The sequence below is a fragment of the Electrona antarctica genome (genome assembly GCF_951216825.1).
Source record: "Electrona antarctica genome assembly, chromosome: 8".
Lineage (NCBI taxonomy): Eukaryota > Metazoa > Chordata > Actinopteri > Myctophiformes > Myctophidae > Electrona > Electrona antarctica.
Genome location: NC_136789.1, coordinates 11,812,656 through 11,870,643, shown reverse-complemented (window position 1 = coordinate 11,870,643; position 57,988 = coordinate 11,812,656). Strand labels below are relative to the sequence as shown.

At 42.3% G+C, this 57,988-nt stretch overlaps 1 protein-coding gene across 1 annotated transcript; it reads right to left on the bottom strand.

Moving 5' to 3' along the window:
• Window positions 1–7,679: 7,679 nt before the first annotated feature.
• On the bottom strand, window positions 7,680–53,091 carry myo7ab (myosin VIIAb; the record flags this gene model as incomplete). The annotated part of the gene is made up of 47 exons (XM_079508025.1): window positions 7,680–7,772; window positions 8,615–8,734; window positions 9,892–9,975; window positions 10,198–10,314; window positions 10,910–11,092; window positions 13,306–13,412; window positions 14,122–14,209; window positions 14,589–14,702; window positions 15,996–16,101; window positions 16,607–16,762; window positions 17,394–17,550; window positions 17,840–18,000; window positions 20,890–21,014; window positions 22,869–23,056; window positions 23,735–23,904; window positions 24,605–24,731; window positions 25,794–25,911; window positions 26,235–26,405; window positions 26,668–26,895; window positions 27,708–27,881; window positions 28,639–28,758; window positions 29,614–29,740; window positions 30,424–30,551; window positions 31,019–31,108; window positions 31,545–31,721; window positions 32,202–32,405; window positions 33,185–33,502; window positions 34,719–34,937; window positions 35,354–35,438; window positions 36,176–36,270; window positions 37,234–37,326; window positions 37,811–37,969; window positions 38,492–38,629; window positions 40,111–40,217; window positions 41,884–42,019; window positions 42,154–42,364; window positions 42,681–42,823; window positions 42,939–43,058; window positions 43,830–43,906; window positions 45,796–45,949; window positions 46,532–46,645; window positions 47,254–47,396; window positions 48,116–48,237; window positions 48,434–48,618; window positions 49,927–50,079; window positions 51,133–51,249; window positions 53,074–53,091. 47 exons carry the CDS (start codon window positions 53,089–53,091, stop codon window positions 7,680–7,682), a joined length of 6,540 nt encoding a protein of 2,179 aa, XP_079364151.1.
• Between the last annotated feature and the right edge of the window lie 4,897 nt (window positions 53,092–57,988).

Sequence of the window (57,988 nt, the reverse complement as noted above, 5' to 3'; positions counted from 1 at the left end):
CACTTTCACATGGAATAAAGCAACAAATAAAATCTCATGACTGAACGTTTATTGATGATGAACAACCCACCACTAAAGCAAGTGTGGATAAGGACGGATGCATGCACACCGCACATGAGACTTCTAGTCTGGTGAGACGTACTGTAGGAGGACCCTATAGGCAGGAAGCAAATCACAGTCCTAGAGACCTCCCAATAGAAAGACAAAAGTCCAACTTTGCTTTACTTCCCATATCTGCGTGAGGTGGGCGGAGTCTATTCATTTCCAATGGGAGAGTGAATGTGAACACAGCTTGACCCATTCCTTAACTCTATGGTCACTGAAATAAATACTGGACCCAATCATCACAAGGCATACAATATATTCATACTAAAATGGCTTCTTTTAGCGAGACAAATCAGGAGAAAATCTACTTTGTTATCGACCTTTCTTTATCCCAGCAACAAACTCACAAGATTTGAGAGGAGTCCGGAAGAGTCTCTCTGTCCATGTGCAATTTGACGGACGACACATAGGGGGCTCTGGCCCCATATTATTTAAGATGAGAATATGTATTATAACGTGAAATGAATGGACATATTAAAAGTGAAATAAAATGTGTGTGTTCCAACTTCCAATGCTTAACAATAATATTTTCCATAACTGTCTTAGACTCTTGGTTGATGGGGGCTGATTTGGGAAATGGGAATCATGACATTTGCCATATAATGCTCTCAATGCTCAATGTTGTTGTCAGCCTGGGAGGTGGTGGGGAGGTCGGGGGAGAAGCAAACCACACCTACTTTATTTAGGAGACCATTTGTAGGCTGTGTGTACCATTTCGCCTGTAGTGGCTCCAATGAAGTTCGCCCGTCTTTATAAATAAATAATCTTTGAGACCTCTCAGTGCCTGCAATGATCCCCAAGGACACACAAGGCAGGTGGAGCCTCCTGTTGGCTCTGGCATTAGAGAAAGGACAATAGTTGGAAGCCTGGAAGAGCCAACTGGAGAGTTAAGGGTCGAAACATTTTAGGAAGGTTAGGTTACCTGATGACCTCTCTTCCAGGCCAATAGATGGATTATGATCGCATCTTTGATGTATTTACAAACTAAACGGTATTATCCTACTATAAATGCGCCACGTCTCTGTCTGCGTGCGTGTGTGCATGTATGTGTGTGTGTAATGCACGTAACTCGAGAACCGTTTGACCCACCGACTGCACATTTGACACACGCGTTCCACACCCACGCAGGGAGTGCAGTAGCCTGGCTAATAAGCCAGACTAATATCACACAACACTGTCGCGGTATATCAGTCTGGGCTGGCTCCACTTGGATTTCATTTCCCGGGGAACATTTTCTCTTTGACGCAATTGGTCAGAGCTACTGTCAGTCAAAAGTCTCAAGCATTGAACGTCACTGTACCAAAGCCCGCCTATATTGCATACCGTGTCCCGATTGGTCCGACCTGTTCTCTGCTGTAGGAAAGAGGCGTGCTACTGAGCCTCGCCAGACCGTAATCCGCTGGTAGGCAACTTTTTTTTGCCAACGGCTGATTCGGTCTGGTTTATTAACCAGGCTAGGAGTGCAGTGCCTGGTATAGAGTCGGTCGGACCCACAGTTCTCCAGAATCACCACAAAAGGCTCTGGTCAGGCTCAAACAGTGGCCTTAAGGAGGCCAACTCCTTTCACCTGGGCCAGGCTCTGCCAGTGGGCCTAATGAGGCCAACTCCTTTCACCTGTGCAATTTACAGCCTCTGCCTCAGTCAATTGAGGCTCAACCAATCAGGCTCTGCCAGTGGGCCGAATTGATTGCCAAATGCACTTCTCACAGCCAGGTTGCACTCTTCACACAGGCACACAGCCACAGAGATCTCCAAGTCAGTTTGCACTCTTCACACACAGGCACTTTTTCCACACGCTTGTGAGCTTGTAGATCGGCTATTTTCTGTGCGGGATACCATCGCACAACTAAGTATAAATCACGCTTACTAGTAGCTACATTCATAATGATTCGACTTTTGCAATCTTTCCACAGAACTACACTAACGGGGAGCCCGTGTGGAAGGCTTACTACAGACCGGCCGACGACTTTGAGATCCGTCAGAAGTACGTTGCTTCATTACAGTGACTAAAAAAAGAGTTGAAGATGCAAGACTGATCACATTTTTTATTGATTTTTTTATGTTTTTATTTTTTTATTTAATTTGTAATTGTTCATGATTTCATTCATCACAATAAATATGTACCCTTTAGATGCCAGTTTTGACCATTACGAAATGGGTAAATTTTGTTCATAAAGTTTGCTGGAGAGAAAAGGACAATTACAGACAAAATAAAATGTCACTTTTGGGCAGGTAAATTGTTTTGGTTGCTTATAACGGAAGTCTATTAGTCCATAAGCCAGACAAGATTTTGTTACAAAATGAGTGTGCAAAACCATACCTATATTAAATGGTTTATAGGGTCAATAGAGCGTCACAGTCCCGCCCCCTCGAGAGACCCGGAAAATAAATCCCCGTTCATTTTCCTCATAGACTTTTCAGAAAGTATTTATTTAAAGACGTTTACGCCGCGGACAAAGCCAACTCTTGTCGTGACAAATCATGACAATAAACACAATGTTTTGGGCCAAACAAAGAATTAGACAGTAGAAAAAAACGGCAGATGTCCAACACTTTTTTTGTTTTTTCTTCTTTGTAATTATTTGTTTGGTCCAAAATATTTGTTGTCATGATTTGTCACGATTCGAGTTGGGTTCGTATGACACTAAAAAGGTCTTTAAATAAATACTTTTTTAAATGTCTATGGGAAAAATGCATTGGGATTCATTTCCTGGGCCTGGCGTCGTCATGAAAGGGGGCGGGACTGCGACGCTCTATATAAGTAAATTAATATAATTATGATAACGCTTCCACAGAGTGGCTTTTATTATTTATCACACATGATGTTATTTTCACCTAGCCTATATACGGTACATACGGTATAGGGTAGGTAGGTGAATAGTTAGTTAGTTGCTGCGAGAGTGAGGTCTAGCCAGCCTCATCCTTCTCTCTCTGACTTTATCCGTGACCCGTGGTAGGTCCCCATAGAGGTCCACAAATTCACAGGTGAATTCTTGATAAATGCTTTTTATATATGTGATGTATTCCCATGCTTTTGTTCTTGCTTAATGTAAATCGCTCTGGATTAAGAGCGTCTGCTAAATGCCTAAATTGTAAATTGTAAATTGTAGTAGGGTGGGTGAATAGTCGTTGGCTGTCCGATTAAACCACCTGCACTGGTCCCATTGGTAGTCGTTGGCTGTCCAATGTGTCCATAGGAGAATGCACCTGCACTGGTCCCATTGGTAGTCGTTGGTTGTCCGAAGGAGAATGCACCTGCACTGGTCCAATTGGTAGTCGTTGGTTGTCCGAAGGAGAATGCACCTGCACTGGTCCCATTGGTAGTCGTTGGTTGTCCGAAGGAGAATGCACCTGCACTGGTCCCATTGGTAGTCGTTGGCTGTCCAATGTGTCCATAGGAGAATGCACCTGCACTGGTCCCATTGGTAGTCGTTGGTTGTCCGAAGGAGAATGCACCTGCACTGGTCCCATTGGTAGTCGTTGGTTGTCCGAAGGAGAATGCACTTTCACTGGTAGTCGTTGGTTGTCCGAAGGAGAATGCACCTGCACTGGTCCCATTGGTAGTCATTGGTTGTCCGAAGGAGAATGCACTTGCACTGGTAGTCGACCATCGACAGCGGGACCAGTATGGACCAGCCGGAGTACACAAGCCTGTGGCTGTACTAGTCTGTGGGCCAAGGGTTAGGGTTGGATCAAATGGACCAGCCCCAGTACCCAAGCCTGTGGATGTACTAGTCTGGGGGGCAAAAGTTGAGAAGCCTGTGTTGGTTTGAGCAAACAGACCAGCCCCGGTACCCAAGCTTGGGGACATACCAGACTGTGTTCTGCCAAGCATTCCAACACCTATGTTGGTTTGACCGAATTGAACAGGCCCTGTACCCAAGCCTGTGGCCATACTGGTCGGGGCTTTGGCTCCAAACAGCCCACCAGATGCAGGTGGTGTACTGGTACCAGAGTTACCAGCAGCTTCAACAGGTTTATTTGGCCCACAGGCATTGTTCTGGTGGGAGAATAGTCCCCCAGTTGAACTAAGCGTTCCAACATGGAACGTTTGACCAAATTGACCAGTCCCCGTTCCCAAACCTGTGGCCGTACTTGTCTGGGCTTTGGTTCCAAACAGCCCACCCGTTTGGGATGCAGGTGGTGTATTACCAAACAAGCCCGGCCAACTGGTATTAGCTTGTCCAATGGGGTTTGTGTTAATAAATGTGAATCCAGTGTTTGGCATGGCAGAGCTGACTTGATCAAGTGGCTTAAACAGACTTACTCCAAAAGTGTTCTTTGACTTTGGCTGTCCGGAGAAGACATCCTCTATACACAACCCCTCCAGCAATTCCTCCAGCGATTTCTTCTCATATTCTTTCCATAGAGCACTACAATGGTGCCTGGTGTTGGGGTTGAAACCAGTGGCCACAACCACTTCTACCAGCGTGTCACTTCCTGTTGGAGAACCAGATGCTACCCCAAATGGTTTGGAGGTGGTGTTGGTGTTCCCAAACTTAAACTGAGGCTTATTTTGTTGAAAGGTTGCCACAAAGCCATCGGTTGTTTCTCCAAATGGTGCTTGAAATGAAGACATGCTCAACATGATGCTGATATGCTCCAATACAGACTCAATGTTCCTCAGGTGCTGGAGCAGCACAGCCTTGTGCTTCTTCAGAACATCGGCTGTGGCCTCTGCCAGCATTCTCCACTCCTGTTCTCTCTTCTGGTACTCAGGACTTGGAACATCTGAAACTAGGCCCTGCTGCCTGGTTTGAAGATTATGGAGAGCTGCATTTCTTCCAAACATACTGTCAGAGATGAAGGTGCAACAACGCAGAAGCAGAAAACCCTCACAGAAGAATCGCAAAGTAAAGAATAACGGACTGCTAACTTATAGGCTACCAATGATGCAGAGGAATGTGATCACTCTTTGCAAAAGCTCATGGCTGGCTGACGGGCTGGTGTCATGCTCATGTCACCATGACTCAGCCATAACCATATAAGGAGTTCCCAATGCAGCTACGCCCAAATATGTAGTGTGTTGTCTATCCTCAATTTGGAAGAATCGGGCACAAGCAATTCAGTCAGCTCCATAAATGGGCACAAAAAGGGGCCTGCCCATATATGGACATATACTGATGACATCACATATCTCCACAAACATAAAAGGGACATGGGCTGACAGATACAGATATCACCATATATGGGCATAAAAGGGACAGGGATTGACGGATACAGAGATCTCCATACTGTATCGTTATATCAGTCGGATAGGCGGTGTAACGTAGGTGTGAGGGCCGCGTAGTGACCTCTAGTACTTCCCAAACTACTAATAGTGAATGCTGAGAACAGATCTGGAGACTGATAGCTTTTTGCAGCTTGAGCATTAGTGCAATGCAAAGCTTTACATTTCACAATGTCTGAGGTATAGATTACAAAATGAGTCTGAGATTGTGTAATAAATGTCCATTTATTTGATGCTTGCCACAGAATGTATAGCCTACAGATAAGCCAATGACTGATTTCCCAAAAGTGTGTGTTGTAAAGTCACAAATGTTATCATTTAGACATTTACTTATCCAATCGATTGGTTTCTATGTCAGTATATAATATTTTGTAACATCTTAGACATGGTTCCTTATGAAAGCCATTTCCGCCTCCTGTTTAAAGTGTCTACGACATGGCCTGAATATATCCTACTGTACATCACGTGGTCTCAGTGAAAACTGAAACAGGGATGTTCACCTCTCGACTCGCACTGAGCACTCACTACTAGGCTTAGTAGGCTAGCAGTTTGCATGGGACATTTGCGGTCATAATGGCTTTTATGAACAAATTATGGTATATCTTGGTTACAATGAAGTATAATAGTTGTGACACCATCAGCGGATTGCCCCCTTTTTTGAATGTCATTATCCTTTAAGGTCCATTAAATACAAGTTATTTGTATTCAAAAGCCAAAGTACGGATGTGTTTAAGCTGAAATATTCAACAAAGAAATCAGTAGTCTTACCTAGCCAAACAAAATGTATGAAAAAGTTTAATTTATAGCTTCTAACTCATCAATCTTGAGAACTATTATTGGTTTCAACTCCAATTGCCAGCAGATGGGAGTTCACCATCTGAACATCACGATTAGAGCAGTTGCAAGGGTGTTCCATATGATACACCAGGCGGTGCATTAACTGTTTTATCTGTTTAGCAACTTTTAATGTATTCACGCATCACTAGCAGAAGTATACAAATTCTGATAAACAATACACTGGATTAGCAATAGAAATTATGTAAGATTGCATCACACTTTAAAAAAAAATCATGGTTCATCCATAAAAAAGAACAAAGTATATTTACAGCTCATTAGTATAAAGAGTTGAAGCCTCTACCCTACAGTTGTAGATAGATATACAGAACAATGCATTTGGGGTGTCAGTCTCTGCAGTCATCATTACCGGAACTGCTTTGAAAACTGATCTACATTTAACGGTAGTTAATTACTGTACCACACGGCACTGCTTAAAGTCATTCCGGTTGCCATGTTAAACGTACAGTTAGTAGTACACTGTGGGAAACTGATTTAAGGGCAATAGGTGAATTTAAGACTGGACATGAATGTAATAAGTGAAAAACCTTGGCATTATGGTGTCACACCACATAACTCAAGAAAGCCAGCATGTCTCAAGTTTTGTGTACATCAATATGCAGGAGGCTTAGAAATGTGTACAGTACATTTCTCTTAGTATATCAGCACGTCACGTTTTCAGACTGTTGCTGTCGATGTTTCACAGATATGTAACAAGTGCATAATGTTCGCATGGATGCAACTGTTCCAGTACATCTTGGTGGCCTGGTGTTGAAGGAAGAGGACAGTGTTATGAACCCTGCTGGATTGATTCACACCACTGCCATCTTATAGGCTGCACTCACACATAAAACACCTGTGGTGTCTTGTCCGTGTTTGATGGCCGCTCCAATTCATGGAGTCACAAGCCCGGAGGCCCCATACACACATACAGAACGCATGTTCCGTGTCTTGTCTGTGTTTAACACTCTGGACGGCCACGCCCAACGCCCAGGACGGAGATTAATCAAAAGACGGAACATTACTCGTTTCATAACAGAGCGCACCAGTCTACAGCCTGGGAGCGTCGATTGGGCAACATTCAATGTAATTTCCAGTTGGGACGTCATCCAAAGTGTTCCCCCTCCATTTTAATGGATGGGATAAAAAATCTTAAAACGTGAATAACTCACTAAATCTAAGTGAATAACTAAATCAATGATTCCAATTCTAACAAAAGATTGTGTTTTTGACGGCCCATCACGGTCCTGTCGCTTGTCGCGTTAGAAGTAATCATACCTCCGGTGGCTGTCGATCCTCTCGGGGGTCTTTTGGCTACATGCTATTATATGTAGCGCTAACCAAGATGGCGCCGTCATCCAATGGGAGTCAAACCATGTGACTCCCATTGGAAATGCATTGTGGCGGCCATTAAACACAGACAAGACACAGAACATGTGTTCTGTATGTGTGTATGGGGCCTTACAAAGAAAGATCAGGATCTAAGGGAGATCAATGAATATCCATCAGTTCATTTGCTGTTGCCACGGGAACTGCGCTGTTTGGTCATGGTAGCCAACATCTGGCTGATGTAGGAGGTCAGGAGGTCGTCCATCTTGTAGCCCTGGGGATCATCATATAAGACAGACAGTCACTGACACGCTCCTCGCCTTCCGTACAGATATCTCTGCGATATTTGGCCTTACAACCCAGATATCGTTGTGTCACGGGTCTTGACATCTCGGTTGAGTTCTTACCGAACAGGCGAACACCACTGTGCACGAGTTTTAAACTCGGACAAACAGTCCCCAATGAGTAGTATTTCATATGGTTGTCATACAAATAATTGCGATTAACGATTTAATTGTTTGATGTCGTTGAACATTATTATATGTATATAATAATGTTACATACAATACAAAATTCATTTCATTTTTTTGCTTTTAGGCTTTGTGAACAAAAGTTGCACAAGGCAGATATAACAAATAAGATATTGAATTACTTTTATACTAAAAATATATATATAAAGAAAAGAAAACATTAATTATAGACAGAGGAAATGGCCGAGTGTAAATGCGACACGTTTTGAGCTTGTAGATCTGCTATTTCCACAATTGTAAATATATGATTTTTTTAACATGAATATGACGATTATTATTATAAAAAAAAAAGTTTCAAGTTTTCATATGATTCATATGAAGAGAGACCCTACGAAAGAGTGTGTCTGTGTGTGTGTGTGTGTGTGTGTGTGTGTGTGTGTGTGTGTGTGTGTGTGTGTGTGTGTGTGTGCGTGCGTGCGTGCGTGCGTGCGTGCGTGCGTGCGTGCGTGCGTGCGTGCGTGCGTGCGTGCGTGGAACGAGCATAATTTTTTCTTAATGTATTTCTTGTCTTGATCTCCTACATCTCCTGATCTCCTAAATATATCCTGCATACAGTAGATGTAGTAATATGTGCCCAGTAGCTCACCAGAGAGGTTTCACACAGCAGCTTGCTGCCTCGGACCAGGTTGCCGATGGTGATGTGGAAGTAGGTGTTGCCACTGCTCCAGTTGGAGATCTTGGTGAACGGGTGTGTGGTGAGGATGTCCTACACAAAGAAAGTCAGGTGGAAAGTAACCAAGTGCATTTACTTAAGTGCTGTACTTGAGTACAAGTTTGAGGTATTTGTACTTCACATGAGTATTTCCAATACTTTTACTTCTACTCCACTACATCTCAGAGACAAATGTTGTACTTTTACTCCACTAAAATTATTTGAAAATGTTAGTTACTAGTTACTTTGTAGATTTAAATTCTTATTACAAAACATTCAATTAACATCCTATATACAGTACGTACAGTGCATTTCGGCCATTTGAAAAAAGCCGATCTACAGTACAAGCTACAAGCAATTTTCAAAAGATTTCTATACATTTGAAAACTTGAAATTGGACATTCTGCATAATGAATGCTTTTACTTTTGTTATTTGAAGTACATTTTGATGCCAAATGCCAATACTTTTGTACTTTTACTCAAGTACAGTACTTTTTGAATTCAGGACCTTTACTTGTAACAGAGTATTTCTACATTGCAGTATTGATACTTTTACTCAAGTACAAAATGTGAGTACTTTTTCCACCACTGCAGAATGTAGAGGGACATGGAATGAGCATCGAGAACCGTGTGTGTGTGTGTGTGTGTGTGTGTGTGTGTGTGTGGGGCCAGGATGTCCTACAGCATAGAGAAGAGAGAAAATGAAGCGACCCATACAAACGTCCACGACACACAAATGGATCCCGACCCAGTGTTTGGGAACCAGTGCTATAGATTATCACGTGCATGGGCATTCATATTCCCAAAGGTTGGACAAGAGGGCAGTGACGAATGCTGGGTGATCATGTGTTTATCTCATTTCCATGTCTATATTTATTAACAAAGAGATTGAGAAAAGCATTTGATCAACACTTTAATTTTATAAATAGATTCATATTAGACGTCAACCAGGAACAAAATAGTCCCATGTGGGATTTCCCAACCTTGCAGGAATGGAGTTGGCTGAACCGCCGAGTCACTGGGAAGTGTATTGGTTTCTCTACATAAACTCCAACAACAAACAATGTTTCGTTCATGTTTGACAGGCTGAGTTCCCTCAGCAGCGAGGTTCATGAGTTCAGTATGTAGTACAATTTAGTAGACGGTAGCATCATTTCTGTAATCACTTCCTTGGTTGACAACGATTTTTAAGCTTATTCATATAGACCTACCCTGGACTTGGGGTCAATCAGACTGACTCCATGTTTGTTGATCGCTATCAAGAGGGTCTCTGGGTAATTTGGATCAGTTGTTTGCTGCAGAAAAAAAGGAAAACAGGAATATTTTGCACAGTGAACAGGAGAATAAAATGCCAGTTTGTCATAAAAGAAGACATATAACAGCTAACAATTTTGTATTAATCATAGAATGTATTGAGAGATTTGTCATGGAAGAAAATATACATTGTTATTGTCTCAGTTGTAAATCGTGGGGGATTATTTCCCCCACTAGGATTGGGGTATACTCAGGGTCTTTACCTTGACTTCAAAGAACGCAGAGCCAAAGGTGGGCCATTTGTAAATGATTTTTAGAAAAGTAAGCTTCGCTTCCTCTCTGCTCTTCCCGGAATGTTTGTTGTATAATGACATGATGGACTGGAAGCAACAAAGAATGAAAATGATGAGTGCAGTAAATAACATTTTGCTCAACATCAAAGTATGTGTTGCTCCAAATGTATCTAAAAGCGCATTTTCATCTCTAGTCTTTGGGTTTAAAGCAGTGTCCGGCATTAAATATAGTTCAGTCAGAATACTCACAAATAGAATGAACCAATATTTGTATTATAGAATGTGAATAAAAGTGTGGATATATTTAATCTTGGTGTTTAGGTTCTTTACATTTTTCTCCATGCTTAGCACAATAAGATTACCCTTAAGAGCAGGGAGAGATAGATAATTGTAATGCTGTGCACAAGCATGTTAACGTCTTGAGTGTATGCTGACTGAACTAACTAGCAGACTAAGTATCATTCAATAACAACATATATATATGAATATAATACCAGCAAATCCACAGGGATCAGCCATTTAAATTAAGTTTAATACCACTCAAATTTAAGACTAGTTTCACATCAAAACAAGTAATCATTATTAGAGAATTTTATTTTACAAACTTTTTAAAGACTTTTCATAACCTGTGGATTTCCTGAATAATTAGTTTCATGAGAAATAGCTTAGTTTTGCCACTAACTCTCTTCCAGTCTTCAGGAGAGAGATGTCGGATCTGGTCCTGAGGGACGAGCTCTTTGAGGATTTTGGGAAGCTGGAAGTTGGACTTGTCCTCCTCAAACTTCACCCTGTAGATGAGAGCAGCCAGCTGGTAGACCTCCTCTCTGGTACACTTGTGGTAGCCACGGAGATATTTAGGCAACTCCTGCTCCAACAGCGAGAGAGACGAAAAGGAGGAGTTGTGGGGAGAGATTAATCGAGTGTTTGTGTGAGTAGTCTCTACATATTTGGGTTCTGTGTCTACACAGGACATGCTGGTACACTACATGCTGGTAGTGTATTTATTACAATTGTCCTGAATAGAATAACCCTTTCTTAGGATATTCTGAATCTGCCCCCCCCCCCCCCCCCCCCCCCCCCTCTCTCTCTCTCTCTCTCTCTCTCTCTCATTAGCAGGGAACAGTGCAGCACTATCTCTCTCTCTCTGTTTCTGGCACAACAGTGCCACTTTTGCCCCTACTCATAGTAACATAGTCACATAGGTTAAGACGGACATTGCTGTTCCTTGGAGTGGTTGCACCACTCAAAAACTCTAAGAAAGGCTCTTTGCGGTGAGATTGTTATCTCAAGAGCCACTCACGTTGACAAAGAACACGAAGCTGCACTGGCATATTTTCTGTGAAAACCAGAAAAGGCCAACTGTGAAAGTTGCACTAATACTTTTTTCAACAAATGACTTAGTGACTATAACTTCTGAAGTAGTTTTGTTCTTATACATTAGTATGGCCATATAGAAACAATCCTGCCTAAATCAGTGGTTCTCAACCAGTGGTCCGGGGACCACCAGTGGTCATTGAGGGGGTTCCAGGTGGTCCCCAGCTAAATGATGGAAAGTTGGTAACGAATTTGACCCTTATTGATCTTTAACTCTCTTAAAACATCTGCACTTAATTGGGAAAAAGAGTTGGAGATTACCATCACTACAGAGGAATGGGTAAATATGTGCAAAACACAAATTACGTCCACCAACTCAAGAATGTGGAGAGAATTATGTTGGAAGAACCTAATGAGATTCTTTATTACACCTAAAATTAAGTCAAAACAATTGAAAACAGAACAGCCATGCTGGAGACAGTGTGGCCACAAGGGAGCGGGCCACGCTCATATATTCTGGACTTGTCCTAAAATTCAGAAATACTGGCAGGATATCCACTCCACCTTGGAGACCATTCTGTGTTTTGAGATACCTCTGACTTGTTCCTTCTTATTGCTGGGAAATATCCCTGAAGAGTTTCTAATACATGATAAATATTTAATCAAGATCCTCTTAGCAACAAGTAAGAAAGCGATCATACAACGCTGGTACCAACAGGACCCACCAACGAAAGAACATTGGATGGACATTACTGAGGAACTGTATGTTATGGAAGAACTAACATTCATACTTAGACTACTAAGTTCTATAAAAAGTGGGAAAAGTGGGATCTCTTCTCTCAGCCTAGCGATAATGCGAGGATTTCAATGAATGCATCTTGTAATATGAAAAATGCAGCTTTGTCTTTTGTTTTTTGTTTTTGTCTTCCCCTTTTTGTTCTTTTTTTTCGTATTGTCTTTTTATTTTGTTTTGTCTGTCTTTTCATCAATAAAAATTAAGTGAAAAAACAAAAAACAAAAAAAACATCTGCTCTTTGGGCCCACTGGCCAAGTGGTCCAGGCGCATGCCACATATACGTAGGCTCTGACCTGACAGCACGTTGTGTATATTCGAGTCCCGTTCATGACAAACTTTGCTGCATGTCTCTCCCCTTCTCTCTCTCCCTCTTTCCTGTCTGTCTTCACTAATTACTATCAATAAAGGCATAAAGCCAAAAACAAATCTTACACCTATAAACTGCCACACATTGACATAGTTGGTGTGAGAGATTTACCAAAATAATTATATATTTTTTGCATGCATATTATCAACTATAACTGCACTGCTGTCTTGTTTCTACAAGGAAACTTGTACAAGTTGTTGATGATCTATTCATGTAAAATTAGTTTCCTTTTAGCAACAATTGTTCTTGTGAAGCAATTATGTTCATAGAGGTGAAACCTTTATAAAGATTGTATATGTCCATTTAGAAAGTGGCTCGCACACAACGATAGCCTAAAACACCCACAAGCGGTCAGCAGAGCAACGTGGGGGTATATCGAACATAGATACACTCCTCAGTAGGTCACCATCTGAAATTTATGTTTGAACAGCAATCTCTCAGATGAGAATTTGAATATTTTGCAATGGAGCGACATACTGTACACTATCAGGTGATTCTTCAAAGGATAGTTAAAGACAACGGCAGTGAAACAGGGATTAGGATTGATTCATTTGGCAATAAATGTGTTCAGGGACGAGAAGATATCATGTGCTGTACTCACTTGGTAGTAGTGGAAGATGGAGTCTGCCATGGAGTCTTTCCCCGGGATGGTATTAGTCCACAGCTTCTTCATAAAGAACACCTGGTATGTCAGTGAAGGCACTACGCCTTGAGACACAGGGAGAAGTACGAATTTAAACAGCATCCTTTTTATCCTACTGAGAGTCTGCCTTGACCTTCAGCTTGTATAAAGTAAGACTCCATTCACACAACGACAGACAGACACATACAAACACTGTTGTCCACCTAAACTAGTGGTTCTCAACCTGTGGGTCGGAACGCCCAGGGGTCCCAACATAATTTTAGGGGGTTCCCAGATGGCAGTGAAGTGACAATTGAAGTACTTTTAAGACCGTTTTAACCCATTCTGGACGGGAACCCCTTTAGCTATTGAAAAATAGCAGATCTACAAGCTCGTAGCGTGGCACCGAGTGCCGTGCTACAAGCTTGTCGATCTGCTATTTTTGAAGAATCGTTAAAATGTGGCACAAATCTTTGAATATATATTCTTTCAGAGCGAATGTTTTTAACTCAAATCTTTGCTTCTGGGGGGTCCCTGGAACTACATATTTTCAGATGGGAGTCGGCGGCCAATTACATATATTTTTGGGGGTCCTTGACATGAAAATGTTTGAGAACGAAGAATTTTGTAAAGTAACAAACTATAGTGTAAAAACTGTCAAACATTGGCCAAATTGTCAAATAATATAAGAGAGGCAAAACATTTGAAAATAGCCGATCTACAAGCTCACAACGGGGGTCACGAAAACGGGGTCCTGAAAAGGTTGAGAACCATTGATTACAGTCTAGCCTTTACCGTCTTTAACATGGCGAGCTTTTTTAATCCAGTCAGTCAGGTGCCTCACAAAGTCGAAGAAGAAATCGCCATCAGGCACACTAATGACCTGGAGAATCACAGATCAGCTTTACCATGTAGTACAATTGAAAAAAATATATATGTTTATATAGGCCTATATATATCATTTATATATTAGCTGAACGTTTAAAGGACCATGCCAGTGGTCTGGGATGTTTAGCCGATTGCCTATGACTCACTTTATACATGATATACTGTCGACCATTTTCCAAAGCATACAGTTTGGTTTTCATGGAAGCCATAGGATTACATCCGTTTCACTATGGTATGAGAATCAAATTCTTGGAACTTGTGAAAGTGTGAATTGACAATTACAGTTAATGACACCAGTGTGTTCTTTTACAGCTGTGCATCCTGTAGGTTTGACAGTAAGAAAGGTTATTTAGACTGATATGCAGTCACATTACCTTGTCAGTGATCTTGACAAAGAGGCTAAAACCCTCAGCGGACTTGAGCATCAGACGCCCAGAAATATTGTGACAGAAGTCTTTGGCCTTGGTGCTCGACTCCACCTCAAACACCTGTGGAACAATGTGTTAATTTAGAATGCTCTGTCTATGATAAGGCCAGTATAAATAGATTTTACTCTTATTGTCAACATTGGAAACCTCCGAGAGTGGAAAAAACAAAGTATGTTTAGCGTTTCCAGTCATATAATTCCACTGTTGACCAAAAGGTTAAAACAAGTCGAGTGTTGCTTTGGTCAACATAATTCATCATTGCGATGTCTGAGGGCTTTTGACTTTTTCCTGGAACCATTTCATGACAGCTTCATGCATCTCTGGAACTTGTTTTAACAGGTTTTCGGACAACAATGAAATTCTATGACTTTATATGAGCTGCATTTATTCTAGCAAGATGGACCACAATAAATGGATTTTTCCACTTCTTTTAGTAGGCTGTATGTTGACATGAAACATCAATGTGTTTCATTGGACAGGAGTCTAGTTAAAATAAACACGACATTGTATTATTATTGATGCTAAGTGGACAAGTTTTGTTATTACCGGTAGTTCACAGATTATTAGACACAATCGATACATTTAGAAATTATAGCACTCTCTTCATTTCTAAATAGATTAGATAATACTATTTAATTTGAAACATTTTTAAAACAATTTTGGCCCGTGTTTGTATAATCTGCAATTCTGCACTGAGAGGGTTCAACTAATGAGTAATTTTACTAATATAGAACGAAATGTACTGGATGAATTAACGTGGAGGGTTTTGCTGTGTTGATGAGGGCTCACCTCATCCTCATAAAGTGAAGGGTTTTACTGTGTTGATGAGGGCTCACCTCATCCTCATAAAGTGAAGGGTTGTACTGTGTTGATGAGGGCTCACCTCATCCTCATAAAGTGAAGGGTTTTACTGTGTTGATGAGGGCTCACCTCATCCTCATAAAGTGAAGGGTTTTACTGTGTTGATGAGGGCTCACCTCATCCTCATAAAGTGAAGGGTTTTACTGTGTTGATGAGGGCTCACCTCATCCTCATAAAGTGAAGGGTTTTACTGTGTTGATGAGGGCTCACCTCATCCTCATAAAGTGAAGGGTTTTACTGTGTTGATGAGGGCTCACCTCATCCTCATAAAGTGAAGGGTTGTACTGTGTTGATGAGGGCTCACCTCATCCTCATAAAGTGAAGGGTTTTACTGTGTTGATGAGGGCTCACCTCATCCTCATAAAGTGAAGGGTTTTACTGTGTTGATGAGGGCTCACCTCATCCTCATAAAGTGAAGGGTTTTACTGTGTTGATGAGGGCTCACCTCATCCTCATAAAGTGAAGGGTTTTACTGTGTTGATGAGGGCTCACCTCATCCGCGTCATCAGGGAAGTACACTTTGTGAAAGATTTGAGTGGTCTTGTGCTGTATAGCCTCCACCTCAACCAGGTGTGGAGGGTACTTCCTGGATCCATTTCTACAGTGCCGATCACAGATCAGAGGATTAGCAGAAATAAAAAGAGAAACTTTGAAATAAATATAAGATTGAAACAGAGGAATAATAGAGAGAGGCAGATGAGAGGCATGATACAAATGTTATGCGAAGCAATCAGGCAATCAGGGACTTATACTGGCTTAGCGGCGGTGATGTGACGTGACGGTGACGCCAGTCCGTGAATAGTCTTGCGTGGTCAGACTGTTGCCTCTTGCAATTTTCAAATGCTTCCGGTCATACAGTCTGGAGCACGGAAGCTCTAATCAAGAGTAAAATATAAAGCGGAAGTAAGCCTCCTCCCCACATGCTCTTATGTGGACTAAAACAGACTGCTCGCCCAGGCAGATGCGTGGACCTCGCCCTAAAGGGCAAGGTCGCTTCTCGCCCTCAGGGCGTCATACTGGTAGTATATATAGATGAATGCAAACAAATACGCTACCTTTAACATGTAACTATGACAAACACAGTGAGAATAAAAGAGAGAGACCTTAAGGCCTTCTGCAGCCGCTGCATGCAGTCTGGAGCTAGTGGATGGTGTTTCTTGGCCTGTAGAAACTTCTGGACATGAGGCAGCAGGAGGTTACTGGGAGGGAACAGGCCCGTGCACAGCCACAGTAGCTCCCAACCCTTCTCCTCACTGTACCTGCATCAACAATTTACAATTTAGGCATTTTCCAGATTTACTTACTGTAAATCGCTCTGGATTAAGAGCGTCTGTTAAATGCAACCGAACAAAACATGGTAATACATCAAATACATCGAAAATTGTCACCAAGAATCATACGTAAGCGACAATTTGTCGCTTTTTTCGTTTGTCGCTTTTTTCGTTTGTCACTTTGTTCCGTCGCTTTTTTCATTTGTCACTTTTTTCGTTTGTCACTTTGTTCTGTCGCTTTTTTCATTTGTCGCTTTTTTCGTTTGTCGCTTTTACAGTAGAATATCTATATAATACTATACGTATATCAATGTACGAACACAAATGCACGCACGCACGCACGCACGCACGCACGCACGCACACACGCACACACGCACACCATATAATATCACATGCTCATGCATATACCCAGTCAAACAGAAGCATAGGGGACAGCTGACTGTAGGGGCAGGTTTTCATCTCAACAAGGTTCATTCAAGGTGTTTTCTTGTCTCATGCACGTACAACATAATCATGGTGGAAATTCTTGGAACTATATAAACACAACACTTATTTTAGTTCTGTTTGTTGTCTTCTGTCTTCATGTGCGTATAATGTGTGCCTGCTGCCCACACTTACTTGACGTGATTATCAGTAAGCTGTTTGAGGATCTGACAGAAGATCTCGTCTTTCAGTGGCTCAGCCTTCAGGGCTCCTTCAAAGATCTGGTCAGTGAGCTCAGAGAGTGAACGCAGGCGTTTGGACGGGTAGTCCCCCATATACTTCATCACAGGTACAGTCATGGTCAAGGACCAGTAACAGAGAAACCCCATGACATTCACAGCAAAAGATAAGCAGTAAGCACCATGCTTGCATGCATGTGCGCGTACACACAAAAAACGTAGGCCTACATACAAAAATTTGTATTTTACCCCTCCCACCCCCCAGAGTTCCCGCTCCGTAAGAGCCACAACCCTGGTATCTCGTACCATTAACAAAGAATTCAGATCAAGTTTTAAGACCAATATTCAAATGAATGAATGAACACACACATACAGTACAGTACGTATATGAAAGGATATCACTGAATGCCGAACAGGCTTCCTGCGCCAGCTCTTCGTGGACCAGGACCTTCTTGAGTAAAGGCTGTTTGAGAGGCTCTCTGGTGCAGCTCCACAGGTGCTCCTTTCCCTTCATGGTCTTGGTGATGGTCATCACCCTGCTCAGAGTGCTCTTAGGAGGGGGCCTGGAGGCAGAGGAGAGGAGCTACAGTAAGACTCTGCTCAGAGTGCTCTTAGGAGGGGGCCTGGAGGCAGAGGAGAGGAGCTACAGTAAGACTCTGCTCAGAGTGCTCTTAGGAGGGGGCCTGGAGGCAGAGGAGAGGAGCTACAGTAAGACTCTGCTCAGAGTGCTCTTAGGAGGGGGCCTGGAGGCAGAGCAGAGGAGCTACAGTAAGACTCTGCTCAGAGTGCTCTTAGGAGGGGGCCTGGAGGCAGAGGAGAGGAGCTACAGTAAGACTCTGCTCAGAGTGCTCTTAGGAGGGGGCCTGGAGGCAGAGGAGAGGAGCTACAGTAAGACTCTGCTCAGAGTGCTCTTAGGAGGGGGCCTGGAGGCAGAGGAGAGGAGCTACAGTAAGACTCTGCTCAGAGTGCTCTTAGGAGGGGGCCTGGAGGCAGAGGAGAGGAGCTACAGTAAGACTCTGCTCAGAGTGCTCTTAGGAGGGGGCCTGGAGGCATAGGAGAGGAGCTACAGTAAGACTCTGCTCAGAGTGCTCTTAGGAGGGGGCCTGGAGGCAGAGCAGAGGAGCTACAGTAAGACTCTGCTCAGAGTGCTCTTAGGAGGGGGCCTGGAGGCAGAGCAGAGGAGCTACAGTAAGACTCTGCTCAGAGTGCTTTTAGGAGGGGGCCTGGAGGCAGAGGAGAGGAGCTACAGTAAGACTCTGCTCAGAGTGCTTTTAGGAGGGGGCCTGGAGGCAGAGGAGAGGAGCTATACACCATTGGTTCTCAACCAGTGGTCCGGGGACCACCAGTGGTCCTTGAGCGAAAGTTGGTAACCAAATGGACCCTTATAGATCTTTAACTCTTGAGAGTGTTAAATGAAACCAAATGGACCCTTACGGGTCCAATTAGAGAATGTAGAAGCATTGTCATTTTTATTGATCAACGTTTGCCTGTTATCTCTCCTAACGGTAGCAACATCAATACAGCATGGAATTCTAGACTGGAAACCTTATCCAACATCGATAAAATATTGAGGCTAAAGTGAAACTAAATGTCACCAGAGTGCCTGAGCAGTGAGCAGGGTGCCTGAGCAGGGTGCCTCGACCGTGATTAATGACCAATTATGAATCTGTCCACCCGACAGAGACAAATATCTATGGGCTCACACGCATTGTGAGCTTTTGTGAATCAGCCATTTTCAATATTTCTGCGGTGGTTAATCAGACTAATCGTTTTAGTAGATTATAAAAAATCTATTAAAATGTTTTGGTGTGGGTTTGTTGAAATAATAAGAAAGGATGACAAATAACTGATTCTCGATTATTAGATTGACCTACATGAGCAAGATTAAAGCTGCACTATGTAACTTTTTTTTCCACCATTGAGCTAATAGAGCCTAGAGTAGGAGGTAGCTGCTGTTTAGTTGCAGGGGTGGGAGTGAGGATGGTTTTCACTTCATATTTAAACTGTTATTATCTGGATATTGTGACACATAGTCTGTCTGTTCTTGTTTTATGTATGTTTACTGTGTTTTTAGAGTTTTTATTATCTGCTGGATTATGAATTGCCCGTCTTGGGACATAGAAATAAACTTGACCCTGACCTGTCTGCTTCCTCAGGGTATGAATTGAATCTTAGGTATTGGATGGAGCCCGCACACCATGGGTATAAGAAAGACGTTCTTTATTGAAAATTCTGACAACGTTTCGATCTATTTGATCTTCATCAGGTCATCACCTGACCTGATGAAGATCAAATAGATCGAAACGTTGTCTTATACCCATGGTGTGCGGGCTCCATCCAATACCTACTGAAGTTTCTTTAGCCCAGCACCCAGCCTGTTGATGTGCGTGTTCTACGTCCGCTCTATGAATTGAATCTTAACCATCAGGTCAAGATTCACCTCCTTTGACACAATCTAAATGTCTCAATAGAAGAGCAGGGAGACAAAATACAACCACCCGGATTGCATAAGTTATATTACCATACAGTTGGGTCAAAAATGTCATTCTATAGAGCACCAAAGTCCTGACGTCACTGTCAGTAGAGGGCGCCAGTCCACAGGTTTGTGTATTTTTTATTTGCATTGTAATCCCCATAGGGGGATTTTAGATCACCTCATATAAGAACTGTGTTTGAAAAATAAACCGATCATCCCGGCCTTTTCACTCATATGGATATGAAGCATCGACTGAAGGTGGAAATGTACAAATATACCCAAAGAGTAACAAAATAAGCGTTAGAAACGAGTCAAACAACCCAGAGACTACATTTCCTGGTAGGCGGGTGGCTGCAGCTGCAGACATGTTAATTACGTTTTTTTAAAAATTGATATTTAATGTTGCGTGGTTAGTACGAGTCGAATCACCACCAGCTGAGATTACGTCAACGAGGAATCTCAGAAATGCAATGTGTTGACAGCTGGGCGTGACGTATATTAGCAGCGACATTGCTTTCATATGTAGTTTCAAGGCTTTTGCGGCCAAATTAATTCCATTTTTTCCAGAAACTGGCTGTATCAAATATGAATGGACATCATTAACGACGCACAGCCACCCCCCTGACAGAAAGGCCGGGATGATCGGTTTATTTTTCAAACAGTTCTTATATGAAGCGACCTGGGGATTACAATGCAAATAAAAAAATAGATGAACCTGTGTACTGGCGCCCTCTACTGAAAGTGATGTCAGACTTCTGCTCTATTCATTCAAATAAAAGTTACATACCGGTAGTGCCGTTTTAAGTCGGTTAAGTCTGTTTCAATATATGTCTGGTTATTTGATTTTTAGACAGTTAACATGATGATGATTATGTTAAACACATCTTTGTCAAAACCTTTTGCTCTCCATTAACACCTCTCTTTTTGTAGATTGTGTTTGAATGTGCGGAATTCTATTTGTGAACAGGACTGTCACCTGAAGTAGTCATAGGAGAACTCTTCCAGGGTGTAGGGTTTGATCATGTCTTCCTTGTCAGTCAGGACCAGCTGAGACGAACCAACGGTCTCTTTCCTCTGGTCAGGGGTCATGCTTACTAGAGTCTTGGACAGAAAGAGCAAGTTAGAAAAGAACAATAAAGGAAACAACAACTTGGAAAATTCCAAGTTGTCAACCTGTCGGGCAGTATACTCGGGAACCACTCAAGGTGTGGTTTAATGCCAGTCTGGAATGCACAAGTTGTGGGTATGCATGTCCCACAAGGTTTATGCCATACCCACTGTACTCATTGTCAAAGGCCTACAGTGCCCGTCTATTTGTCTGTGTCCCTTTCATGTCTGTATATGGAGTGATTGAATATTTGTTTGATAACAGCATGGCAGTAGGGTAAAAAAAAGGCTCAGATAAAAGGAAGGCCCCAAAATCCCAGAGAGGCTTGGAGGACACATAGAACATACAATACATTACATAATGGTAAAAGCTCCAGTAGCAGCAAAAGGTATATTGTGGAAAAACGAGGGGTGGGGGCACAGGATGCCACTACAAAGGGACTCCTTCCTAGCAGCTGACTGAGGGAGTGAGTTGTTTGACTCTCTGAGGGCAAGCTGGTATTCTACGGTCAGCCGTGAGTGTGGATAGTGTGTGGAGTGTTATTGGGATTTTTCAATTTGCGTAATTTTATCGTCTACTCAAGCTTTTGGGTCTGGGGTGCTTGAATGAGTATTTAGTTGCTTGAATGAGTATTTAGAGATATTCATAAACCCATTGTGACTTCAAACTTCATTTTAACCATGAAAGATTCATTGAAAACACCCGTCCTTGGTTCTGGTGACTGATATTGTCCTTCTAATGTTTTTATTTTATTTATTTATTTATTTATTTATTTATTTATTTATTTATTTATTTATTTATTTATTTATTTATTTATTTATTTATTTATTTATTTATTTATTATTATCATCATCATTATTATTTTTATTCTTTTATTTTTTCAATTACGTTTTTCATTTATTAAAAAAAGGAGGACAGTAAGAGTCACCAGAACCAAGGATGTAATCTACAGTATCATGGTTAAAATGGAGTAAGAAGTTACAGTGGCTTTGTTTAGGAAGGGGGCATGTCTAATAAAATATCAATACTGAATCAAGCAACTTAAAAACTGTTTGGGGTGTGGATGATAAAATGACCCCGAACTTGTTTTGAAAGTGAAATATCCTTTTAACACTGGTGACAAGCAAGATGTGGGCATGTTACGTTTGTGACATGGAGGTGTTTCCATGCCGCTTTAATTGCGGCCGGAAAGTCTCCATATATGGGCGGGTTACGTTTATGATGTCCACCGTCCAGCGGCCACCGTCCACCATCCACCATCCACCGTCCACCCACAAGGCAAGTTTAATATAGGACAGCTAGAGGACAACGGAGAATTATTGCAATCTGTGGACTCTTGTCTGTGCACAGTTTTGTAACATTATTAAACATGATTCCTCATTACGAACATTACCATTGAGCTGGAGCTCTCCAATAAACAGGAGAAAGATCTGAAAGGGGGAGGTGGACTGCATGAGGAGCAGTCCATGCAATATGGATTCTGATCTGTGTGTGGCTTGAAATAAGTGGTCAACATGTCGATCAGGCCCCTTGAAGGCACACGGTGAAGCTGTCATGAGAGAGATATAGAGGCAGTTTGATCGCTCAGCTCAGCGAGATAAAAGGAATCATTGGAGGCAACAGTCAAGCATCCAGGAAGTTGAAACCACCGACTTTAAACCTTCTGGTGTCTTGTAAAAAGTTTTAAAAGAAAAAAGAAAAAAGAAACGTGGCCATGGTGGTCATCCTGCATTCAGTTTAACTATGCACTGTACACCTCTAGATTGCCCTCGTTCAGGGTTGGGGTTTGGTCGTTTTCTGTATACACCTTGGATTTAACGTTTTCAATCCAGAGCTCATACACTCACCACTATGTCATACTGCGGCCTAGTGATGCTTGGCAGCACATAGACACAGTCAGCAGGGAAGTCCCCTCTCTGCTTGGTCCTGTCATTGAGGCCGTGAGCCCAGCCTGAGTTCATCACATGCTCCCCAGTGTGTTCATCCAGAATAATCAGATCACCCTTGGAGAAGCTGAGGAACGTGGATTCTGAATCTGGTAACAGATGACAAATATGTGCCATAAAAATATTGTGCTTCAAGGACAGTTTTTACCTTCGCTGAAATTATATATTGTGTATACAGTAACCATTATGGGTAGTCTGGTAAACCACCCAGTCGCTAAATTCAATTTAATTATTTAGTGAAATTCCCAAGTACCCCCTTGTCCCAAAAAGTCATTTTTAAGTACAGATTGACTTCTACAGGTACGGCATAATATTAATCAACAATTACATTTTAATTTGGGTGGTTATTACCGGGCTAGGAGATTGGTCCCGTTACCATAATCCCATATCTGTATCTCTACAGGTAAATATATATATCATATGTAGACAAGGAAATCGTCTAACCAATCACATAAATTCAGTTGTTAACTTGTTCATGAGATGATGTATGCGCCCCTCACTTCATACGGGTGTGATTTTTATTTACTGGACAGGCTTTCAAAAAAACTAATCGATTGGGGTAGCAATGGTGAATGGTGAATATTCTTTCTGTTCTCTGGATAGAGTCAGGTGCAAACAAAGCACTAGGCCAACCTGCTGATTTAAATCTTACATCACAGTGTACCAGGGTTGGCCCAGCTCTTCAAATTATATTTAACCTTTGGATGGCAGCTAACTCACAAAGGTTGCCCTTGTTTTTGTTCAATGAAATGATCCGCGAATCTCACCAGGGTTGGGGCAGTCTGTCAGAGCCACCACGTACTTTGACCTCTTCCTCAGACCCTCTAGGAATGCCACCACAAGGTCCCGGATGTCCTCTGCGTTGTTGGAGGTGAAGGTGTATTCGTCTCCCTTCACGGTGGCCAGGGTAAAACTCTGGCCCTGGAGTTTACCCCCTCTAGAAGGACAGTAATGGTTTTACAAGATGTAATTTAATCATCCAATACCTGCCACCTGTTTCTATACCACACAGCATGCATACACGTTTAGCTACGGTATCTATAGTGTTTGCATGTAGACATGTAACGATATATCGTCAATCGATTAAAATCGATCGCGGTTAAATCGCAATTTGAATCGTGATACAATTTACAATTTAGCAGACACTCTTAATCCAGAGCGACTGTGATAAAACGGCAGACGGCGTGTAAAGAAAAAAGAAAATACAGGATTTTTTTATAGAGGGTACTGTATGTGCATCTGTATAGAGGGTACTGTATGTGCATGCATAAAGTGAGTGCCAAAGAGAGTTTAATGTCGTTTAACTTCGTTTAATGCAATCAGATAGACCTTTTCTGTTTGGATGTATATGGATGTATAAGGCCAGAAAGTAGTTTTTGCCACTCATTAGGCGTTCCCACATAACGTCCGGGTACGGTGATGATGTCACGCGCATACAGAAGAAGCGAGAAGATACTGGATTTGTGTAAGAAAAATAATACGAAAAATGATTTATTTTTAGTCTAGAAAATAAATGTCTTTATCGTATCGCGAGTTGAGTGAATGGTTACATACCTATTGCATGTATTTATTTTATGTCATATACTATATATTGTATTTTCTTCAGTGATGATTATGTGGAACATTGTATACTGTACCTGCTGCTGGACACAGCAGTGAGTTCTGGGAAAGAGAGTTCCAGAAGAACCTGCTCCTGTTCGTCCACAAAGTAAACGCCGGTCCAGTTCACTGCCACTATCACGTCGTTCTTGGGCAGACTGGGACCTGTACAGTACGTGGCACAGACAGTCACAACACAGCATCCATTCATCAGCAACAGCAAAAAGAGAGCAGTTGAACAATAAACGATGATTTGACTGACCACCCCTGGTTGGGGGAACACGGTCAATATACAGTAACAATTCCCAACCTGGTGGGACGCGACGGTGTTGTCAAATAATTGGCAAAACACTACGATTGTATTGATAATATAACATTGAAATAATAACTATCAATAAAGGCAAAAAGCCAAAAACAAATCTTTAAAAAAAAAAAACATTTGACCATTTAACACGGCCGATACCCCTTTAGTGGTCAGATGGGTGGGCCACGTACATGTGGGCCCAGATCCAGAAAAGTGGTATACAGGGTTTCTTGTTATATTACAGAAGAGAGCCATAAGAATAATAAATAGATCTGAATATTATGAAGCAACTTGCTCTTTATTAAATATAATATGCTAACATTCTAAGATATAGTAGCTCAGAAAACTGTTTTATTGGCCTTGAAAACACAACAGAAATTGCTTCGAAGCTGCATACTTACAACAACTGTTCCCATATTTTTCTTTCATTTAATGAAAGAAAATTATAAGAGTATAGGCACTATGGGCTCCATTTCGTTCGATCTTTCTAAATACACTGTTTGGGGATTTATCAGTGGGGAAGGGGTGTTCCCCCACTAAAGTTGGTATTTTGGTTACCTGTCTAAATCCCTAAAACAACTCCGTTACCCGTTATATATGCATAGGTGTGGTTTGGACGTTACAATAATTAAACCAATCACCAGTCCACGTGCCATTGCCTTTAAGAGATCCCATATCCGTTGCCCGTTATGCCCAGTTCTATATTGCTTCATATCCTTACGGTCTATAGCCCATGGAAGAGTGATGTGCTGCTGCCTTGAAGTCTCACTTGTGATGCACCGTGCTTCAGTCTACACCTTTTCGGTCCAAGTATTGTTTGTAAAGTTTGGCATGTATAATATCACTGTACATGATTTAAGACCAAAATAAACTATTCATTCATTCATAACAGCCTACCAACTAAGCACCTCAGTTTGACTCACCTGAGAATTTGAAGGCTTCGTAGAAACGTGAGAAGAGTAAAGGCCACTTGAAACGAGCAAAGTCCACAATGTCCTCCTTCACCTTCTGTCTGTCCAACCTCTTCTTGGTGTACACTCCCTGATTCATTGGAGAAAATGTTACAGCTACAGTACACAATGAAAGTATACTCTATAGGCCTACTACAAATACATAAAAGGAGCAAATGACATGCTGATCTATTGCTTATTTTGTTAACATGCTTGCAAACGTGTTTTACCCAGACATGCTGTAGCAAAGCTAAACGGTAAAATCCTGTAACCCCCCCCCCCTGCAACCCCTTCAAGGGCCCCTGGGGGTCCCCTAGACCCCAGGTTGAGAACCCATTTGCTCCAAAGCAAAGCAGTTTTTTGTCTTAAATAATTTATTTCTATTTGCTATACAAACAAATACGACAGACATACCTTTTTGTGGGTGTTGACGATGAGCTGGGCCCACTTCTCAGCAGGCCTGGCCGAGGTGATCTCTCTGTCTGGGATGTAGGAGGGGATGAGAGTGAGCAGGCGCGCCTGCAGCATCTCACAACCATAGTCCACGTAGTACTGCTGAGAGGCCAACTCGGAAAGGTCCTCCTCCTGAGAAACACACAACTGGAGGTTACTTCAGTAACCATGGTTCGAAAACCAGTTATCATTTTCTTTATTTTTTTCATTTATTTAAGCATCTTTTGCCGTTGTTGTTGTTGTTTTGTTTGTTTTAAGTTTACTAAAATGTATTTCCAATTCAAGTTTTTGTTATTTTTGACGCTCAGCGGGAAATCTCTGCCAGGCAAAAAACACCCACTCCTCCTCCTCCGCCCTCTTCCACCAACCAACACCATGGATGTTCATTGCTTACCCGTTCACAGCGGTACTCTCCAAACTTGACCCCTCGGACGACCTGCTGGTAGACGAGGTTGGTGGCCACGGCATCCTCGGCGGGGCAGTGCCACGGCGTGAAGATCTCCTTCCTGAAGAACAGCCTCCAGGGGGCGTTCCTCTCCTGGGCGCCCTGCTCCTTGGCGTACTGCTCGCACTGGGACACGGCATCCATCACGTGGTCAGTGCCGCTGCCCAGAGACGACACCTAGTGGCACAGGGCAGAGGTGTTGTCCATTTTCTCTATGCCCTACTTCAGTGGTTCTCAAACCGTTTCATGTCAAGGACCCCTAAATTAATGTATATTTGGCCACGGGCCCCCATCTGAAAATGTTTTGTGCCAAAATCCCCCATGCTAGATTTGTGGCGTTTTTCATTTTCAAGCATCATTTATTCAGACATTTTCAAAGAATGTCAAGATGTTTTGAAAATAGCTGATATATATAGGGCCATCTTTGAGAACCCCATGCATTAGGACCACCATAACACTGAGAGTGTATAAATGCAACCACCAATGCCCCATTTGTACACTTGATTATAACCACATTAGCAAGCTGGGCAAGACCTACACGCTGTAGAGCGTATCATTTTTTAAATTTTTTGGTTGGTTTGGTTGGTTATTTTGGCGGAAGAATACCGCTCAAGGAAATTATGTTGCGACACTAGTAACTACAAATCTGTTTACATTCTCCATGAATGAAACAAGTGTTGTGATTATTCAAATCATATTGTATCCATCTGACGGATGTTCCGGCCCGACACTTCCGCCGATACACTCTCTGCCTTAGGTTGTGACCAGGCTTTTCTTTTTGCAGATGAGTAAGGCTGGAAATGAGGCCACCACATAAGGGCCTATTTGGTTCCTATCCATCATTTATCTGGGGACCCCCTGGAACCCCCTCACGGACCTGGGGGTCCGCAGGCTCATTACTGTCAATGTGGGGATCCTTGACATGAACTAGTTTGGGAACCACTGCTTTACACCACTGGCAACATGAGTGTGTAAATCAGGCTTCATACCTTGTCAAACAGGGCGATGTATAGAGAGAATCCAAAGCGGTCACGGAGGCTGATCTTGTCTGCCAGAGCATTGCACAGTTCACTGGCTGTGGTGGCAGAGTCTGTCAGCAGCGTCTTGGTGGTGCCGTCCATAAACGTCACAGGTAACATGATGGGCTTCTTAGACTTAGTAGCCTGGCAAAGAAAAACACATCATAAAGTATCTGTGGAGGATGCGTCGCATCGCAACGCATTGTGAGCTTGTAGATCGGCAATTTTCATACGGCCAAAATGTATAGGCCTAATAGGGCTGAAGTGTCTAATGTATATGTTTCGTAATAATAATCCAAATCTACAAAGTAGCTAGTAACTAAAACTGTCAAATAAATGTAGTGGAGCAAAAGTACAATATTTGCATCTGAGATGTAGTGGAGTAGAAGTAATGTATTGGATATTGGAAATGCTCAAGTAAAGTACAAATACCTCAAAACTGTAAACTTAAGTACAGTACTTAAGTAAATGTACTTAGTATACTTTCCACCACTGGTGTGTTATGTACAGCAGTGGTTCCCAAAGTGGGGTCCAGGGACCCCCAGGGGTCCTTGAGGGAGTTCCAGGAGGTCCCCAGCTAAATGATAGTTTGGAACCAAATGGACCCTTATGGGCCTGTAACTCAGAGTGTACACGTAGGTCCTACACGAGCATACACTCTAATTAACATTGATTTCACAATATGGGGTCCCAGAGATAGAAATGCCATTACATGGGGGTCTGTAGACTAATATGCATGTCAAACTGGGGGCCCTTGAAATTAAACGGGTTGAGAATCACTGCTAGAACCGTAAAAATCTTCTCGTATGGGGGTCCCTGGCATATCTCTTCAAATGGGGGTCTGCAGGCTAATTAGTGTAAATTTGGGGGTCCTTTTTTAGGCAACACTGATGTACAGTACCTGCAGCTCCAGCCAGGACGGAGGCTGGGTCCTGGTGCGGTTGACGAACGTCCTCCTCAGCCTCTCCTCACAGTACGGAGCGTAGCCCGGAGGGCCACTGTGCATGAAGGTCCGCAAATACTGCATGGAGACACACACACCAAACAAGTTGACAACCATTGAACAGTGGTGGAAAAAGTACTCAAATGCTTTACTTAAGTAAAAGTGTCAATACTGCAATGTAGACGTACTCCGTTACAAGTAGAGGTCCCGTATTCAAAATGTACTCAAGTAAAAGTTGCAAAAGTATCTGCATCAAAAATGTACTTAAAGTACCAAAAGTAAAATGTACTCCCAATGCAGAATGTCCCGTTTCATGTTTTCAAATGAATACAAATCTTTTGAAAATAGCAGATCTACAAGCTCACAATGCGTCGCGATGGTGGCTATTTTCAAATGGCCGAAATGTGTATAGTGCTGAAGTGGTTAATGTATGTTTTCTAATAATAATCAAAATCTACAAAGTAACTACTAACTAGTAATTAAGTTGTCAAATAATTGTAGTGGAGTAAAAGTACAGTACTTAAGTAAATGTACTTAGTTACTTTCCAACACTGCCATTGAAGGGCTATTCCACGGTGTGTTGTGTGAGCGGTGACTCACTTGTAGTTTTCTTCATCGAAAACTGGACTATGAATAAATAGGCCTTAACGTTTAACTTTTACAACAATGAGCCTCAAACGTTACATCAAGCTGATGAAATGCAATAGGTATCGTGAGTGAGCTTGTAGATCAGCTATTTTGTTGGATATTTGGTGTGTGTGTGTGGGGGGGCGGGGGGGTAGTCCCCTGAGGGATCCCATGAATTAATGAAATATAGGGGTTAAAGGAGAGCAGAGAGAGAGAGAGAGAGAGAGAGAGATGTCAACCAACTAAGGCATCTTCCTTGGAGACAAACATTCTAAATAATCATTATCTGAGTTTATGGCTACTCACCTTGACAAACTTTTCAGAGGGTGCAAAGCAGCCCACACAGAGGGAGAGCAGGATCCAGCCACGGGCATGGCTGCTCTTGGATGGATTCTGAGTGAGCTGCTTACAGATCTGGCAGTAGATCTCATCCCTGTGAAAAACAGACAGATCACATGCAGCAGGCAACAGTTATAAATTAGGGGTGTGCCAATATATCGATATCGTGATACTTCCTATTTTTTGAGTGGTGTAAACCACTCCTACGACTGGCTTTGTTTGTCTGTCTGTCTGTCTGTCTGTGCTCAAAAAATGAGCATGGTTGCTACGGTCACCCAGTTCATCCGGGTGTGATTTCATTACGTCAGACATTACGTCAGACCACAGCTGATCAGTCTATATAAGACCTTACACCACTCAGTTCACACGGGTGTGATTTTTTTATTATTGTATTGTCCTCCCAATATTGTGATATTGACCCATTATTGTGAACAGACAAGTTGTGGACAAGTTGCCCTCAGTGTTTTACTGTTTGGAGGAGGCAAGTTTCATGTAGCGGCCAATACAAATTGGCCGCTACAATAACCTTAATAATAGAGAAAATACATCATAAATAAATACTGAAACCAGATATAATCATTAAGGAACGTGTATGCATGCACTACGCATACTATGTAAACTCTTAATTTCCATTTCCAGCCATTCAGTTTCAAATAATAATAATAAATAAATAATAATAATTTGGCGCCCCAAGGGGTTGCGACCCCCAGGTTGAGAACCCCTGTTTTGGTGTAGGAAATCAACACTGCCTCGGTACGGGGCTCGGGCATAGATCACCTGAGGGCAGGTCTTAGGATGCCGTTGCCGATGATGAAATGGAGCTTCTCCAGGTTGGAGGTGGGCCGGTCCTCCAGCATGCTGTTCCCCTGAAGACCGTAGTCCACCTCTGTCAGCCGTCTAGTGACCTAAGCATGGTGGAGAAAGGCCTCACTCACACGGTCGCAACAGATTGCTGTATGCTTGTTGTATACAAAGGGTGTGACACAGCTTGCCCCAATGCATTTCCAATGGGAGTCACATGGTTTGACACATTTGTGTTGTATGAGGGGGAGGGGCTTGTAGTCCAAAATGTGGACTACAAACCATGTGACTTCCATTGGAAATGCATTGGGGCGGCCATGACACTCACAACATTCATACAACAAGCATGCATCAATGTTTTAAAGGTCTGAGTGAGGCCAAAGTATGCACTTTTTTGGGTAATGTATTATGTTTGCCTCTGAAGATGTAGTGGAGTAGAAGTAAAAGTACTGAAAATTGGAAATACTAGTACCACTGAAATGCTCAGCAAGATGTGAATGTCTAATCATTGTACGGAAGAAGATTTTAAGACGGTGAAGAGAGTTTGAGAGGACTCCCGTGCAAGTCTCACCTCCTCCGCGATCTTGGACTTCCTCTTGAGGGTGAGGGACACCAACTTGTGTCTGACACTGTTCCTCTTCTGGTTGTCTGTGGAGGTGTTCTGTAACTTAAGACAGATACAATCACAGTGACAGTGTCATCGTCCCAATTTGAAGCGAGACAAACACATAGAGAACAACTTACAACTCTTTCAACCAGCTGTGCCCGCTTCTCAACCTATTCCTGGGCGTGACCACCCAAAATAATCATATTTGAATTTTGAATTTTTTAATTTTTCCCGATAAGCACTTGGAATGTAGGAGTTGAGGCATTCAATTTAGTTTGACTAAACAATTTGGCCAATGTTTTAGTATAGCTTGTTGATTATTTTGGTGCACTGAATGCTCTTTTTTCTTAAATTCGTTTTTAGGTATTAAAAATGTCTTAAAAGTCCTTAAATGGTTACTTAACTGTCATCTACACAGGTTGAGAACCACTGCTCTAGAAATACATTCACTCCCTTTCCCTTAGCTGAGCTCCTCTCCCTCGTCTCTCACCTCTGCGTCGACCTGCAGCTCTTGCAGCTCTCTCTTGTAGGTCCTCTTGCCCAGAGTTTCGTAGATCTTGGTCATGACGGGGATCTTCTCGCTGCCGTCATTGATGGCCACCTCATACTTGGGCTCTGGAAGGTCACCCATGAACCTCAGCACTGTGATCCACACGGCTAATGCCGCCTGGAGGTTGGGGGAGAGGTGCAGGAATGTAGAGGATGAATCTGAAAACCCTTTCATGAATCCCATTTTGACCTGGAAAACATCTGTGTCACTTTGATCATTATTTTATACCTTGGTTATTCAAAAATAGCAGATTTACAAGCTTGTAGATCTGCTTTTTTATCTTGAAAATGTATACAGATCTTTGAAATTTGAATATACAGTATAGGCCTATATATTTTTGAATTTCTTTTACTCAGATCTTTGCTTCTGGGGGTCCCTCCCTGGACTATTTTCAGATGGGGGTCCAAATACATGAAACTTTGACATGAACCACTGATATAGCAATAACATAGGTTTGACAAAAACAAGTGGAATCGGCCTCAGGCGTTAATGAGTTACGATGCCTCCAATAGATATCGCTGTGATTTTACATCCGTGTCTACTGTTGGAGGCTCTGGATAAGGAAGGTTTCAGACTAAGGTTCGAACTCAAACTCACAAGCTGGTCTCCCTCGTCTTCGTGGAAGAGCAGGGGCTGTTTCAGGGGTCTTCTAATGTAGGTGCACGTGGACACGCCCTGGAAGTAGGTGGCAGCAAACTTGGAGAAGGTGTACTCTGAGAGATCCTCGTCTTCCTCCTCAGGCAAAGGCCGAGCCTCGTTCGCCACTTCCGCCTCCGTCTCCTCACGTGCGATCTCCAGGTCCTGATTGGCCACAAAATATGGTCAGACAGTCCAATAATAAGAAAGAATCTTCAAAATAATGCTCAGTTCAAATTGTATCATTATTTTGTTCAAAACTCAAGATGTCATTTAAAATTTAAATGACATCTTAATTGGTTGAACAATTTTCAGATGGGCCAAATACATGCTGTCGGGAGGAAACCACCTAACTCAATTTTTGAAGTTTTTGATTATATTTTCATAAATCAGTGCTATACGTGTTGTGTGAAAGGTATTAAAAAAGCGCTTCGGAAAAAACCTCTTAACTCCACTACTGTCTGCTATAACAGCCAACTCCACCACCTCTCCCCCTCTCATGCAAGTAATTCACAAACACCAAACACAGTAAACACCAACTTTGATGAGGCAGTATTGCTCTGTTTTCAAAATATAAGGTCTTCCTCATTTCCTGAAAAAATACAAAATAAATAAATACACATTTTTTGAAAAATGAACATTTTGGAGTTAGGTGGTTTCTTTCCGACAGCAGAGATATATCAATTTGGGGGTCCTTGGCACTAAACACGTTTGAGAACTACTGATTTATAGGCATTTGTAGAATGGGTTAAATGTTTAAAGCAAAAGGGGGCACCACCAGTACTTAGTACAGACTAGTCATTGGTCCGACAAACGCCAACCTACCTCAAACCCTAACCTAACCATAACCGCAAGCACGGTGTACGATATGCGTCCTGCATGTCGGACTAATGCTCCGTCGGAATTACGTGCGGCTCCCCCACCTCCCCCAGACAGTCCCTCACCTCAAACCCGGCGGGGGCTTGTCCCTCCTGGTTGGGCAGAGGCCCCGCGGTCCCCAGGAAGCCGAACATGCGGTCCACCATGTCCGAGTGGTTCACGGGCTGCTCCTTCTCGAGCTCCATCTGCTCCAGCAGCTCCCTCTTCCTCTGTGTCTCCTGCCTCTCCTCCCTCTCCCTCTCCTCCCGCTGCAGGGCCAGCTGCACCAGGCGCTCCTGGTGCTTCCGCTCAGCCTCGGCCTTGGCCCGCCGCGCCGTCATCTGGTTCCTCAGCTGCTCCTCCTCTTTCTGGCGCTCCAGCTCCGCCTCCACGCGCCGTTGACGCTGTTGTTTGTTGGGGACGGACGGGTGCAGCAGGCAGGGCGGAGAGAAATGCAAGGAGTCACGGAGGTGTGATGGGAGTTAGATAGAGAGAGAGAAAGAGAGAGATAGGAGTCAGGGTCATGAACCTGATTGTGACGGGTATATTTCATTTTGTCCCAATTCTGTTTTTACTTTGCGCCTATACTGTATATTAAAATTCACAACAATCCTGGTCTCTATACTGCCTCCTCCTGGTCAGCTGGGGTGGCTGATGGAGGGGAAGGAAGGAACTGGTTGGAATAACGTGTTCCTTGCACATGCTACGTCCTACCCGGGGAAACTCCCCCCTGTCAGGTGAAAAGAAGCAACCTGCTCAATCCTCTTGCATTGAAGGAAGCATGAGCTCAGTTCGTGGCTCTCACCATGTTGGCAGAGGGAGAGTCGCGCCCAGGTTTACAGCTTAGGCAATTGACACCGGGTGGAAAATGGGTTACAAAATCGTGCGATAAAAAAAGAAAGAAAGAAATCACTGTATTGATTTCGCGCTGAAAGAAAACGGACCCTTATGTGTCAAAAGGTACAATGCCCACATTCATAGCAATTACTGTATGAGTGATGCTGGCCCGGGTGGCTGGCGTAGCCGTCTGGGCAACTTGGCTGGTAATCCAGTCTGGCAGTGTGCTGCGGGTTCGACTCCGATCCCGACAGCCTTTACTGCATGTCACCCCCCCATCTCTCTCCCCATTTCCTGTCAGCTATACTGTATACCTATCCGTCTATAAAAATTATAATAAAATAAAGACGAAAGCCACAAAAAACTAAAAAGTATGAATGATGCTGACAATGGTAAGGCTCTGGCACTTGTTTTAAAAATGTAGTAAAACAATGGAGTTTTTGAAAATATAAAATATTCTCGCCTGAACTTTTCAGCGGAGAAGTAAAGATTTGAAAGGTCAGGTGAGTGAAAAGAAAAAGCAATGACATAGGTACAGTACAGGTCTTTATTAAGATTATAGTACATTGTACCCCCTGACAACGTGTACTGCATTATAACAATAGAAAATTATCTCCATATTTAAACTTTTGGTGTTTTTTCATAAATGAACGTACTACTTGAGCATACTACAGTGTCACACAAAAGCATCAAGAGTAGCATGCTCGAAGTGCAAAGCGATGCATTTCGAGCATGAAAAGTAACAGTGACGAAAATACAATGAGTGTTATAATGAGTTTATACCTCTGCCCTGAGCCTCTGGCACTGGCGCCTGGCGATCATGCCTCGGGTGTAGGCCTGGAGGGACAGCACGGCGCGGAGACGTCGCCGGAACATCTGGCGCACGAGGAAACCACGGCAACGGGCCTGGATGAGAGAGACCCGCAGCCGGGCCAACTGGTACCTCTTGTACAGCTTCCTCGACCTGACGAGGGCCTGGAGCCGCAAGAAGCCCAGCCGCATCTAAGAGAGGAGAGGAGAGGAGGGAGAGGAAACCTCCTATTGTATCTCCATATTCAGTTATTTCATAAATGAATCCCCTACTTGATCATACTACAGTGTCACACAAAAGCATCAAAAGTAGCAGATCCACAAGCTCGAGCATGTAACATTTTTGCTACTTTTGCTACTTTTGAAGACAGGAAAGATATAGACAATTGGTTCACATGCTAAACATTAGCTGTAGATTTCATCAACAGATGACAATTTCTACCTGACACCTCCTGACGCCAGCCAATAAGAAGAGTGTATTTTCTTCGAACATGACATAACTCCATTGTTTTCACTGTATACTAATAATGTTTCCAATGTAACATGAAACCAATGTGGCGAGGTTTGCGGTGGAGGACTTTTAACGGACCAGGAAGCTAAAAACTTACGGTGTGGTAGTTCTTCCTGCATCGATAACCCCTCCATGTGTTCTGAATGAGTATCACAGCCCTCTTTAGTCGGAGGTAGTGCGTCCTGGACAGCAGTAGGTGAGACGCACGCACGCACGCACGCACGCACGCACGCACGCACGCACGCACGCACGCACGCACGCACGCACGCACGCACGCACGCGCACACACACACACACACACACACACACACACACACACACACACACACACACATAAACCATAGCATACAACTATAATACAAAGGCTGGCACATGTAGAGTAAATATGGCAACTCCGAAACAGTGTAACTCCGGAGTAGTGTAACAAATCACTGGTTTAAATAGAGTAACAGTATTTAAGTTAAGTAAGTACTTAGTAATTAGTACAGTGTAAGTGTTGTGCTACTGTCTGATCGTAATTTCGCAAAATTCAAAGAGCAATCAACTGAATTTCTGAGCAGATCTACAAGCTCACAATACATTACATCGCGACGCATTGTAAGCTTGTGTACATTGGCTATTTTCAAATGGCCGAAATGTATATACTGGGCTGAAGTGGTCCATGTATGTTTTGTAATAATAATCAAAGTAACTAGTAACTAAAGTTCTCAAATAAATGTAGTGGAGTAAAAGTACAATATTTGACTCTGAGATGTAGTAGAGTAGAAGTAAGTAAGTATTGGAAATACTCAAGTAAAGTACAAATATGTCAAAATTGTACTTAAGTACAGTACTTATGTGAATTGTGAATGTACTTAGTTACTTTACACCACTGAGAAGCACAGTATACCTCTTTTTGTTTGGTTTGTCTGTCCCTCACCTGTCCCTGAGTCCTCGTGCTGCTTTCTGGATGAGGATGACCTTGTCAGTGATGGCCTTGTCCCTCTCGATCTCCAGCTGCATGTCATGGTGATCCTGACAACAGGTACACGTACACGTCAACACTCTCAATGTACACTCTGTCGCATGATGGCATTGCTCACCGGAAAGCGGAAACACCAGGTCTACAAACACACACAAGATCACTTGTAGATTCAGTCTGTATTTCACCTTTCAACTATTAGGGGACTACCTATTAGGGCATTTGAATCAAATGCCCTAATAGTTAATCCACTAATAGTTGGCTTTCTGTTGTAAAGCTCTCTCATTGTCACTTTTCCTGCAAGATGTGTTTTTAAGCCTGTTAAAATAAGAAAGAGAAATATTCCCTAGCTAGGGCTAGGCTAGTACCAAGTCTGCCATACCACTCATGACCAAACTTTGCATTTTAAAACGTGAGACGCCAGATGGGTTTAATAAGATAGGCAATATTATAGGCCTATATGGTCGAATATGACATCAAGCCATTTAATAGCAACTTAAGTAATACTGTACGTTGCTAACCCCATCCCGCCCCACTTGTCCCACACAAGTGATACTTCTGTCCTTCAAATGAACAGTTTGGATCTGGTCACCCTATGTGGGAAACCTGCAGGGTCTTGGGACCTCAACATAGTTTTGGAAACACAAAAGCAATTTACTGCATAAAAAAGTGCTCATACGCGTGCACCTTAACAGAGTAGAAAAAGTATTTATTTCTCTTTAAATTATTTTTTTATGCCTTATATAAAGCAGATTGAATTGCTTTAGTGTATGACATATATATATACAAATACACTTTCCTTGCCTTTGGTGTGTTCACATTGATCAATTCACTGTCAATCTGCTGCCATGCAACAATCTATAGCCAATCAATCTACTACAGCCTATGTAATAATGTCATTATTGTTCAACACAGGACCAATTACATTTCTCTGTGCAATTACACAAATGTTAGTTTAGGAACAACATATCATTTGCATATCCAACATATGTCGAAATGAAAACAAGAAAACCAACCTTGAGGAAAATCTTGGTCTTGCCAATCTGCCAGTCATCATGTTTCCCCAGCCTGGCCAAGACTATCTGCTGACAAGTACCTCTAAGATCCTCCTGGTACAAGAAGAAAAATCAAACACAACAAGTAACAAGAATGATCCAAAATGTACAATGTATGATGTTCCTAGAACAGTGGTTTTCACCAGTGGTCCTTGAGGGGGTTCCAGCTGGTCCTCAGCGAAATGATGGAGAGTTGGTAACCAAATGGTCCTATATTTAACTCTAAAATGAAACCAAATGGACCCTTACGGTTCCATTTGGTTTCATTTTACGCTCTCAAGAGTTATATTATTGTTAAACATCTGCATTACTTAATTTACAAGAAGTCTACACAATTAGAGCATGTAGAATATTGTTATTGTGATCAACGTTTGCCTTGTCTCTCCTATGGTACCAACAACATATTCTAAGGGTTGGGTCTGAGAGGATGGTGAAATGGTGCTCAAATGCTGAGTAAGTAATGGGCCTTGATATGAAAAGGGTTGAAAACCACTGTCCGAGAATGTATTTGGAATGGTTGCATCATCAGGTTGCTTGCCTGTATGTGGGCGGGCGCCACACCAGGCACGAAGACGCGGTAGCGGTCGACAAACTCGGCGAACGTGTAGCGGATGGGATATCCTGCACGCCGTATCCTGATGGTCTCCATCATGCCAGAGTAACGCAGCTGACGCACACACAGCTCCCTGTCAAACAACTAGAGAGAGAGAGAGAGAGAGAGAGACACACACACACACACACACACACACACACACACACACACACACACACACACACACACACACACACACACACACACACACACACACACACACACACACACACACGCACACGCACACACAGGAAGGTCACCAGTTTGACCCTTGCTTCTTCACCCATACAGTAATACTGGTTGGTTCCATTTGCCAAACACAGATGCATTGCACAGTCAAATCCTCAGTGTTATTTAACTCTGACAATTCCATTTGTACAGTACACTCTCTGGGTTACAGTTTACAAATGCATACTTTTAACACTGTGCATTAAACTAATTCATTTTCATTGGCTTAGTGTTATTCTATTTCTAATTTTAAGTGGTAAAGGATATTGTGTGTGCTGTAGCGCACTATAATGGTGTTTGGCTAATATAAGCTACAGAGCTACTCTCCGCACATACCGCACATACCGCACGCACGCACGCACGCACGCACACACGCACGCACGCACACACAGCACTCACCATGGGTTTCTTGAACTCGTTTGGTTTTATGCAGCGGACGAAGAACGGCTGACACACACTGAGCGTTCTCATCAGCATCTCCAGGGAGCGTTTGAACTGGCTGCTCAGAGTAGGGGAACGCTTTCTAGTCTCAACACCCTGAAACACACACACACACACACACACACACACACACACACACACACACACACACACACACACACACACACACACACACACACGCACACACGCACACACACACACACACACACTGTATGTCATCACGTGCACATACAGTACATACAGCCGACATCAGGGGTAGGTTTTCATCTCAACAAGGTTCAAGGTGTTTTCTTGTCTCGTGGATGTCGTACAACATCACAACTTCATTTTCTGACCATGGTGTCATACTTTTGTCTTATACAGTAGATGTGCAGTTTTGTAGTCTTAAAGATAAACAATGTCCTTCTCACTTTACAGATGTTAAGATACAGATAAGCAAATACAGTAGGCTAAATATATAATTATTACCGTTAATAAAACACAACAGCAATGCGACTTATAAAGTCAACACAAAAAGATTACAATAAAAGCCTGCGAGTAATTGCTGTCCCATTCTGCTAGTACAAACTATATCTAATCGGCGCTGAGGAACAAAGGTGCAGGACGGGTTTAAGATGAAGCAAACAGTGAAGTAAAGCAAACACAACGGGATGGAGAGTCACAGCTAGATCATACATTTATATTAGCTCTGGTCCATAGCTCTAATGCGTTGCATTTAGAGCTATGTTACTCTCAACTTCCGCCGCTCACATGAATGCAGACCAGCCTCTCCTCTTTAGCGTAAATAAAAAGAACGTTTTTGCTACTCACCAAAACAAAGGTGGGTCGTGTCATTAGAAAGCCTACTTTCCTTAGTGGACGCACTCTGAGCACCCCACCACACGTATAAACTGTACTTTTTGGGCAGAAAGGGATTTTCTTTCACCGGAGGAAAAATATTCTCTATGAGGCAATTCTCTGGGCAATATCGGTAGAAGGCGCAGTGGAGTAACTAAAAGTATTTTTTTCCGGTGGAAACAAAATCCCCTTTTGGCCAAAAAGTACAGTTTATACATGTGGTGGGGGGCTCAGAGTGCGTCCACTAAGGAAAGTAGGCGAGGAGAGGCTGGTCTTCATTCATGCGAGCCGCAGAAGTTGAGAGTAACATAGCTCTAAATGCAACGCATTAGAGCTATGGACCAGAGCTACATTTCTATAAGCTTGGTTTACCTTGGAAGCAGTGGTGCTGGGCTGCTGATAGCCACACAGAAACTGAAGGCATTATGAGAAGAAGAGAAGAGAGTGAGAGTATTGGGAAGCGCTGTTAGTAAACCTGATCCCATGTTCAGAGATTAGCTTCCCTGTCATAGAAGCTAATGGGATGTTAAAGCCGCCAGTCGGTGTACACATGGCTAGGGGATGTACCCCTCAAGCTACAGAAACAGGAGCCCAAGGGTACTTACTTATAACCATTACTTTTGAACGTTATATCTTTCTCAGTTTCACTACTGAAACAGATAAGTCTTCGCCCCTCTGGGGAAGAATATATCTCATAGTGAACTGTGAAAACATGAAGTTCCCAGTAGACTCGTTCTCACCATAGCAACATCAGCCTGGAAGATCTGTTTAATGAACCTGTTCTTTGAGGAATGCACCAGCTGGATGATGTCGGTGTGGAGACTGTCTCTGTTCTTCTCCAGGAAGCCTGGACACACAGGGGAAACAGACATACAGGATTGATCACCTTATAAAATTGTTTGTCTTACAATTTAGGCATATAGCCGACACCACAGAGCGATTTACAGTTGTAGACCTGGCATCCAGGTCTACAACTTTACATGCTATCTAAATTACATAGTAGGCTTTGCATAAGCATGCAGGGTCGTCGGGGGCCTTCAGATTTACGGCGGAAGATTGGGAGTGAGTCTGCAGTTCTAATTGTAATGGGGAGTTTGTCTCCATTGTAATTGGGTCAGGTCAGCGGAGCCTAGACCGTGGTTGCTATTTCATACTTTTTGTTCAATATAGTTCTTACGTCATTTGACATTATCCAAACATTATCCATACAACCATTCCTGAAAAACGACATACTGTGTATTCATAATTCATTAATATATTCAAATAGGTGATGGATGTTTATTCATTTATATTTTGTATTTCATATTGTACTGTACAGTACATTTATTGATTAGAGACTAAAAGACATTCCCAAAAAAAGTAAACATTTTCATGAATAAATACCAAATTGAATAATGTCCATAAATTAGAAAACAAATATTTAAGATGTAGTGAAATTAGATCTGCTATTTTCACTAGTTTGGGTCCCAGGAAAACGTCTAATTTCTCTTTTGGGTCACGGGCTAAAAGGTTTGGGAACCACTGCTATAATGCAACAACATACTAAAGGGAAATGGTACCTCTGGCCTCATAGTGCACCACCCCAGCAAAGTGCTGGATACCAAACTGGGTCTCATAGTTATGAAATGGTACCTCTGGCCTCATAGTGCACCACCCCAGCAAAGTGCTGGATACCAAACTGGGTCTCATAGTTATGAAACGGTACCTCTGGCCTCATAGTGCACCACCCCAGCAAAGTGCTGGATACCAAACTGGGTCTCATAGTTATGAAATGGTACCTCTGGCCTCATAGTGCACCACCCCAGCAAAGTGCTGGATACCAAACTGGGTCTCATAGTTATGAAATGGTACCTCTGGCCTCATAGTGCACCACCCCAGCAAAGTGCTGGATACCAAACTGGGTCTCATAGTTATGAAACGGTACCTCTGGCCTCATAGTGCACCACCCCAGCAAAGTGCTGGATACCAAACTGGGTCTCATAGTTATGAAATGGTACCTCTGGCCTCATAGTGCACCACCCCAGCAAAGTGCTGGATACCAAACTGGGTCTCATAGTTATGAAATGGTACCTCTGGCCTCATAGTGCACCACCCCAGCAAAGTGCTGGATACCAAACTGGGTCTCATAGTTATGAAATGGTACCTCTGGCCTCATAGTGCACCACCCCAGCAAAGTGCTGGATACCAAACTGGGTCTCATAGTTATGAAATGGTACCTCTGGCCTCATAGTGCACCACCCCAGCAAAGTGCTGGATACCAAACTGGGTCTCATAGTTATGAAATGGTACCTCTGGCCTCATAGTGCACCACCCCAGCAAAGTGCTGGATACCAAACTGGGTCTCATAGTTATGAAATGGTACCTCTGGCCTCATAGTGCACCACCCCAGCAAAGTGCTGGATACCAAACTGGGTCTCATAGTTATGAAATGGTACCTCTGGCCTCATAGTGCACCACCCCAGCAAAGTGCTGGATACCAAACTGGGTCTCATAGTTATGAAGGGAAATGGTACCTCTGGCCTCATAGTGCACCACCCCAGCAAAGTGCTGGATACCAAACTGGGTCTCATAGTTATGCTTCGGCGGGATGTAGTTGGTGTTGAGCTTGTGCTGGGAGTTGAGCTTGTATAACATGGTGGCATCCGATCCCTGGCAACAACAAACAAAAAATGGACAAACGCTGACATCATTAATCTACTGCAAACTTAAACAATACATGGAAATGTGTTTTTTGCTGATGTTGGGAGTCAGTGGTTTTGAGTGGATCTCCCGCTGAACGGTACCTTAGGGAACTTGCTCTCCTCATCAATGAGGGATATGATGTTCATAGGTTTGTTGGCGATCATGTCCAGAGCTTCTTGGTTGTCAGTGAATTCAATGTGCTGCCAGTTGATGTCCTCCAGGTTGTACTCCTCCTGTTCCAGCTTGAAGACGTGACGCACAAAGAACTGCTGCAGGTTCTCGTTGGCAAAGTTGATGCACAGTTGTTCAAAACTTTGCAGAGAGTCAGACGGAACAATGGCATGAGCAAAACTGTACAGTTCACTAAATTCCTTACAATGTATATTACCAAGATAACCAAAGAGGGTATTTTGGAGATCTGTTCTGGAGATATGTCACTTAAGAAGTTAATTGCATTTTTAAATGATAAATTTGCACTTTTTGATTTTCTAACACAGCACTGCCCCAGCGGACTGACATCAAATAACTCCCTGCCTTTCCACATCCATTCAAAATTCACATTGAACTGTTCACAGCTACATCTTAAACGCAAACTGCTGCTATTCTATAACCAACAGTCAGTACTGACCTGTTGACAGTGAAGTTCTCAAAGCCAAAGATGTCCAACAGGCCAATAGACTGACGTATCACACTGCTCTCGCAGGACGGCGGCCTGTATATGGCCGCATTGATCTTCTCCACGATCCAAACAAACAGCCTGCCGTAGATCCCCTATGGATGAGATTCAAGTGAAAGTGGATAAGAACCCGAGACAAATCCTGTCTGTGACCCGCCCTGGGAGGTCAGATATGGCGTTGTGTTGCTGTAGGTGCCAAAGGTCTGTCACCTTAACGAAGGCGTCCCGGACATCGAAGCCCTGTCTGACGCTCAGAGGAGTGGCGACGCTCTCTCCTCGTGTGATCAGGGTGCGCTTGGTCAGACATACCATTACATCTCTGGGCTCCACCTACAACAACAAAATAATAGGAAATTAGGAAAACACAACAAAATGCCAACAAAAGCGCCAGTGCGCCACTTATACAGTACTTAGCATGCCACAACGGCAAAGCGTTGTGCGAGACAGCACGCCACATGGCGTGGAACCAAGCATAGATTTGGTGGGAAAGAAAACTGTCTGTGCCAGAAAGGGGATACAGATGTTAGAGAAATAATTTAACCCTAGAACACTAAACACGGGTGATTTTCACCCGGACAATTATATTTTTGTAATTTCCATAATGTTGCTGATGTCTGAGGTGGGCGAGTCTTTCAGTACCTTCATGATGCTTAGTAACATATAGAAGGTAGGTTTGTTTCTCTTCCCACATCCCTGTTTTTTTCTACAGGCAGGTGTTCAGGTGGATTTCACCCAGGAATGGGTGGACCAAATGAGAAGTTCCCAGCTCCATTATTATTATTTTTTAATTAATATTTTTAAAATGATACAGACGTTTTTCACAGATTTTGCCCCCCTATTTTCTTTTGTGTGAAAACTCTAGATGCAATATTAAAGAAGAGTAGCCTACCTCACATTGCCATGAATTACTGTACTTCAATATATAAGTTTACATTTTCTTATGGAATATTTTACATTGGGTAAAATATACCTGTGTTTAGTGATGGTGTGACAAAATGTATGTTTAGTGTTCTAAGGTTATATCAAGAACTGCAGAGAGACCTTAATTTATCCACAAACACACACACATTACATGAACAGATAATTAGATTGAGCCCCCACCTCCAGGAGAGAAGCTGCAGCTGCTAGGTCAGGGGATCTGATCACCACGCAGGCATCCAGGTGGGAATACGTGCGAGCTGAAGAGTGAGAGAGCACAGTATGGTCATTTGCATCAAATGTATTCATGACACAGACAGGACTGTACCAGTATGTGATACCTTGTAATACTGAACCCCCCAAATAACCAAGCAACAGAACAAAATCAACCACTTTGACATTATGCTTTCACAAACACCTCAACTTAATAGCTTTGTAAAAGATTCATACTAGCTACCATCAATAATTGCCAGTTTATTAAGGGACTTTGATCAGGCCTCCATGGAGCTTTCGGTTCAAGTGAGAAACTCACCAGCCTTTTGGCTCCACAGACCTGTTTACACAATCATGTGCTCTGGATAATCATGCATTTCCCTAATTTGGGTTCCTGATATTCTTGTTATTATTATTATTTGTGTGAACTGTACTTGTCAGTGCTGCATATCACATCAGTACCACAGAATCATATATCGTCAGTCATATATTGTACTGTTACCATCACCATAACTGCAATCAACATCACCACCATCATCAACCATTATCACCACAATCAATACCTATAATCAATTCAATACCACCACAATCAGTTCTATAATCAATATCAGCACAAATCAGATCTATAATCAGTACCACCAATCATCATCAATACAATCACACCACCACTAAATTGACACGCTGAACCGTCCTCAGTTGAAGCTTGTTCAGTTGTAATCATTGCAGCTATAGAAACCACTTTGATATTGAGGAATGCCATGCCGTATTGCATAAACAATTTCTTTGAGACCATAGACTATAACTGGAGAAGCTATAGCAGTGACTGCGTATACGTATATGAAATCATGACTAGCAAAGCTACAGTCTCCTGTTTGCCCTGGGCAATGGGCAAATATGATATAATATGATTCCAACATTTGTCCAAATTAGTTCAGTCAGATTACTCACAAATAGATTTAACCAATATTTATTAAGAATGAATACAAATATGCATATAATATTTGATCTTGTCATTCGGCTCTGCTACATTTTCTCCCTGCTCAGCACAATTAAACACCATCATAAAACATTAAGAGCAGGGAGATATACAATAACAACCCCCCATGGGGAACAAACAAATAGCAGAGCCCACTGGTGGTGATCATACCAACAGTTCAGGGACAAATGAGTATGACAGCAGGAAGAACAGAGACTGAGGTGAGCTTAAATAACGCGGCAATTGGTCAGCTGACATGCCATGTCAGCGAATGGCATATAACAAATGAACATATGTAGTACCATTGTAATACGCATGTATACGCCCATGAGCATAGCATGAAATCTCTTGAGTATATAACTGAACTAACTCTGCAAGCTACGTATCATTTTTCTTCACTTTTCTTCACACACACAAAAAAGAAAGAAACATTTTGTAATGAGACACTTTTCTTTAAAAACGGCTCCTCAAAAATAAAAAATAAATAGGTAGGTACAGGTTGAGTAAATAAGTCTCTTGGCTGGCTGTATCAACTATTTCATCCTAATCAGAAGTTAAAAAAAAAAATTCTGAACTGTACAGGCCCAACATTTGTCCATGCCAAGGACCCCCAAATAGCCATAGCATCTGGCTCATTTTTTATAAAAAGAAAAAAATGGAAAAAATGGAATCGACAGTAAGTAAGGACATGCCCAAAACATGGACATGGGTTGGCAGTGGTTAAAGTGACATAATAAGCTTATGAACTTGGCTTAATGGCCACACTGCACATTAAATAAATCTAGGGGTGTGGCTAAGAATCTGGGGGTTGGACTAGGGGTGTGGCTGAGAATAAAAACCCATAGGTACCTTTCAATTCCTATAGATTCTGATTTGACGTCCAGGCAAAAATGAAGGGAACTGTAAATTCGAATTTAAATAAAAAGTGTGTATGATTTCTTTGGGTAACCTTTGACTCACCCTCAAAGCAGAGGTTGCCCATGTGCAACATGGCGGCCAGAAGCTTGGATATTTCCCAGTTTTCTATCTCAGTGAACATGAGGACCTTCATGGCAGACTGGATGCTGGAGTAGTCACTCAGATCATCCCGGCCATCACACTGTGTACAGTTACCCTGATTGACACAGGGTGACACACACACACACACACACACACACACACACACACACACACACACACACACACACACACACACACACACACACACACACACACACACACACACACACACACACACAACACACACACACACACAATATTGTACACATGCCGACACACAGATGCACTATTGCACTACCACATAATTAATATAGCATTCCATTGGAGGACCCCAATGGTAACAAGCCTTAGTGCTTTCTTGGTTTTTTTAATCCTCTTAGCAGACCTTGTATTGAACTGTGCTTTCCTGTGCTTATTCTACAAACTGTTAATAAAGTTTTCAATCAAAAATCAATCCATCAGCAGAGTAGACCTGCCTGAATTCCATAATTCTAATATCTTCCTTGGCCACGGGGGCATTCCCTGAGAAACCAGTGTTCCATTCCAGATGGTTACACAAAAATAAACTATTTATAATTGAGCTGCGCACGCGCACGCGCGCGCACACGCACACGCACACGCACACACACACACACACACACACACACACACACACACACACACACACACACACACACACACACACACACACACACACCATAGTGAGGTAGGAGTAGTCCGTGGCTAGACCCAAGCACAGCTTGGTCTTCAGCTCTGGGGCCATTCCCTTCAGCATGCAGTAGAATATATGGTAGTTCCTCTCATCTGGAGCCTGAGCAATTTAAATAAGTCATTAAAAGATGAATATAGTTACATGTCTCTTAATACACTGTTTCCAAAACAGTGGGTCGGGACCCATTTGTGACTCGCAGACACATTGTTATGGGTCCCCTTAGTTTTTGTTTCCTACATTTGGTTTTTAATTATTATTATTTCAAAATATTTCAGAAAAAAGCTAAACTTTTCAAGAATTAATAACAAAATCTAAGGAATTCCATAAATTCAAACAAATATTTAAGAAGTAGTGAAAATAGTCAATCTACAAGCTCACAATAAATAAATTAATTAAGTCGTGATCTTGTAGATCTGCTATTTTCAGTAGTTTGGGTCCCAGGCAAACATCTAATCTCTCTTTTGGTACAGGCTAAAAGGTTTGGGAACCACGTCTTAATAAACCATTAGCTATTGAAACAGATGTCTGGTCTGGGATTGTGATACTTGTCATCATCATAACTTGACACACCCTATACCTATACTATTGATATGAACATGTTGTTGTACTGTTATTCTTTTGACTTGAACAGTATTCCAAATTGTTATGCTGAAAGTGACAGAATCTCTGTGAGAGTGCACATACTGTGGCACGGTATAAGCTATTACCTGTCGACAGACTCGAGACTTCTCCAACAGGTACTGTTCTATCTTGGCTCCTTCGATTGCCCCGCGCTTGTTGAAGTGGATGTCAATGTACTTGCCAAAGCGACTGGAGTTGTCATTACGAATGGTCTTGGCATTGCCAAATGCTGGTTGAACGAGAAAAAAAATGTGATAGCGTAAAATAATGGGAAGCACGTTGGTGTAGACAGACCTGGTTAGAAAGTCCAGGTATGTTTCAAATTTACATACCGGTATTCTTGTTTGACATCATCTTTTGACACTTGTTCTACCACATGTTAATGGTGCCAGCTACATCAAGACCATAAACTTATCGGCTGGAACTGACAAGTACTGTATGCATTTCTTGTAAACGTATTTGCTTAGCCATAGAGCCTATATAATGTTAAAAGTTTGAAGCTCAATATCTCAAAAACATTCAGACAGATGCATACAGAACCTTATTCTACGGTCATGCTTTGTCGTGTACAAAAGAATCACACTCATGTGAAGTGAGGGGCGCCCTTATCGTCATACATCATCATCAAATTCCGTGCTCAGACAATCAAATCATCACAAAAGTCATTCCGGCCAATCACTTTTGGCATCTTCACTTTTCTGCCCTTACTTTTATCTTCAATATGTACATTGCTCAGCCAATCAAATCATCACTATGGGGTGATCAGCCAATGACAGGCCAATGTTTGTGTTCACACAAACCCGGAAAGCTGGGCATAGGAGGGGCTAGCGCCCCTCAAAAATAAAAAGGAATACAGCATAGCTGTGGGTTGGGTGCTTGCACCCAACACCCTCTAAATCAAAACCTCTTCCCGTGGCTATAGAATGTAGTGTGGTGTATTGGTCTGACCTTCCAGGATGGGGTTGGCTTCCAGGACTTGCTGTTCTATCCAGGAGTGTTGTCCACTGATGGCTGCTAGGAACTGGAGGATTAGCTTGGTGCTTTCAGTCTTCCCGGCTCCAGACTCACCACTGTCACACAGAACGAACAGTCACAGTCACACCAACTATAGGGCTCTCCACACATGCATAATAGCTCTGTCTCTGTCGGGTGGAAACCTCACATGTCCAAAACTGTTACTTTTTCAGGATTCAAATTGAAAAAGTAGCTGATAAGAGGTTTCTGTCCGACAGCAATGACATGAACATATTACCTATTAAACATTACCTGATAATACAGCACTGATCCTTCATATTTCTCTTCATGTTAAAGTAGCAATTGTCTGCTATGGCAAATATGTGTGGCGGCAACTCTCCAATCTTCTTATTAGTGTAGAGTCGGATCTGGTCTGCTGTGTAGATGGGTAACAGCTGGTAGGGATTGACAGCCACCAGGATAGATCCTGTGTATGTCTGCAAAGATTAAAGATCAAATAATGTTGTATAGTTTAATAGATTGGTGTATGAGAGATTACACTGTGCATCCCATTAGAATCACTAACAAGGTATGGTTATTTGGTCAAACTATGATTGTACAGTATTACAACTTGGAATTTGTCTCAAATCAATAGGCCGTACAGCAAAGAATCAGCACAGATATTTCAGAGTTGGTTCAAAATGATCATGTTCGTTCACATTGATTGTCAAAGACCAACAAGCTGGAACAAGCATTAAGCGTGAGGAAGAATGAAGAAATGCTGCTAACAACAATAATATAATGTTAGGTTTTCCGGTTGAACAAAGTAATTCGTAATTTCTTTGTCCAGCCAAGTGATATCGAGCCGAGTTCTATACTCACCCTTCCACCACAAGTAGTCTATATGGAGAGAGGGAGTATGGAGGAAACAATGAGAGTACAATTTTCCTAGAGACTGATAGCTAGTTATCTCCGCCAGGCTTAAAAAGGCACAACAGAGGTTAAGTTTTCACCCCTGTGTATGTGTGTGTGTGTGTGTGTGTGTGTGTGTGTGTGTGTGTGTGTGTGTGTGTGTGTGTGTGTGTGTGTGTGTGTGTGTGTGTGTGTGTGCGTGCGTGCGTGCGTGCGTGCGTGCGTGCGTGTGTGTGCGTGCGCGTTCTTGTGCTTGTCCACAGCTGCATTAATATACTATTTTCTGCATGATGCTAGCAGGCCAAGGAGGACAGTTCCACCACAATCAATTATGACAACTATGTTATTTTTGTGAATTCAACATTCAGACCCACCATCCCTTCAAGCTATAGGATACATGTCCATTGTCTGTGGCTATGGAGTGGAATAATAATGATAATGATGTCCAAGTACTGTATATCCCCAGGCCACGATTATGTAAGTACACACCCTGTCCCTGGACATGACTAGTATGTCCAGGCTCCACTAAGCACACCTTTATATTTTATACTTCATCCCGTGACTATGACGCTCCACAAAAATGAGTTAATTTGCATGACAAAGTGTAACTTAGGCATAAGCCTCTCACACTGCAGTGTCAACCAACCAAGCAATAGCTATGCAGTGCAGTATTCTGCTGCATAAAATCCCCTTTGACCTGTGTGGTCTTTCAGCCACTGGGCCAGGCAAAGCCGTCTGATCGGATTCTTCAGTGAGAAAGGTTCCATGGTGCAAAACCTAAGCACGATTAAAATGCCATTTTTTTTTTACTGTAATTAAGTCATCGAAATTAATCAGTTAAAGTCCCAGCCCTAGTTGAAATGGTAATGGATGGTGTAGCGTGGGGAACTAACATAGATGATTCTCTCATTGTAGCGGATGAGTAGGTTGCGCAGGATGCCGGCTTCGTTGAGGTCCCCCAGGCGGATCATGTCCTCAACACCGTGGACGGAGGTCGGGTGCATGGGCTTGATGTTGGTGGCATTCTGGGGGGAGATCCAGTGCTCCTGTATGATGGAAGGAAACTTCCATCAGCTCAGCACTAGCCTCGCATAGCCATGAGACAACTATTCCACAATCTCCGAAAGCTATAGAGTCTGAAACTACACCTCCCGAAATCCGAGTAAGGAAGCAGCAATTTCCGTTCACGGATGTATTTTAAAATATCTTTAAATTTAATTTTTTTATTTCATTTTTCAGCTAAGCAACAAGCTATATATGCTTAGATGATTTCTATTTATATGGATCAATTTGCGCGACTGCAAAGAGAAAACGGAAGTGGGGAGGAGGCTTACTCATGATTGAGCTTCCGTTGCTCCAGACTGTATGACGGAAGCATTTGGAAATTGCGTGAGGCAACAGTCTGGCAACGTGAAACTAGCTCAGCACCAAAACTCATTTATATTTTGTTGCATGACCGTGTCACTTTTATAGGCCATTGAAGTTTGATTGATTGAAGTATTTATTAACAGTTTGCATAATTTCACATGAAAGCACAACTCAATACAAAGACTGTTACTGTGGACGACACACTGATAAAGCATTACACTTGTTTACAACAGGGTCCACCTTTTTCAATTCATCAGAACATTTAGAGACGAACAATTCTATATAAAAAACAGGAAATCATGTAAGAAGGGAAAGGAAACATACAGTAAGGGGAGAAGGGTGCGGAGGGGATTCAGTTTTTACGGGGGGGCAGTTTCGAATTGCAGTACGTAGGTTTTGAAGGAGTCAAGGGATTTACATGTCTTAATGGCTGTTGGTAGGGCATTCCACATTTTGGTGACATAGGAGCCAGTGGTAGAATGTAACTAAGTACATTTACTTAAGTACTGTACTTAAGTACACATTTGAGGTATTTGCGCTTTCCTTGAGTATTTCCAATTTCCAATACTTTTACTTAGCCTACTCCACTAAATTTATTTGAAAACGCTAAAAAAATCTTTCTCCTAGTATAATCATAGTATACTGGATGATCATGTTTTAGGGGGGGGGGGTGATCACTGCATTCCATCTTTAAATAATTGGAAAAGGTTTCCTCTGTGTTCTGGACTTACCTTGCCCTCGTCATCCAGCACCTGGATCTGTCCAGAGTCTGTCCAGAGTTTGACCACAGCTCCCACGGGGACCTCAAACTCTCTGCCCGTTTTGAGGTCCAGCCAGAGATAGTCTCCCTGGATGTCAGACACAGTCCAAGGTAAGTACAGTACTGCACAAACACTGGTTTATTAAACTGTATGGAAGAGCCACAATGTCTTTGTTTCTAATTTAGATATGTTGTTCATGCAAAATCACACTTAGCTCACAAACGAATGTAAACAAAGCTGGTTCTGCCAATTATTTGTTTTCTTTGGCACAGGAGAACTAAATTCACTTTAAAAAATGTCTTATACAGTTTTCTGTATGTGCGGAGGAGGTGGCCGTACTTGTAGCCCAAAAATGTACGTGTGAGAGAGAGGGAGAGAGAGAGAGAGAGAGAGGGGGGGGGGGGGGGCAGGAAAGGGGGGGGGGGGGAGTGTTTGCCTGCACTGCAAACTCTGAGTTAAAGATGGAGTGCCACAATTTTTCCACCAGACAAACCAGGCATACTTAATGAACTGGTGGGCGTGCCCACATAAAAACAACATTTTAACAAATACTGTACACTTTTTTGAAAAAATGATACCTCCTTATATAACAATAAGACCTGATGATCATGTTTTAGGGTGGAAGAAAATCACGGCACTCCATCTTTAAGTTTAAGTAGACAATGGGATAAGGTGTTTTGAATAGGTGATTGGTTGCACATCATTACGTTTTGTGTTGTTTTGCCAACTAGCGCCAGTGTTAATCAAGCATCTCGTTTTGAATATTCACGCTTCTAAAGACTATTAGCGCAAGATAGTAATGGAACATTTAACCTCCCAGTTTTGAGGGGAAATGGAAGGCGGCGCCATAGCAACCATAGCTAGTCTTCCTGGGGTCCACATAAGAATAAACATTCCAGTACAAATACACATTTGTTAAAAAGTCAGTATTCAACTTACATTAGTTCGGATAAAATACAAATAAAAATTGCTAAGATTACAAGTGAGAGCGGGAAAAACAAAAAAAACAAAAAAAAACACACACAACACTTCACTGTATCAAATGGAATTTTAGATGCTTTTTAAACGTTAATTTACTGTAAATGCAACAGAGGTTGCGTAGCAGGTTATTCCAAAGTGACAATGATCTATAAATAAATGATCTCTTTAGAAAATTATATTTTGGGCGAGATAACACAAGCTGCCCATTACTGGAACCTCTAGTGTCATGATCATGCACAGTATTACTAAAAACAATCTGTGAATTTATGAAAACAGGGGTTTTACTACTCATGACTGTTTTGAACAACACAAGAGTGTTGACTTATAATCGGATCAGGAATATAAAATAAGACATATCACAGGTTGTTTTCTAAACACTTGCTTTTCGATGTGCACAGTACATTTTATTGAGCATCTAAACAGCGGTGTATCGTTTCTGTTTCTGGTATCGCAAGATTTGTCTGCCAGACAGGAAAGGGTGGAACGTCTTGCGATAATTAAGCGGTACATTCAGAAAGGTACTTTGTGCTCTTTAGAGCGTCTAAAGACGTGTCCACACGTCTGAGGCACACCTTGAGGCACATGTGTGAACATGTGTTAAAAAGGTTGAGCGGATAGTTTCTTGAGACAGAAGATAATGTCTTTCTCGTTTGTGCTTGTTCCCACAAACATTACAATAACATTCTAGGGATCAGTTCATACATGTGGCAGCGGTGGCCGAACGGATTGCTGAGCGGTCTTGATACCGGAAGGTCGCCAGTTCGAATCAGCGGTCCGACACGTTAAAATTACCACCGCTGAAGTGCCCTTGAACAAGGCATTGAACCACTACGATGAAATGTTCTATGAGCAGGGCCTGGCTGGAAACAAGTTCTTGAGCTTAGCCCAGATACCCTGGGTAAATATAGTAATCATTTCATTTCATTTCACCTGTTGCAGAATGACCATGGTTCAGCGTCTGGTTGATTCCAGGACATTAGAGACCACCATGGAGGAACCTGAGGAGTTGGAAAACAAGCAACTGAAATAGTCTTAAACAGTAGTTTTCAACCATTTTCAGATCAAGGTCATTTAGTTACAAGGTAATTTAGTTAAGGTCACGTTTATTCTGAATTTGAGCCACTCAGACCCAAAACTTTAGCCGATGTTGTCCACAATTCCATGCTGTATTGATGTTGGTACCATTAGGAGAGAAACGTTGATCAAAATAACAATTATTCTACATTCTCTAATTGTGAAGACTTCTTGTAAACTAAGTAGGCCTAATAGAGATGTTTAACAATAATTTAACTCTTGAGAGTGTAAAATGAAACCAAATGGACCCGTAAGAGTTAAAGATCTATAAGGGTCCATTTGGTTACCAACTCTCCATCATGTAGCTGAGGACCCCCTCAAGGACCACTGGTTGAAAACCACTCGTCTACAAAATCAAAATAAAGCATTCAGACCAGAGCAAATGAAGAGTGGTATTGAAGTATAGCTATGGATTGCCTTAACCACCTAAACCCCAGAATGGAGTCCCCCAGGGCTCCGTACTTGGTCCGTCCTTTTCTCGCTCAATACCAACTCTCTTTGCTGAAAACTCACAGCGCATCACGTTGCACGTTGTGAGGTTAGTTATCTGTTACATTCGGAAATGCTCACCACAGAATATTGACGCTATAGGGTTTTAGACTAGTGGTTCATTCGTATCATCCTAATCCAAAAGCCAAGGTTAAAAGGTACCAGACATTTCAACACACACACACACACACACACACACACACACACACACACACACACACACACACACGTCACACACACACACACACACACAGCCGCCTGGGACAAATGCGAGGTCCTGTGCGAACATTTTTGTGTTAAAGGGCACCTACGGACGGCTGCAATTCGAAACTGGCCCCTGTAAAATCGGAATCCCTCAAACACGAACGCAAGGACAACACAAGAGACGGTCGCGGCCACACAGCCAACTCAAGGTATGGCCACTGAGCCGACTTGGGGACCCAACGCAAGGACAACACAAGAGACGGTCACGGCCACACAGCCAACTCAAGGTACGGCCACGGAGCCGACTTGGGGACCCAACACAAGGACAACACAAGAGACGGTCACGGCCACACAGCCAACTCAAGGTACGGCCACGGAGCCGACTTGGGGACCCAACGCAGCTCCTCCAAGGAAAACAAACAAATTAACGGAGCTGAACGTGAATCCCCCCCACCGCCCACCCCTTTTTTTCCCTCACTGTATATGTTTCTTTTCCCTTTTTACCTCCTTTATGATGAATTCCTGTTCTGTCTATAGAAGTGTTTATTTGTAAAAAGCTTCTAGATCATTGTTCTACCAAAAGCAGCGACTGTATGAACACGGGAACAAACCCAGTAAATATTTGGCACGTCTGCTTAGTCAGAGACAAAATCATAATACGATAGCAGGAATTAAAGACACAGGAGGGAAAAAACATTATGATAAAAAGGACATTAACTCTGTTTTTGTATCATTCTATAAATCATTATATACACCTGATAATAATAGTACTAGAGAGGAACTTGATACATTCTTTTCTAAGATACAGTTACCAACTTTGACAGAAGAACAACAAAGGTCATTGGGAAAACCCATCCATGAAGCTGAAATATTAGAAGCAATATCCTTGATGCGCAGTGGAAAGTGTCCAGGTCCTGATGGGTTGCCAGTTGAATGGTTCAGGGCCTACAAAGATAAACTTACTCCATACCTTGCTAAAACATTTAATTACAGCTTCAACACTGCTCACCATTTACCCGAAACAATGACATTAGCCAATATTTGTTTGATTTTGAAAAAGGACAAAGACCCTGAGGACCCGGCGTCATATAGGCCTATATCACTCCTCAATGTGGATGCAAAAATTTTAGCTAAAGTATTGACCTTGAGGCTTGAACCACTAATATCAATCCTTGTGAAACCTGAGCAGACTGGCTTCATAAAGGGGAGGAGCTCCACTAATAACATAAGGAGGCTTTTGAACATAATTCAGATGGCCTCTGATTGGGACATGCAGGGTTTGGTGGTTTCGTTGGATTCTCTGAAAGCTTTTGACAGAATCCAGTGGCCCTTTCTTTTCCGTGCTATGGAGCAATTCGAACTAGGTCCGAAATTCATTGATTGGGTAAAGCTGTTATATCGGTCACATAAGGCAACTGTAACTACCAACTCTTATTGCTCTGATCCATTTTCTTTGGGACGTGGGACACCTCAAGGATGCCCCTTGAGCCCCTTAATGTTTGCGCTCGCCATCGAGCCCTTGGCAGAGCTCATAAGGTCAACACCATCGATTATAGGCTTTAATGTTGATGGCAAAACGCATAAGATCTCGCTATACGCAGACGATGTCCTTTTGTACCTGGTTGACATTGATACCACTATCCCAAGTTTGCTCGATTGTCTACAGCAATTTGGACATGTATCAGGCTTTAAGGTGAACCTAACAAAAACTGAGGCCATGCCTATTGGGGCCTTAGCGGGCTCTGCTCCACCTGACGGATTTCCCTTTAACTGGTCACCTAGGGGTATAACATATCTTGGAATAAGAATTTGTCCCTCTCTCAGAAAACTGTTTAAGCTTAATCTTAGACCAATCACGTTGCGCATTAAGGAAGACTTACAGAGGTGGGGAACTCTACCTGTGTCATGGCTAGGTAGGATAAGTGTGCTCAAAATGAATATCCTGCCTAGGCTGTTGTACCCTCTACAGATGTTGCCAAATTCAATCCCCAACAGCTTTTTCTCTGATCTGGATAAGATATTTACACAATTTCTGTGGCAGGGTAAAAGGCCTAGAATGAAAATAAGTAAGCTTCAAAGACACAAGGATGAGGGTGGATTGGGGGTTCCGAACTTACGTTTTTACTACTGGGCAGCACAAATGCGGTACATATATGAATGGGTGAACCCAGACATAACAAACACATGGATCGATATTGAATCTCAAAACTGTGGTATGTTGACACTTGAGGTCTGCCCCTTTGTGAATCATAACAAAGCTAAATTGGAGGTTGATCAGAACTTCATTGTCTTAAATACGCTGAACACCTGGAATAACATCAAAGTCCATTTTAAACTTAAAAAACATTTTTCACCTTTGGCTCCTATATGGAAGAACCCAGATTTTCTTCCCTCATATCAGGACCCAGTATTCAGGGTTTGGCATGATAGGGGACTGGACCAGCTTGCTAAACTATATAACAGAGGCACAATGGAGTCATTTGAGAATCTAAGGAATAAATATTCATTGCAACAGTCACATTTCTTTAGATTTTTACAAATCCGTCATTATGTAACAAAGAACATGCAAGCCCCTGAGCCTAGGACATCCTTCTTAGAAAATATTCTTACACGTCCTGTGCCAGAAAGATTTATTTCCTATCTGTATGAATGTTTTGATATAAGTTCAAACCACTCCACTGATCATATTCGAAGGCAGTGGCAGATTGACTTGGAATGTCAGATAGAAGACAATACTTGGACAACAATTATAGGAAATACACTTACTATTTTGAGTTGCAATAATGATAGAGAAAGACAATTCAAAATTTTACACAGACTCCATTATACACCTCTACTGAGAAGCAAGCTTGGTCTCAGCTCTCCTAACTGTAATAAATGTGACACAGAAGTTGGTACATATGCACATATGCTTTGGAAATGTACAAAGATACAGGTGTTTTGGAATGAGGTGAAGAATGAGCTGGACACCTTGCTTGGATATAATTTGAACTTGTCACCTCTCCAGTGTGTACTAGCAGCTAAGGTATCCAGTGCAAGGACCAGACACAACGCCAAATTGGTTGGAATACTCTTATACATAGCGAGGAAGACTATACTCAAGCTTTGGATTCATAGAGACGTTCCTACACTGGATGATTGGTACAAGGAGGTAATGACTGTGGTTCCTCTGGAGAAACTGACTTATCTCCTCCGTGATAACATGGAAGGGTTCACAAAGGTATGGGAACCAGTCTTAGATACAGTGGACCCTTCTAGACTGTGCTTCAATGTACCTTATTGAACGGTAGTGAATAACAAAGACTCTGGTGACCTGTAATGTAATCATGTCAAGACTGTGGTGTACTCGTTTTGTTTGTTTTTTTGTTTGTGTTTGTTTTTTGTCTGTGCATTGTAATGTCTGTATTGTGGTTCTTGTTGTTTTCCTATGTTATGTTGAAAAAAGAAAAATGTGGTTCTATATACATTGAATTGTGATTGAACAGTTGTGAAATCTCAGAGCCTCAATAAAAATACATTTAAAAAAAAAAGAAAAATAAGTGTTTATTTGTACGTCTCTAAATGTTTTGATGATTTGAACATGGTGGACCCTATTGGAAACAAGTGTAATGCTTAATTGGGTCGTCCACTCACAGTTAACAGCCTTTGTATTGAGTTTGTGCTTGAAATGTACTGTAATTCTGCAAACTGTTAATACATTCTTCAATCAATCAATCAATCAATCAATCAATTAATCAATCAATCAATCAATCAATAAATTAATTAATATCCAAAACGATACAAAAATGACCACATTTCTATCTATAAGGCCAAACCTTATTAGAAAAAATATGAATAGTATATGAAAGCCTTTTCAAATGTTTATATGTTACTATTGGAATTGCAGGTCCTGCGAAATTACTAATTACTTCATGCCAGTCAGTTGCGCAAATATCTAGGTCATATCAATTAGCGCAGAGCGCAGCTTCTCACTCTGCATGCAGCACAATGACCAGCTCTTCTTAAAGTTTACTTTAAACCGTCCATAATATGACATAGTGTTGGATCTCCAGAGTCCAGACAAACTAAACCTTGGATT